The 66,340-nt window shown below is 48.3% G+C and overlaps 1 protein-coding gene across 4 annotated transcripts; it reads left to right on the top strand.

Annotated features, from left to right (window-relative positions):
* The first annotated feature begins 5,653 nt into the window (after positions 1 to 5,653).
* AIPL1 (AIP like 1 HSP90 co-chaperone) lies at positions 5,654 to 14,564 on the top strand. 4 transcript variants are annotated; one of them, XM_004433235.2, is made up of 6 exons: positions 5,654 to 5,764; positions 6,361 to 6,540; positions 11,244 to 11,432; positions 12,411 to 12,587; positions 12,700 to 12,841; positions 13,553 to 14,564. In XM_004433235.2, exons 1-6 carry the CDS (start codon positions 5,669 to 5,671, stop codon positions 13,753 to 13,755), a joined length of 987 nt encoding a protein of 328 aa, XP_004433292.1. In that variant the 5' UTR covers positions 5,654 to 5,668; the 3' UTR covers positions 13,756 to 14,564. The 4 variants fall into 4 exon arrangements, with proteins under 4 accessions (XP_004433292.1, XP_004433293.1, XP_014645308.1 ...); XM_004433236.3 differs by having other exon boundaries at positions 5,669 to 5,764; positions 6,427 to 6,540; XM_014789822.2 differs by having other exon boundaries at positions 5,669 to 5,764; positions 6,397 to 6,540.
* The last annotated feature ends 51,776 nt before the right edge of the window (positions 14,565 to 66,340 follow it).

Below are 66,340 nucleotides of genomic sequence, written 5' to 3'. Positions count from 1 at the left end.
GGCCCCTCCTCGAACTGCAAAGGGTTCAGGCTGGTCGGACTGGGCGGGGCAGAGACGCGGGCCCGGGCTCCTGGGGACCCTCCCATCCTGTCCAGAGTCTCAGATTATCTGTCAGAAACAGCCGGCGGCTGGGAGCACGGGGCTGGGTTCCCGTGGAGGTTTTGTTTCAAACTTCTGTCTGCCTTCCGGAGACGAGGCACTGCCCTCCTGTGTTCCCCAGACTCCACCCAAACTCTGCCCCCAGGAAATCCCATCCTGGCAGAGGGAACAGACCAGAGTACATCACCCAGCCCTCCTCCAATGAGCCCCCTCCCCACACCCGGTGTGCCCCACTGACGCTCCTCTCTCTCCAGTCGAATGCCTTCCTCTAGAAAGCTCCCGCCACCATCTCCCTCTTTTACCTGGCCTCACAGCAGCACTGGCCACTGTCCCCATCCTCACCCGGTTTAACCCGCCCCTCTCACCTCTCTGGCCACTCTCTTGCTGATGTCTCAGCTGAAGGGCTCCTAGAAGCTCTGTCTTTAGCCTCTTCTTTATCTCTGGGTGATCTCACCCACTCTCTGGCCTCAGTGACCCCCCACGGGATGGTGAGTGCAATGAGCATGTATGGGGCGCTCACTGTGCACCAGGAACCTGTGTCCCAAGCACTGTATATTATGAACTCATCTGACCCTCGTTGCAGCCTAGAGGAGAGGAGGAGACTGAGGCAGAGAGAGCTTCAGTTGGGTCCCAATCTCCCTTAGTTAGTACGAAGCAGGGCCAAGGATTCAAACTCTGTCAGTCTGGCACCAGCGTCCACGTGCTGCACCACCACACCACACCACACCACATTGCCCTTCCTTAGCCTGTGCCTGTCCCCTCATGCCCATCTCCTCCCGGGGCTGTAGGCACCTTAAACCCACACGCCCCAATCGACGTCACCCTGGTCTCTCCCAACCCTCCTCCTCCCTCCCGGTGTCCCCTCTCATGTCTTTCCAAATATCTACTGGTGTCTGACAGATGAAGCACTGTGCTAAAAATGGACCAAAGGTCAACAAACAGACGCATTCCTTACCCCCACGGAGCTCAAATCTAGTGTATGGGGAGAGACCGGCATTAACGAGTCAAATAATAATCAATTAATCAAAGAATATTATGACACAAAAATTACGTCATTTAAAGCTGAGATCCAGAGAATGAGTTGACCAAGCAAAGAATGTACGTGCGTGTGTGTGTGTGCGTGTGTGTGAATGTGTGTGTGTGTGCATGTGTGAATGCGTGTGTGGAGGGTCTTCTCGCACAGGAATGTTCAAGGCAACATTGAACAGTACCCGTGTAAGATGCCCAGCACACACACATATGTTTAATGAAACAAGCTTTCCTGAAACTGTGTGTGATGGGCTTTGATATTTTATTATCTACTTCATTTTTTTTAACATGCTGGTGACAGCTCCCAATGGCTCCCTACCGAGGTGTGAGCTGCAGTTTGAACAACCCTGCTCTGGTCTGCCTCTTCCCCCTTTTTCCCCGTTAAGTTGTTTCCCAAGCATCAGAGGTGTTTGTTCCCAGCCCTGTTTGTGCCAGTCATATTTGTTATTGGAATTAAAGAATGTAGTTCAGGTCCTCTACCAATGAGACATAAGGGGGAAAGCAAGAGTTGTTTTATGAAAACTAAGTTGAAAGTGTGGGAAAGACTCAGTGAAGGTGAAACACTTAGAAAAAAAGTCTCTCAAATTGGGTTGCCTTGTTACAATTGCGTCAAGGCCTTGTCTCCGTGCCTCTAGCAGTGCCTGGCACCTCACTGGCGTCAATACGATAGCTTAAGTTGGTTGAGCCTTTAACACGTGTGCGCTAAGTGAATTCCTTTATTCTTCCTTAATCCTCACGGTGACTCTATGACAAATTACAGATGACACAACTGAGATTCAGGTGGGTCAAGTGTCTTACCAAAGTTGGGATGGAGAGTCAGAGCTGGATCTTAAATCTTGGATGTCTGACTCGAAAACCTGAATTCTTAACCTTAGATTACACAGCCTGAATGAATGAGTGAATGAACCAGAGACAAGGCCCTCCCTGCTTGGGGCTTCACACCTCCTTCCCTCAGAATCATAACTGGCGGGCCAGGTGCACAGGATCAGTCTCCATGGCAACGAGAGAAGGAGGAAGAAACCTGAATGGGAAGGCTCTCCCTCTGCCCTGCAGGGAGTGGAGTGAGGGAGCAGCACGGAGGATGCGCTGAGGTGAGCAGGCGCCCAGCGGAGGGGCGGTGGGCGCAGGGGCTCCTGCTCCTCCTCGTAAGGAGGAAAAACCACAGTTGTTCCGAGCTGAGGCTTTTTGGGGTCCAGCTCCGTCCTCGCCTCTGCTGGGGAGGAGGATGGAGGAGTGAAGGAGGAGCTCCAGCCCTGCCCCGCCCCGGGGGCTCCCTGTCCAACAGCAAAGCTTCCACCGGTTTCCTGGACCTCATGGAGCTGTCAGTGTGATGGAAGCAGCAGACATTAAACTCTGCAAAATGCCACGAATGCGAAGTGCTAGGGGCGACGAGGGGGTGTAAGGGGGTTGGGGAACCCCACTTGATTTGGGGGTGAGGGTAGGCTGCCCTCAGCATGTCATGTTTTAGCTGAGGAGTTAGGAGGACAAAGCGAGGGGAAGAGGTTTTCTGATTGAGAGATCTGCAAGGGGACTGCCCAGGCTGAGCGAGATGGAGAGGGCGGGGCCGGGGTGGCAAGAGGTAGGGGCTGCAGGGTTCCCTTGACCGGGCAAGGAGCTTAGAATTTATCCTGAGGGCAGAGGGAAGCCTGAATTTTGAGAGGACCGTGGGGTTGTTAGAGCTGCAATTTAATGAAGTCCATTAGGAGGTTAGTTTGGGGGCCAAGGGGTGGCGGGGGGGTCTGTCTGGAGGCTCTGGCCTGAGCATCTCATTCTTCAAAGCAGTGAAACCCCGGGCATCAGCTTCAACACCCCCTCCCTTCATGCCCCCACCTCTCACCCCGCCCACCGTCTGCCAAACCTCTCAGTTCTACCTCCTCTAATCCGTGGGTGCCTTCTGACCCTCCTACAGAGGGAAGCAACGGAAACAGCGGGAGAGTTTTAAGCAGTGTGAGATGTGATTAGACCTTTTTCTTCGTTGTGAATTTTATCACTGGCAGAAAAATGCCAAAAACATCAAGTCTCGTATAATGAATATGTGTAAAGCCAACAGCCATGTACCCATCACCTGGGTGAAGAGACAGCACATTACTGGGACCCCAGAAGCAGCCCCCACCCCCTGTTGTGTGTCCTCCCTCCGTCCCTGGACTTTTATGGTAGTCGCTTTTATCTTTCTTTGTAGTTTTGTCAAGTATCCGTCTTCCCTCCTATGCATGCAGATGGCTGGCTGGAACGGAAGAGAAGGGCCTCTGCACCCCTACCCTGATCCCCTGCCCCCAGAGAGGGATGGAGCTGGGCCCTGGGGGCCGGGGGGTCTGGGCGCTCAGGGAGGGGTCCTGGAAGGGCCTGATCCGACTACCCCAGTCTGGGTTCTCTGGTCCAGACCAGCTGGCCCAAACTTGGCCCCCTCTATGCCACCGGCTCCTCATGGGAGTCAAGACTCTTGGGTGTGCCGTTTTGGGGTCCCACTCACTGCTCCAGGGAGGCCCTCCACTTCCTGGAGAGGGAGGCAGGAGCGGTCGATTTTCCTGGTTCAGCTGGGAAACTGGAGTTAGGATGGGGGACACCCAAGGCCACAGTTCAGAAAATAAGAGGTGGGATCAGCTCTTTGGAGGCAGGGCCCCGTGTCCCTTCTCCCTGTAACAAGTCCCTCTGGAGTCAAGAAGAGGAAGGCTTTGGTGCTCAGAATCCTCCAGCACCCTCAGAGCTCTGAGGAGACGAAGCATAAGAACTTGAACAGGCCACAAGGTGGCGCCAAACACCAAGCCGTCACATTTCTCACTTTTGGACCAGAAAGGGGATCCCTGATGCCCTGAGCAGGCTCTGCCTGGGTCCCAGGCACAGGGCTGAGACCCTCCAAGGGGGACAGGAGAGCCACTGCCCCCAGCCAGACCTTGTAGGGGAGACAGAAGTGGTGCTGGGGAGGGCTCCTCAACTTCCCCCAAACCTGCACCCTTCTCTTACTCCATTTTAGTGTTCTCCTGAGCCAGAAACCTGCCCCCCTGCCCTCCTGCCACACTGTCACATCCTCTTGTGGGAAGGTCTTGTGGAGGAGAGAGGAGGAAACAGGAAAGAAGGAAGGTAGGGATGGAAAAGGCCGCAGGGCCCTGGCCTGGGGTCCAAAGGGGCCACGAGTCTGAGACCAGGGCCAGCACCCGGACCAGGCAGGGCAGAGGGACTCCAGGTCTCCCCTCCTTTTCCCTTTGGTGGCTTGAGGACTCCGTCCTGCTCACTCCCTCTCTCTGTCTTCTTGATGGTCTTAGCAGCATATTTTTGAATACTGTGTCTACTTATGCAAGGCAAACAGAAGAAAAAATAAACAAATGGGACTACATCAGGCTAAAAAGCTTCTGCAAGGCACAGGAAACCATGAACAAAATGAAAAGACAACCCACCAACTGGGAGAAAATATTTGCAAATCATATATCGGACAAGGGGTTAATTTCCAAAATATATAAGGAACTCATACAACTTAACAACAAAAAAACAAACAACTCCATCAAAAAATGGGCAGAGGAGATGAACAGACATTTTTCCAAAGAAGATATACAGATGGCCAACAGGCACATGAAAAGAAGTTCAACATCACTAATCATCAGGTAAATGCAAATCAAAACTACACTAAGATATCACCTTACACCCATTAGAATGGCTATAATCACCAAGACGAAAAATAACAAATGTTGGAGAGGATGTTGAGAAAAGGGAACCCTCATTCACTGCTGGTGGGAATGCAAACTGCTGCAGCCTCTATGGAAAACAGTATGGAGATTTCTCAAAAAATTAAAAATAGAAATGCCATATGATCCAGCTATCCCACTACTGAGTATTTATCCACAGAAATGAAGTCAACAGTACAAAGAGGATTATGTACCCCTATGTTCACTGCAGCATTATTCACAATAGCCAAGACGTGGAAGCAACTCAAGTGCCCATCAACTGATGAATGGATAAAGATGTGGTATATATACAATGGACTACTACTCAGCCATAAAAAAGATAAAATCGTCCCATTTGCAAGAACATGGGTGGACCTTAAGGGTATGATGTTAAGTGAAATAAGCCAGACAAAGAAAGAAGAACACCACATGATTTCACTCATTTGTGGAAGACAAACAAACACATGGATAAAGAGAAGAGATTAGTGGTTACCAGAGGAGAAGGGAGTTGGGGGGTGGGCATAAGGGGTAAAGGGGCACATACGTATAGTGACAGATAAAAACTAGACTATTGGTGGTGAACAAGATGCAGTCTATGCAGAAACTGATGTATAATAATCCTTCTTGGGGTGGGATGAAACCAAAGCTGACGCCGTCATGGTGGCCATCAGGCCGGGGCCGCATCAGCCGAGGAGCAGTGGAGGAGGCTGAGGGCTAGGCTGCCCTGTGGCCGTGATGAGCAGCCTGGGCCCGGGCCCGCCTTCCTTCTCCCACTCACACCCCTCCCCGCGGAGATTATCTCAGCCTGGTCTCCGCAGCCTGAGTGCCCTCCTCCCAGCGAGGTCATCGCAGCCTGGGCTGGACGTCTCCCTCCACCCGGAGCCATGGATGCCGCTCTGCTCCTGAACGTGGAAGGGGTCAAGAAAACCATTCTGCACGGGGGCACAGGGGACCTCCCAAACTTCATCACTGGATCCCGAGTGAGTGAGGCCTGCCCCCTGAGACCAGACAGGGGTTCCCATGTGGCCTTCTGCATTCCAGCTGTGCCAAGTGGCCCCACAAACAGCCTTCGGCTTTGTCAGCCCTTCCTGGAATTATCAATCCCGGGGCATCTGGGAAGCTCTGAATTGATGCCCATTTGCCCGGCATTTTTGATACTTTGCAAATTAAACTTCAGCGTGGGGTGGGGGGAGGGCTTTGGGAATTTTCTGGAGCCCCAAATGTTGACTGAGAAGGAAGGGCCCTCAGAGGTCATGGTGTTTGTCCACAAATCTCTGGTGGGCGTCTCTGGATGATGGAGTGGCTGGGTCTGTGGCCTCAGATCTAGGGCTTATTTAAGGAAGGACTTCCTGACCTGCTGAGTTGTTGAGGGTGAGATGGGGTCCTTTAGGAGGGAGTGGGTCCCTTGTCCCTGGGAGAGTGCAGGCAGTGGGGGATGCTCTGGGGGTCTGAGGCTTCTGATTGGGGTTGGGTGGGCTGAGCCCTGAAGGCAGCCCTGGGAGTCAGTGACAGGGGGTGGCTTCTGCCGGGCCTTGCCGAGTGTGTCCAGACCAGAGTCCCCTCTCTTGATGACCAGGTGACCTTTCATTTCCGCACCACAAAATGCGACGAGGAGCGGACGATGATAGACGACAGCAAGCAGGTGGGCCAGCCAATGCACATCATCATCGGGAACATGTTCAAGCTGGAGGTCTGGGAGATCCTGCTGACGTCCATGCGGGTCAGCGAGGTGGCCGAGTTCTGGTGTGACACCATCGTAAGTAGGCCTTCTACAGGGCCCACCCACCCACTCTGCAGGGCTGCTGCGTTTCAGCCAAGTGCGGGTAGAACAAAACTCTGCAAGGCGCATCTTGCATCCTCATCCCTGCCCCTGTAAGATGGAGATGGGCTCACCCAGAAGAACAAGCCCCTGAAGTGACCATCCGTGTCGTGGCTGGCTGGTGGGGTGTGGGAGCCTGGTGGGAGGGAGCCTGCCCGCCTCACAGTCCTCACTCTTTGTGCAGGATTATTAGATCCTGAAGACTGTTGGCCACTGGTCACTTTTCTTCCTTCCTCCTCACTCCTACCAACATTGCAAAGTTGTTTTCACGTTGATGGCACTCTTACAAATCCCCCGTACAAGTTAGCCTCCTTGTGCTGTGGCCCAGATAGAAATGGCAACACTCACTGACCCTTAAACAAACATTTCTTATGGAAACTTTCAAACATATACGAAAGTCGACAAAAGTGTACCGAAATTCCAAGTACCCATCACCCAATGCCGGCCACGATCGACTCGTGGCCACTCTCCTTTCATCTGCCCCCGTCCACTCCCTTCCTCAGCCCACATGGTTAAAGCACATTCCAGATACCATGTAGTTTCAACTGTAAATACTAAAATTTGTATCTCTAAGAAGAAGGGAATTAAAAAATCATAAACTCAATATCATTATTACATCCTTTAAAAACACCAATAATTTCTTAATACCAACTCATATCCAGTCACCGTTCAGATTTCTCCAGTTGCCTCGTTTATTCTGTATGGTTGGTTTGTTTAAATCAGGACCTGAAGTCCGTGCACGGTGCTTTGTTGATATGTCTCTCAAGTCTCTTGTTATCTAGTCTTCTCCTCCCTCGTTTTTTCCTTGATGTGGTTTTGTTGAAGGAGCTGGGTCACTCGTTCTGTAGAAGTTCCCACACTCTGATTTTGTTGGTTGCTTCACCATGGAATTGTCTAACATGTTCCTCTATCCCCACATTTCCCATACAGGGTGCTGTGTACTTCCCATTGGGAGACACTCCACCTCTGCTCACCTCTCTTCTTGTGGTGTTAGGATTGGTGGATGGGCTCAAGTGTTGTCAATCCAGCCACTACGAATTTTAGGGACTAATTCCCTTGTTTTACTGATGAGGAAATCTAAGACTCAGAGTTACTCTGGGTCAAATAAGTTAACGGACAGGATGAGGGTGGGGTCCCTGGTCCCCTCACTCCTTGTCAAGTGTCTGTTTTGTGTTACATTGTCTAACAGAGTCAGGCTGCAATGCTGTCTCTACCCCTAGGGTATCCCATCCAACGCGTTACTCATTTCTTCATTCCCTTCGCAAATACTAGTTGAGCATCCTTCCTTTGTATCAGTCCCTGTCATTCTTTATCTTGATGTTTTGAATTTTTAAAAGGATGTTTTATTTTTAACCATCCAAGTCTTCAGAATATCGGATTCTTTGCAGTTTCAGTTAGTTTAAAATGACATCTATTGACTTTGCTTACAATGAGGAGCTTCTGCAATTTTTAGACCCATATGGACCTGTAACTTGGGCCATATGTTAGGCAAGGCTTGGTCGTCAACATGGCCCCCTTCTCCACAGGATGCATATTGGCTAACGCAGGAGAGCTGTGTGCATAGAGTGCTGTCAATAAATTCTTCATTGGTTGATTGATTTGTTGTTTGCAAAACCGCAAGCTGCTGTTATTCCCGTGATGTGGGCATGACTCTTGGTTTCCTGTGGTGTCTGTGTTTTTTGACCACGTCAGTAGTCACATGAGTGCACTGCCCATCTCACAGGCTGGTAACTTTTATGGCACAGTGACTGCTGGTTTTTCCAATAGCCCCCCACATCTCCTCCCAGCCCACAGTTGCCATGATTGCGCACACACACACACACTTTCCAGAGTCATTTATCTCCCTACATATCCACCTTTTATCCATCCTTCTATCCATCCATGCACCGAGGCATCAATTCATCCATCCTTCCCTTCAACCAATATTATTGATAATCCAGTCTTCCATCACTAAGCATCTGCCCATCATCTATCTGTCTGTCTGTATATCTATCTATCTATCTATCTATCTATCTATCTATCTATCTATCTACCTACCTACCTTTTTATCTATCTGAAAACATTTACTGGGCCTGTGCTGGGTGTCAGGAATGAAACAAAGTCCCCATCCCTCAAGGAGCTTAAATACTAGAGGAGGAGCAGATACCTAAACAATTACAATGCAGGGCCGCCAGTGCCTTGACATAAGTTAAGTGAGAACAGAGTGCTTTAGGGCCACAGGAGAGGGGCAACTAACTGCTTTAGGGTCTGAAGGGAGATTTCTTCATGACGATGACATTGAGCTGGGTCTTGAAGGATGAATAGGAGTTCGCCAGGCCTAGAAATGGGGGAGAGGTAGCATCCAGGCCAGGAAGTGTGAAAAGGCTTGGCATGTTTCATTTAATTAGCCCCTTCTCCTCTATGGGGCATCTCTCCACTTGACAATCTGAGCTCTGGAAAGACTAAGCCATCAGTTGGACAACTAGGTCTATTTGACAAAGGACTTAGGAGGGCCTGGCTTCCCCCAGTGCTTGCTGCTCGTCACTCCCTGCAGAGCCCTCTGCCTGGACAGTCTTCCCTGGATTACCTTCAAGTTTAGGTCTCTGCAGGGCAGGGGGATTCCTCCCCCCTTCCCCTCCCATCTAAACCAGGGAGGCAGGGCCTGTCAGATGCTCTGGGAGCTTCTGCCCTGAAATGCACTCCTTGTCGTCCCCCACTCTCCCCAGAGAGGACACTGGTCTCTTTGTGGGAGTTTTTGCAGGTGCCCAGTCCTGTGAGGCCAGGGGTTGCAAACTCAAGTTTCACAAAGAGCCAAGAACCCTGGTCGACTGGAGATCATCTGCTCCATCTAAGGGGGGCAGCTGCTCCATCCACGGGTGGCTGCCATGTGAGAGGGGAGGCTAGGGGTGGCTGGATGTTCGGAGTTTTTGAGACAAGCCAGAAATCTTCGTTAGCATGCGAACTTTTTCACTGTTTAAATGTTGGCAACTAATAAACAAAAAACCCCACGATATGATGGATAAAACAAAACCAGCCTACAGCACGCTGGTCTGCAACCTCCAGTATGGACACAGAACCAGGCTCTGGCCTTGACGCCCCAGAGGGGGGCAGTGGTCCGAGTCTCCCCCTGCCCCTGTCACAGCCCCAGTGGGCTGAGTGAGTCCCTAGGGCTGGAGTCTAGCTCCGCAGAGACCCACGTGTGACTTTGGCTGCCCCACCGGCATGTAGCCAGGCAAGTGGGGCTCAAGAGCAGGCACAGAGCCGAGATCTGCACACCCCTTCCTCCTTCTGAGGTGCTGCCTGGGGGATGCGGGACTCTGGAGCTCTGCCCCTTCCCCTGGCCTTCCTCCTCCTTCCCGGGATTTCTTCCCGCTCCTGCCAGCATCCACAGCCCACCATGCTGACCAGGCCCCTGGTGGCACCGGGGTGGCAGGTGTCTAGCAGGGCAAGGCCTGTGTCTGAGGTCACGCCCAAGCAGCTGCCTGGCCCAGGGGTCCACAGCTCACAGTCGACTTGCTGGGAGGCAGGGGCCCGCTGAGCTGGGGGCTGCCGTGTCGGGGCCAGGAGTGCACCCCCTGCAGCAGGCTGTCCTGGGGGCCTCTCCCTCCCTCAGTCCAGCCTTAATCCCCACAGGCTTAAGTGCCATCTGGTCGTCTCTCTCACAAAGAAGCTAAGGGCATTCGGGGCTAATCCTGGCTGGTGGGGGTGACCTTCATGCCCATGCTGGTGACTTGGAGGCCGAGCTGAACCGTTTCTGCCCTTCACATTCCCAGTGGCGTGTCTTTACTGGAGCTGCTGTGCGGGAGCCTGAGATGGGCCAGCCCAGGACCCAGCCCCAGGAGAGGGCTTCTCAGAGACCGTCTGTGGGGCTTCCCAGCTCACAGATGGGGAAGTGAGGCCCAGCATGGCACAGGCCTGGCCTGAGGCCACCTGGCTGATTCCCCCAGCCCTCCTCCGCCCGAGGGCGGCAATCCCAGCTTCCAGTGCCAGGTGCGGCTGTGATGAGCCAGACTTGTAACCCCACCATCTCATTTAACCCCACAACGGCCCGACTCCTGGACAGGTGCAGCAGAGGGGACCGGAGCTCAGGGAGGGGCGGGGACCTTGGCTCACCGCTAATCAGCAGCACCCTCAGGATGCCAACCTGGCCCTCTTGGACCCCGGCACCCTGCTTCTTCTACTGTTCTCCACACTCCCCTCCCTGTGAGTCACAGGATTTAGGGTCTCCTTGGGAGAGAAACGTGTTGGAGTCAACTACAAGGGCCAGAAAGAGGCAGTGTGGCACTGTGGCTGGAGTGTGGCCTCCAGAGCTGGGTTTGAATTCTGGCTCCATCATTTCCTAGCTGTGTGACCTTAAGCAAGTTACACAACCTCTCTGGGCTCTGATTTCCTCATCTGTAAAATGGGGATAATAGTAACGCCTCCCTTGTGGGGTCAGCTCAAGGACTGAAGGAGCTAACAGATTGGAGCACTTTGCCCGGCACACAGTTACCCTCAGTTATTAGTGGGGGTGTGTTGGGGGCAATACGTAGCGATAGCCATGGGGCAGGCGTGGTGGGGTCGCAGGATTCCTGCTGTGGGGGCTCAGAGTGGGGGCTCTTTGTGGCCCAGCTAGCCCGGTGCGGACAGCCCAGACGCCATCTGTCCATCCTTCCCCACAGCACACAGGGGTCTACCCCATCCTGTCGCGGAGCCTGCGGCAGCTGGCGGAAGGCAAGGACCCCACGGAGTGGCATGTGCACACGTGCGGTCTGGCCAACATGTTCGCCTACCACACGCTGGGCTATGAGGACCTGGATGAGCTGCAGAAGGAGCCGCAGCCCCTGATCTTCGTGATCGAGCTGCTGCAGGTGTGCCCCTGGGCGCGGGGGTGGGGTGGGGGAGGGCTGTGCCAGCATCAGAGAGCCGCTGGGGTCAGCGGGCATCACAGGGAGCCCCTCCCCCCCGGTCACTGGACGTCACCCAGTTTCTCTTTAGAGAACAAGAGAAGGCTCGTAAACCACAGGAGAACTGGAATTCCCCCCCACTCCCCAAAAGTCCTCTGCCTTTTCCAAGGGAAAAGCCCATTTGGGACCAATTTTTTAAAATGTCATTTATTTTCATTTGGGAGGCATTTTACTTCTACTCATTATCTACTTCCATTTTTGTTCACAAAACTTTAGAATTACATCCTCATGCCCAGTCCCTGTGGTTTGTGTGTTCAGACCTGGTTCTCCAAGAGTGGGAGAGGCTGCATGGAACTCTCCATCCTTCTCACTCAGACCCCAGAGTGACTGATGTTTGGGGGGTGGTGGGAGAGGGGCCAGCCCGGGTCAGGACTCAGCTTATGCCCAAGGATGAGGTTCAGCCTGAGGGCTACGTGAGTGAATACAAATAAACAAGAGAACTGTGTCAACAAAGGGCCTTTATGGCCCTGCTGGAAGAGTTGTGCGGTGTGTACACTGCACAATGGCATCACCTCTAAGGTGCTCATTATAGACGGTGCGTATTTGTACATTTTGTACAGTTTTCCAGCAGATGGCAATAACGTGTCTTGCTCTCACAGAATGAGTATCATGACAAGGCTGCGACTATTGGAAGTGAAGTGTGTTGACAAAGGGGTGCCTTTCCTAATTTGCACAAAGGTGCTGATTTAGGGTAGGGCCCTGGGGGCCCCACAAATAGTTACATGTATTCCACCAGCAAGCACGATTCGGCAGCAGAAGCTCACTGCGGAAAATGCAGCGCTGACTTCAGTGAGGCGGGCCGGGGTCCCCTTTCTCTGGCCCCCACCTACTGGGGTGCGGGCCCCGGGGTCCCCGCCTCCCTGACCTGCAGCTTTGGGCCAGGTCGAGGCCCCGAGCGAGTACCAGAGGGAGACGTGGAACCTGAGTAACAACGAGAAGATGCAGGCAGTGCCCGTCCTGCACGGGGAAGGAAACCGGCTCTTCAAGCTGGGCCGCTACGAAGCGGCCTCGGCCAAGTACCAGGAGGCCATCGTCTGCCTGAGGAACCTGCAGACCAAGGTGGGGCCGCCCGCCGCGAGGGGGCGCTGTGAGGGGAGCAGCCCTGCCCGGCCAGGGCCGCTGCGGGGTGGGGGCGCCCTGAGCTCTCGGCCGACCCTTGTCTGCCGGGCAGGAGAAGCCGTGGGAGGTGCAGTGGCTGAAGCTGGAGAAGATGATCAACACCCTCATCCTCAACTACTGCCAGTGCCTGCTGAAGAAGGAGGAGTACTACGAGGTGCTGGAGCACACGGGCGACATCCTCCGGCACCACCCAGGTGGGCGGGGGTGGGGGTGGGGGCGGGGTCTCACCGGGCCTCAGAGTCACCCCCCCGCCCCGTGCCCTTCTCCTCTGACCTGACAAGGCACCAAACCCTGCCTCCGCCCGGCAGGGTATCCCCGCGCCTGGATGCGGATCCCGGTGAGGGATGAGCGGTGCTGGTCGTGGGAGGTGTTCTATTTCAATGTCCATTAGGACGGATGTGTCAGTAGCTCACCAAACCTGTGATTGCCTGGAGAGTACAGGTTTTTTAAAAAAGGGGGGCAATCAATATAGAGAACAGTGTTAGAACATACTGGTGTCTGTGATGCGTGGATGTGGCAATATTTGTGAAGATGGTATCCGAATAAGATTCACAACAACATCAAATCTGCATTTGTCATTCACTTAATCCTCATAGTAACCATCTGGGACAGGTGCAGGGATAGGGCCCGAAGCTTCCACCATTTGGGGAGGCTCTATAAGAAAAAGAATAAAAGTTATGAATATAAAACGAGCTATAGGGCCTTGGAAGGCTCCCTGCAAGGGAGGGGAGCAGATACTGCTGTTATTATTATCAGCCCGGTTTTGCAGTCGAGGAGCCGGCTCAGGAGGTACAGCGAGGTTAAGGATCATGGTCAAGGTTAAGGGTTTTGTCAGCGGGGAAGGCCCTGCCGGTGGGGGCTGCCTCTGGGGCTGGACCCACCGCCCAGCCCCGTCCTCCCCGCAGGCATCGTGAAGGCCTACTACCTGCGGGCCCGGGCTCACGCGGAGGTGTGGAACGAGGCGGAGGCCAAGGCGGACCTGGAGAAAGTGCTGGAACTGGAGCCGTCCATGCGGAAGGTGGTGCACAGGGAGCTGAGGCTGCTGGAGAGCCGCCTGGAGGAGAAGCGCGAGGAGGAGCGGCTGCGCTGCAGGAACATGCTGGGCTAGGGGGCAGGCCTCCCCGGCCTCCTCTGTCCCCCCTTGCTCTCCCTGCCCTCCCCATCCTCCCCGTCCTCCCTGCCTGCCACCCCGGCACCCGCCAGTGCACAGACCCCGCTGCACCCACCAGACAGCGGGCACCAGGCAGCCAGCAGTTGGCCTGGCCATTTCTGGTTCAGTTGGCCAGGATTTCAGTGTCACTTTTTAAAATTTAAAATTAATTTATTAAATCAAAATAATACATGCCCATGGTAAGGAAAAAAAAAAACAAAAACCCCAAAAGGGCACAGAAGAGCTTGTGAATAAAAGTGAAGTTTCTTGCCCTACCTCTCCCATTCCTTAGCCCAGAGCTGCCAGTTTGAATTGACTCTGGTTTTTACTCTTTTGGTAGTTTTCTCAATCACCAAAGAATATATTTAAATCACAGTTTCTCCATGTGTCATTTTTACCCCATGTCAAGGAAAAATGAGGATTTATTTAATGCTTTGACGCTTCCTATTCTCTTCCTTCTCCTGCTCCCAATTTTGGATAGTGATATTTTTGGTTCTTGGCTTGGTTATTTTTGTAACTTTGTACAGTTCATCTAGAAATCTCTATTCTATTGACGTGCATCGGTTCAGTGACTCTTCTGTGTAGGATGATGGTGGCAGCGCTGGGACCCCTCCCTCCATCTCCCACCTCCTCCCACCTAACGATCTGATGTATGTTTACTTTTCCATCACCCCATCTTTTTCTGCTTGTAACCAAAATTAAGTCTTCTGTGCTTTATCCATAGGTTGACCCTAAAATTTGAAAATCAATAAACAGCATGTACACGATTATGGCCGCGTGAGTACATTTCCCTGCGGTCGCTGCATGGAGCTGGGATTGCGTTTATTTTTCTGTGTTTCCTAATTCATGACCCCGGGGCTGCCAGATGAGGATTTTCCTGGCATCAGGAGTGGCAGTGTATATTTTAACGTGGGAGTGTTTTATTTTTTCTCTTCTTCCCTTCTTTTGCGGCACGAGGAGATTCGAGGTTTACGCCCTCCCACCATGGAGGAAAGAGGGTTAATTTTTGGTTGATTCACGCTCTGTGTGTAATGGGCCATCCAGGTATATCGTGAGAACTGGGAGGAGATTTTAGAGGTCAAAGGAAGGGGACACTGTGAGTGCAGAAGCAGGAAGGGAGGAGGGTCCCGAGGCTGGAAAGAGTGCCCTGAACTGGAGACCCTGGAGCAGGGGGAGGCTGAGGGAGGCGAGCAGAGGGTCCCCTCACCTCTCCCGACTGCCCGGGGAGAGAGGCTTGGACGGTGTCTGAGCAGTCAGCGGCTCAAGTGTGGCTCAGAAGCAGATAAAGAACTTGGCTGGGGGCATCATTTGAGGACCAGGAACTACGGCCCACAGACTTCCCAGCCTCCGTTGTCCCGTCCATTTCCGTATGCAGCATTCCACCGGCTGCCCCTTTTCCTGGGGACAGTGAGGATCTCACTGCATCTCCAGTCCCTCCAGCAGGACTGATGCCCGAATGTGTCCCAGGACCCTGTGTGGTCCTGTCCAACTCATCCTGTGTGGAAGTTTCCCCTCCTGATGCCCCAGGACATTTGCAAGCCCAAGAGAAATGAGAGGTGGGGGCCAGGACCCTGAGGAGTGTGGGGACACCCTGGCATAGCACTTGAGGGGGTGTTGGACTGAAACAGCTGGGGATGCCCTGTCCTCCCCCAAGCTGGAGCAGTCGAAGGACATTTCTGTTACAAAGGCCCCAGGAGTTCCTTCTTACCCGCCTCGTCCAGTGGATTAAAGTCAAGCTGCGTTTGGTTCATGGCTTTCTTGGCCAGCGTTCCCCTAGCCTCACCTGGCCCAGCGTTTCTAATTGCCTCTCTTTTCTGTGGGGGACGCAGAGCATAATGTGCCTTTGACATACCCTCAGGTTTACACAGCCTCTTCATCACGGTACTGCACCGTCTCTCTTCTCTTCCTGGAGGCAGCCCTCTTGGAGCCTTCCCGGTGGACTTCTGGTCATTTCTGCTTTGTCAACCACGCTTCTTACTTATTTGTGTGCTTCTGTTGTGTGAATTTGTGTGTGTGTGTGAGAGAGAGAGCAGGGACACCTCATCCTATTGTACTATCATCCAGAGGCAGAGAATGGGACAACAGACCACTTTTCAGAAACCGTGGTATCTCAGACCCCACCTCACTAGTTCAGAGGAGGCGGGATGTGGGGATGGGGAGAGCCGCCCCAGGGCCCCACAGCGGTCAGCCTCCCCATCCAGGCCTCTGGTCCCTGCACGGGCTTCCTTGTGGGCCTTGACAACAGCTCCCAGGAGGTCCTGGGGGGATGGACGCAGGAGGTGCAGGGAGCATCTCCTGAGGGTTCCTTTCAAGGGATCCAGTTGGAAGCCTTTGTTTGAAGCGGCCAGCAGGGGGCAGCAGAGAACAAGCGGATTGTGGTCCGTGGGCCAGGAGCTGAGGTTCTGGGGGACCTCCCAGAGAAAGCTCTGTTCTCCGGACATGGTGGCTCTCCACCATCCCTGACCCCCTACTCTACAGGCTCAGGCTGGCTGGCGACAGGGAAGCATGTGTTTAGAATCATGGAATCAGAATGCTGGTAGACTAGGGCCTCAGTCCTGTCTCCTTATACAGATGGGGAAACTGAGGCTCAGAGAAGGGCACTAACCTTCTAGACCCCACTTCAAGGCTGGAGTAGACCCAGGATTAGCATACAAGTTTCCAGACTTCTGGGCTGGGGCTTTTTGTGCCACGTTGTGCTGCCTCCCTCACCAGACAGTCCATACATGGGTGTGATGTATTACAAAAAAAAGGAAAGGAGAAGGTATGAAACTTCTATTAGGGAGCAGCCCAGAGCATGTCCGGAGCCTTTGTTTTGGAGCAGCTAGAGGGGTTAACATGATAGGGGCCTGTGTGGGCTTCACAGCCCCTCGGGCCTGCTCTCTCCCTCTGAGAATCATGACCGGTTCACCTGGGCATTTGCTCCCGGGTGTGAGCCACCCTTCTGACCTCTGTCCAGCTGAACTTGACATGGACCCCACGACCAGAGAGTGATTTGGGAGGGTATCAGGGGGCTGGGTGGCCAGAGGGACCCCATGGGTATTGTGCAGGTACGTTCGTTTCCTGTTGCTGCTGTAGCGAATTACCACAGACTAATAAAACAGCACAAATTTATTCTGTTACAATTCTGGAGGTCAGGAGTCCTGAAATGGGTGGGCAGGGCCCTAGGGGAGAATCAGCTTCCTTACCTTTTCCAGCTTCTAGCGGCCACTTGCATTCCTTGGCTTGTGGCCCCATCCTCAAAGCCAGCAGTGTACCATCTTCCAGTCTCTCTGCGTCCCTGTACTTCTGTCATCACATCCCCTCTGAGCGTTTGTGACCCTCCTGCCTCCCTCTTCTAAGCACCTTGTGAATGCATTGGGCTCACCTGAAGAATCCAAGATCATCTCCTCACCTGAAGATCCTTAACTTAACCACATGTGCAAAGTCCCTTTTGCCATGAAGGTAACCTGTTCACAGGATTTGGAGATTAGGGTGTGGGCGTCTTTGGGGGCCATTACCACAGCCAGTTAGTCTCCGTTTGTCCCCAGATCTGTTCTCTGGCCTGCTCTGTCCCCTGAGAGGCTCAACATGCCAATGTATCCCGGCCCCCTGGCCCTCTGGCCTGCAGTTGGGTTTGGCCACAGGAGGCCCCAGCAGGAGGTCTGTGTGGGAGGAGAGAAGGCTGGGCCTTTGTTCCTCACCTCCCTCCTGGCTGGGCTGGGGTTTGGCAGGAGCTGTGCTCTTTGACCTGTGGTCACAATTGAGGTCAGGCAGTCCTTCCAGGCCACAGCTCTCCCTGCCCCCAGAGCAGCGGGGCCTCCCTGGGCCCTTCAGGCCTGAGTGTGGCAATGTTTCCACCCCCGCTAGTCCCGGTGCTCCCCGTTCCTTCATTCCCTCCACCCCACGTGCACCTGCATTCAGCTCTCTGCAGCCGCAGCTTTGAGTGGCTCCTGTTTTCCATCAAGCCCTGCTGGTCAGGTATGAAGTCTCCTCCAGAAGGGACTGCATTCAGGCCCAGATGCTGCAAGTGGGGGCTAGAGCCAGCATTTTCCTGCCCCACTGGGGCACAGCCCCCTCTCAGGAGGTGAGGATGCCTTCAGCCGCAGGACCGCCTGTCATGAGAAGGGCTCGGCCAGAAGTGACACCTAAGGGGTTGATGTGCATCCTGAGGGGGACATGGCAAAGGGGTATAGCACATGCCCAGTTACTGCTTGTCACAGGACAAGCCACCTCCTTGCCCACAGGAAATGGCCAGGTCACATCAGTCAGTGGCGTTTAGCCAACAGTTCAACCTTCAACAGCACAGGCTCTGCGGGTGGCTTGGCGGGAGCCCTGGGGACTGACACGGCACCCCTTCTCTGCTTCATGGCGGGCAGCGTTAGCGCCACTTGGCAGAGGAGCCTCAGCTCGGGGGACGCGGCTCACCTGGGTCACACAGCTGTGAGTGCCCGAGCTGGAGCTGACACACATGGCCTGGATCCAAAGCTCGGACACTTTCACCCGCACGTCTAGTGCTCAGTAAGCGGCAAAGGCAAGGGTGACTAAACCAAATAGAGCAGAGCTGGCGTTTCTTTTGATTTCCTGCAAGGCCATTGCTCCTGTGGGGCCCTGGCAGCAGGTGTGGGTGGAGAGAGCCCGGGGCGAGGATCCACCTGGGCCTTCCCTGGCTCCTGAATTCCCCCAAGTAACAGATCCTCCGTGGAAAGTGCGGGGGCCCCGGCCTCCCCGTGTCACCTGTGATGACATGGCAGTCCAGGTTTGGGACTCTGGACGCCTGGTTTTCACTCTTCCTGCCTGAGCCTGTCGAGTCTCGTACCAGAGACCCAGTCTTGGATTTCTCCTGATTGAATGGTTGGGTGAGGGGCCATCTTGATGGCTCCAGGTACCTGCCGTGCGAGGAGGGGCTGGTCCTGCTCCCCCTCTTTGCCCAGCCCTCCCCTCTCGGGGCTTTCACAGTAAGGTTAGGTAAAGCGCCATTCTTATTTATGGTGGTTCCGAGCGGGCAGAGTTCCTGGCTTGATTACAATTGCTCCATTACTCCAGGTATTCTCATTAGTGTGAGAATCTGATGAACAAAGGGTCTCGCCTCTCCTCCCGCCACCGGTAAAAACATAATTGGAAGATGCAGTGGAGCGTTTGTCTCTCTCAGCATCTTGAGGCTGGCGGCTATTACGGAGAGTGACAATCTCTGGAGGGCAGAGAATTTCGTCCGTTTAATTCACTGCTGAATCCCCCGTAGCTAGAATACGCCCGGTCCCTACCAGGGGCTCAGAAATATTGGTTAAATGAGTCAATTTCTTTGTGAAAAACCCATCTCAATTCTCCCACATGCGAGGACCCTCAGAAATCGTCTAGTCCAACACCTTATTTTGCAGATGGAGAAACTGAGGCTCAGAGAGGAGAAGGGACACGTCCAAGGTCACAACAGTAAGTCACCAACAGAACCAGGGCTGGGATGAAATCCGTTGAATTCTCGCCCGTGTTTACCAGCCCACTCGCAATTTGTGGCTCTATTTTCCTTGCAACATTTTCTTTCTGCCTCACCAACTTTTTCTCTACCCTTTGGTGGCATTCTAGGATTCCCCCCCTTTTAAAACGCCCACCCACGCTCTGTGCTTCTCCCGCATTTCTGATGGGCCTCTGGTTGCACGCCTTCTGGCTAACAGGCTGGCCAGCCCGGCTCCCGGCTGGGGCTGCCTGTTGGTGTCACCTCCCAGCTGCTTAGGAAGGAGCAAAGGAGGAGATCTCAGGCATAACTGGTTAGCACAGGGCAGGACGTGACCACAGTCAGGGCTGCCGGATCCTTCTTGAGGAGTTAGGAGAGAGACACCCGGAGACAGAGGCAGAGCGATCTCTCTCCAGGTGGTAACACGTAAGCAGCATAACCGGGGAGCAGTCAACTGCCAAATCTCCCCCCTCGTGGCCTGAGAAATAGGGAAGCTGGTTGGTAAGTGAGAGAGAAATGAAGCAGATGTTCAGAGAGGAGCGTGAGAGAGGGAGAAAGAGGAGGAAGAGGAGGCAGAGAAGAGAAGCAAGAGAAGAGGGAGAGGAAGGAGAAAGGAGAGAGAGGATTTTTAAGATGTGATCCCCCGTGTGTGACACCCGTGTATCCTAATAATAAGTCAAACCTGCTCAAGCTGTCAAACATCCTCACGAGACCCTCCCTCCAGGAAGAGCTGGGGGATCAGTCGGCAGACAGATGTCCAGTCGCTATGAGCTATGGCAGAATGCCCGTGAGCCCGTACCTGGGGCACCGGCTTCCCGTACGGGCCTGGGCAGGAAGGGTTGAGAGCGGCGCCGTCCAGGGGGAACGTAATACAAACTGCAAAGGAAATTTTTAACTTTCTGGTAGCCGTGTTAAAAAAGGAAAAAAGAAATAGGTGGCATTAATTTTAACCCAGTGTGTCAAAAACATCATTTTATCATGAATGAGATACTTTCTGTTTCTCACACCGAGTCTTGGACGTGGATTTGACCTCACAGCACCTCTCAGGTCGGACCGGCCCTGCTCCACGTGCTGCTGTATTGACAGGGCCGGCCAGAAGGAACACACACGCCCGTCCTGTTCTGACCCTGGACACTACAAATTAGTTTTACTCATTCCTGAGCTTTGTAGAAACGCGATCCGGCAGTATAGTCTCTTCTGTCTTCTCTGCGGGTCATAAGCCCAGGGTGTTCAGCTAGAGGTGTGTTCCTGGTGGTCTTAGCTGGGAGGTAGTGACGACAGTTTTGGTGGGGGCTGGAAAGACAGATAACAAACCAAAAAAGGCCACCTATCATCACCATCATTCCAGTTGTGATGAAGGCTCTATGAAAGGCTACAGTTGTGCACGTTGTGCATTGCACAATTCCCAGGGGCCCCTGTTTACCTCGTTGTCATCTTAGATACATGTAGTTGCTACAAGTTTCCAGTAGGTGGCAGGAAAGTGTCTTGAGGAAGGGCTACTTTTTCCTAATTTGCACAGCTGCCATATTGACTAGTGCCAGGCTGTCTGTTTCATCTAAGTTGGCCCATGCATGTGAGTTTTTGAGGGCAGGGCCTGAGGACGTCCATGTCTGACACTGGGCAGTATCAATTGGTCAGAGCCAAGCCAGGAGTGACAGCCAGCCCGGCCAATGCCTGGGGCCCTTTTCTCTCATCCAGCATAGTCTCATCCTTGAAGGGTGAGGCATGAGGGCGGGGTAGGCAGGGTTGGGATCGGTGGCTGAGGCAGGATGAAGGGTGGTGGCCTTTGGGTTGATCATTCCTGCAGACTGGCCCCAACGGTGGCTTTTAGACCCTTGAAGGACCTCTGCTCCCAGGAAGCTCTGGAAGGATTTCCACCCTCCATGCCCTAGATCTGAGTCTGTCTTCCTGGAGTTCTGTTCTGAGGGCAGGGGTCCTGCTCCTCCTCAGGGCTCACACGTGGCCCCAACTCTTGTACAATATGTGAACCAAGAGAGAGTTTCTCCAAGTCCCCCAGCTGTGCTGGCTTCTCCTGTTTGTCTCTTCAGATCTACCCTCCGCCTTCTGCTCCCTGCGCTCCGCCCCAGAAGCTGACCTGTGTGGATACATCAGTGGCTTCCTCTGGCTTCCAGCTGGGTTCTTCCAATGGCAGACCCAACAGGAGCCCAGGGGCAGGAGGAGAGTGAAGTTGGGGTTTTGTTCCCTCAGCTGTCTGTTGGGGGGGGCGTCTCTTGGCCTGATTGACTGAGGGTCACACCTCCTATTAGCGCAGCCCTCCGACCCAACCCTCACTGTATTCGTTTCCTGTGGCCGCTGTAAGAGATCACCACAAATTTGGTGCCTTAAAACAACACACATTTACTATCTTACAGTTCTGGAAGTCAGAAGTCTGAAATGAGTCTTATGGGACTGAAATCAAGGGGTCGGCTGGGTTGTGCTCCTTCTGGAGGCTCTAGGGGAGAGCTCCTTACCTCTTCCTGCATCTACAGGCCGCCTGTATTCCTTGGCTCCTGGCTCCACATCACTCCAACCCCTGCTTCTGACCTCATGTCTTCTCCCGTTCTCCCACCTGTCTCTTGTAAGAACCCTTGTGATTACACTGGGCCCACCCTGATAATCCAGGAAAATCTCCCCATCTCAAGATCACATTTGCAAAGTCCCTTTTGCCCCTGTAAGGTTACACATCCACAGGTTCTGGGGATTAGGATGTGGACATCTTTGGGGAACTGTTATTCTGCCAACCACACTTTATTTCAGGGTCTGGGAACCATATCCCTGCCTCAGTCCCAGGCCTGATAATGGCCCCTGGCTGTTACTGGCCTGGGGCACTGCACCATTACTCAAGGTTCCACGACATCCTGCCCTCACCTGTGTGCAGTCCCCGTTAAAACCCTTCCTCAAGTTACCCAAGTCGAGGGTGCCGTTGGATTCCTGCTCAACCTCGGCTGACACACCTGCCCAGCTAATGTAATCTTTCCCACCACCTTTGAAGTGGATTTTTCACCATTCCCCCCGACCCCCATTTTATGCTGAAGAATTTGAGTGCTGGAGAGCTTAACTACCTTGCCCAAGGCCACCTGGCCAGGTCATGGCAGAGCTGGGATTTGAACCAGAGCTAACTCTCTGACCCCAGAGCAGAGCTCTCGCCCCTGCAGTCAGTCCTCTTACAGCCGGGCCTGGAGTGGGTCCATCTGATAGGCAATCACCCTCTGAATGGTGACATTGTGGTGATTTTAAAAAAAATACAGGCGACTGCTCCTCAGTGGTCCACTTGGCTGTCCTCTTGCATATGACATTACGGCCATTGCTGCCATCAGTTTAGTTGTCACGGATGTTATCCATTTGTCATAATGCACGCCCTGGGTCCTCCATGGATCATCTCTGTCACACCTATTCTCCTACCTCAAGGGCCACATCAGAGGTCAGCATAGGATGAGGGTTAAGAGCAAGTGCTCTGGGGTCAGACAGGATTGGATTCTGAACTTAGTTTGACCACCTTCCAGCTGTGTGATGTTGTGCAAGTTACTTAACCTCTCTGAGCCATAGTTTCCTCATTTGTACAATGGAAATGATGATCATTGTTACCTAGTTGGGTTATTGGGGGAATTAAATTAGTTAATGCACATAAAGGACTTAGAAAGGCTGACCAGGACGAGTGGCCCATATGTGCTTCCTGCTTTAATATTGTGACCACTAGGTGTGCTGTCACCCCAGGGTCACATCCACGCACACCTTGGGTGCACCCTAGCAGTCGGGACCTTACATTTGCTTTCTGGGAGCCCCCGTTCAGCTCTCTCTTCTGGCAGAACCCACTCCTGGCTCTAGGTGAGAGAGAGTTTTCACAGCCTCTTCCAGCCCTGGCAGCTCCCGCCAGTGTGGGTGTGAGGGATATGTCGCCTTGAGAAGCCTGCTGTATATTTTGCGCCAATGTGAACGGTGCGACCTTTCACGCATCCCTTTTTTGTAATAAATATTGCAAACGGCCAACACTGAGTCTTTCGTTCTTTCACAGCTACTTTTCAGGACCCCTTTGGGGAATTCTAAGTAAGAAAAGTGACACTGATCTCAAAACTTCATATTCATCCTGCTGACAACTTTGCATTCGTCTCTTAGAAATGCTTTTTCTTTTCCTGGGACTTTGCATCTCTGGCTGGCCCCTCGGGGCTGCCCTGTGAGCATCAGAAGTCCCCATCTCTGGGGCTTGCAAATGGCTCCGAGTTCAGATTTGAGGAAGGAACATGAAAGCCGTTCCTTGGCCCACCGCGGGGGGAGTCTTGGCAGCAGGGTGGCAGCAGCAAAGAGGCTTCCTCTGATTCAATGAAGCCATCAGTTGCCTCTCCAAATGCTCCTTCCTCTCTATGCCTTGTTTCGGTTAATTTAAGAACAGCTGCCCTCAATGGGAACCGATTTCCAGCAGTGTGCAGAAGCCGGCTTCCCAGGAAGGCTGTGGAATGGGAACGGCGCGTTGGCGGGGAGTTTAGATGTCAGGGTCCCTCAGGGTGTGCCACTTAAATGTTTTCTTCCCTTTGTGCCGAGTGTCCGTCATGCAGGATGGGTAACTGAACTTGGTTGTGCCTGGGGAGAGTTGAAAGCAGCTTGAGAACCTAGGACTCTGGTGGAAGGAATGTTGTGACAGAATAGATGGATGGTCACCAAAGCCATTTCCTTTTATCCCTGGGCAAACAGCTGGCCTCCTTCCCAGGTCCCCTTGCAGTCAGAGGGGCCCATATGCCTGAGCTCTGCCCAGTGGGATGGGGGTGGAGGTGATGGTTCCACTTCTGGGCTTGGCCCCTAAAACCCTTGTATGATCACCTGCCTGTCTGCCAACTGATGATGCCAAAGTGTCACTGAAACCATATGTGTGACAATGGTGGACCCCTAGCACGGAGGGAGCCTGGACCCCCAAAGGACTACTCACTAGACCATAACACGAGTTAGGAACAAGCCTGTACTGTTTTCAACCAATACGGTCTTCTGAGATCTCAGGAGCATTCATTACAGTAGTTGGCATGCCCTGCAAACACAGATGCTCAAAGTCAGCAAGTGCAAGCCTTTTATTTGAAGGTGTCGGGGGACAAACTGAGAGACGACCCTGCCACCAGGGACTGGAGTCCCGTGGCAGAAAGAATGTACTTGACACGCCCACATGGATGATGGACACACACACAATACAGGGGACTCCACAGGGGTCAGATTCTTCAGAGCATTCAAAGGCCAGGATCACATTTGTAGGGTCAAAGTCATGTTGATGGAGGAATATGCTTCCCTTACATGGGATTAGACCATGGTAACCCTGGGGAACATGAATCCCCTCTGTGGTCGGATGTGCTTGCCGCTGGGTATGTCAGGACAAACCAGATGTGGCCTTTGCTGATGGAGAGAATGAATCGGAGTCCGGAACCTCACCGTCTTACTCTGGTTTATAGGAATCCACTTCTGTTAGAGGATATTTGCCCCCTCTTTGACTAAGGCTGCGAGGCTTCTCCCTCTTGGCTGTTAGACACTGAGCTCCAGGGGTGCCCTGTTGTGGGGCCTTAGCATGCTCACCTTGGTTCTTCCGCCAAAACCCACTTTCCCATCACTTCTCGGTGGCTGTGATCTGGCTGAGGAGACCCAGGTCTCCCCCTGGTGAACGCACGCGCCCGCCAGCCTGGGAAGTAGAACACCCACAGAACCACGCTGGCAGGCTGCCACCCTCGGGTGCCTCAAGGAGGGGGAAAGGCATGAAGCCTGGTGGCCAAGGTCACACCGCAGGTGCACGGCAGAGCAGGAGCGGGTCCTATCATCCCTGGCCCCTTCCGTACCAGCCTTCACCTCCCACATGCATGAGTCATTCACTGAAAGGGCTTAGGCCCAGCAGGGCCGTGAGGTCTCGATGGGGATCTCACAGAACTGCCTGCTCAGTGATCAACTGGCTCTCTTCACCAGAATGTGGGGGCCCCTCTTCGGCATCTCATTCACCCAAGGGGACCAGAGCAGAACTTGTGCAGGCAAGCCATGGGGAGTGATGAATTGACTGATGGATTCGTTTGTTTCTCTGTTCAGATTAGACATTATTAAAAGCCGACCATGTTGCAGGTTCTCGGGCCCTGAGTATATGGAGGTGAGTGAGAGGCAGATTGTCTCCTGATCTTACTGGAGGTTATAATCCTGTGGAGAGCTGGCTCTGGCTCATGCCCGGGCATGGTCTCACCTGGAGGAGAAGGTAGCCTCGTGCCCGATCAGACGTGTGGAGAGGTTAGGGAGAACGAGAACTACGAGGCCACTGGCGACATGCAAGTGATCAGTAGGCCAATTTCAGACCGTGGTGAGCTTGAAGGCAGAATGCAAACACTGATAAGTCAGGGAGGGAGGCCGTGGGTTTAAAGAAGCTCACCAACCGGGGGAGGGGGGGCTAGCCACAGAGTCCCATTTGGGATTTGGCAAGTCTGTGCCTGCTTGGAGGCAAGATGGCAAGAGCCAGGAGAGTGGGGAGGGACGAAGACGCGCAGGTGTGTGTGTGTGTTTGTGTGCATGTGTGTGTGTGTGTGTGGGAGAGAGGGGGGGGACTTGATAACTAGGCAAAGACTGGTCATCAGAGGGGTGACTCATGTGAAAGAAGGGGACCTACCAGAAGCATGTGCCAGCTGCTCTCCCCTCACAGCAACTGTAGGAGGTGGGGATTACTATTATCCCTTTCTTCAGACAAGATGAGGAAACTGAGGCCACGTCAGTTAGGACAATTAAGGCAGTGACCATAATAAGCAGAGCGCATGGTGCAAACATGCTGAACCCTTCCACCCACTGGTTTGTCCTGTTAGGAGGGGATTAGCAGTTACCCTGGTAATACCTGTACCAAGTATTATTCTCCCATCACATGGATGTGAAAACTGAGGCTCAGAGAGGTGAAGTAAGAGTATAAATATGTCTCTGATGTTTTACCCCTGCTTATGGAGAGACAGGGTGTTGACAGAAAGGAAGAAGGCCCTGGGGATGAATTAAAACCCCTCCCGTGCCTTCCCTCTCTTTATGCGGTTACCTCTTCCGGTGCCACTCCTCATCCTGCTTGTCTTCATTCGCAGTGACTCCCTTTGCTAGGCTCCTGGAGTGGAGCTGTTGGACACTGTCCTCCGTGCCAGGAGCAGCTCTAGGCCTGGCTGCCAGAAATGCTCTTCTCCAGCTCAGCACCTGGTTCAGCCACTTCCCTGGGGGCCCTGAACCTGTTATTGAGGGATAGTGAAATTACCATGGTTGGTGTGGCCCCCTTCCAAAGATGTCTGGGTCCTAATCCCCAGAACCTGTGACTATGTGAGGTTGCACAGCAAAGGGGAGTTACATGTGCAGCTGGAATTGTCTGCAAATCAGCTGACCTTAAAATGGGGAGATTATCCTGGATTATCTGAGTGGGCCCAACGTAACCACGAGAGTCCTTAAAAGTGGAAGAGGGAGGGAGAACCACAGAGACGGCAGCGTGAGAAGGACTTGGCCTGATGTTGCTGGCTTTGAAGATGGAGGAAGAGGCCACAAGCCAAGGAACATGGATGGTTCCTGGAAGCTGGAAAAGGCCAGGAAGTGGATTCACCTCTAGAACTTCCTGGAAGGAACCCAGCCCTGCCAACATCTTGATTTTATCCCAGTGAGACCCATTTTGGACTTCTGAACTCCAGAACTGTAAGATAATAAGTGTTGTGTTGTTTTAAGGCAGTAGGTTTATGGACATTTGTTACAGTAGCCATAGAAAACTAATGCAGTATGGTAGTGTATATACAGGCCATGGTCTTGGGGAAAAGGTTTCAGGTGTACAAGAATAGATTTCAGATGGAAAGAAATGTCTTTGGACTCAAGACAGCTCAGCTCCCACTTTAGCTACAGCTCTTGGAGCTCAGTGACACCCGGGTCCAAATCAGAGCAGAGAGTTTGGCATGGGCTTCATCTCCTGGTGAATTTCTTGGCTGATTCCACTCCCTTTGTGGACTATATAACCAGGACGCTTCAGTTCACTTCACATTTCTGTCTTTTTCTCTCATCCTTCCTAAATCTCTATCTTCATTCCTGTCCTTCCGTGTCTCGGTTGTCTCCCCTGAAATATTTTACCCCTTGTATATGAGATTCCTGACTTTCAAACTATTCAGGACTGACACTTTCTGGGGCATCCATATATTCCTACTTACACTGCCAAGAGTTGGATAAGCAAAGCCAGTTAAATTCCCAAAGGAGGACCCATTCTTCTAGGATGAAGATGCCCAGGCGCCACTGGGATCAGTAAGTTATGGGTGATCTGCTGATAACACCACCTTCCACTGCAATTCCAGGTAGTCCCTCAAGGTTGTGAAAAATTAATTCCTGGTTATCTTTGACACCACCCAGAGCATTTGAAATAAAGGAACAGAAGAACAGCTATAGAGCACTTCTCAGCAAATCCCACTACATTCTGAGCATAAGAGTTCAAGTTGGTAGCAAGGAAGAATGACTATGTCTGTATCCCCAACTTCACGTTTTTGGGGCTTCCTTTTGCAGCCCACCACAAGGAAAATAAAATTCCATAGTGGCAATCAAATTCATCAATAAGAATTTCTCCCCACTAAAACTGAGATTGTTCTGTAAGTAAATCTCAAACAGGGGAATCCATCTAATTAGAATTAGAACAATTCTGCCCAACTTGGTTTCCCCCATTGGGCTGTATTATTCCAACCAATTTTATTCTTCTTTAAATTGCCAATTAAAAAATACAAACATTTGAAAGGTACACAAAGATTAGTTCTCAATTTTCAATTTCAGCCTCAATATTACTTTCATGGAGCATCTTTCACCAGTGGGTTTTTTTCCTACAAACTTCAGCAGCTGCGTTAAAATCTGCTTGGAGAAGCAACACCCATCCGAGTTTTGACAAAAGAAAAAGTAAAATTACTAAACAAAACACAAACTGTTAAAGAGACACATGAAGCTGGAAACAGAAGAGAAGGAATTGAATAATCGCCTGTCCTTTATCACTGTGGGCTCACTGCTCCTGTGGAAAAAAAACTCCATCCAACAAATGGTTTAAAATAATTAACCAGAAACTGCATACCATCCTTTCATCTTAATGAGGGTCCAATTCATAGTAGCATTTTGTATTAGACAGTTCTGAAGTTTGTTTCTTTCTGTAGAACTGTAGCTGAAACATTGTAGCCTAGAAAAGCACAGAATTACAGGAAAAAAAATTGTACTTTTTTCAGGAATGAACTTTCTGGCAATCAGCGTGTAATGGAAGAAAGAGCATGTTTAAAATAAAAGTATCCTTTTCAACACATATTCAAACATTAATTCCAATTTAATTACTTAAACTATGTGTCCAAAAGCGATATCAGACTACTGAACAAACAGCATCTCGACATGGATTTACGTGAATAGTGACTTTGAGTGCTACATTTGTTGAGTGTGCCATTTACCAAGTTAGAGCCTTTCTACCCTTCCTTCCTCGGGCTCTGACCAAACAAGGGTCTGAACAGGTCCACTGCGGGGAAGACAAATGCTGGTGCTTTCTTTTAGGGCAATTTCCAGCCTACTCTGAACCAGGAATATCTTACCACTAAGCTTGTTTTATACCTTTCAAATGGTATCTATTCCTATTATGAATCCTAGACTTTAGAACTCCTAAATCCCACTTCTCAACTCTTTCTTCACTTTTTCAATCTTTCCAACACAATTAAATCACAATTTTGGCTGAATTAATGTTTTGTTTGTATTATTGTGACTATATAAATGTTGTCCACTGCCAAGCCAGAGGTACGATGTGACAATGCTTCCTTTCATGTCCTTCTTTGGATTTTTGCTTTCATTGTATTTCATTCAATCTCATCTGGTCTCCCTGGCTTTGAATGTCAGGAATACGCTGTCTATCTCTCTCTCTCTCTTCCATCCCAGACCCCTACCTTGAACTCCAGACCTCTGTATCCAATCACCTTCTCAACACCTTCGCTTGGATGTCTGGTAAGCTCTCAACCTCAATATGTCTACAACACAGCTCCTTAGTCCCCCAACATTCACCTGCGTTCTTCCCCACCCCAGTTCCTGGCCATGCCCTCCATCCTTCCAAGTGCTCAGGCTAAGAACTTTGGGGTCCTTCTGATGCCCCTCTTTCTCTCATACTCCACATCCAATCTCAGCAAATTCTGTTACTTCTACCTGCAAAACACACCCAGAATCGGTTTCTCATCGCTTCCTCCAGCCACCACTGTGGTCCATGACACCATTAGCTCCCACTCGGAGTTTTACAATATGCCCCGTAATTGGTCTCTCTGCTTCCACCATTGTTCCCTGACAGTCCATTTCAACACAGTAGTTGGAGTGATTCTTTTCAAAGGTAAGTTAGATCATGTCGCTCCTCCACTCACAACCTTGCAGTAAATCTCCTTCCCCAGTTTGGTCCATCCCAGCCACACAAACCTCACTGGTGTTCCTTGGACGTGCTGGGTAGGCTCCCTTTGCACTAAATACTTTGCCTCTGCTTCCCCCAGATACACACGTGGCTTGCTCCCTCATGTCTTTCTGGTCTTTTACAGTACGGCCTGCCCTGACTGCTCTGTCCCCACGCTGGCACGCCCATTCCCACTTTGTTTCTCTCCACAGCACTATCACCGTCTCACATGCTGTGGATTGTACTTATTTCCATTATTGTCTCATGGCCTCCACTGGAACATAAACTCCATAAAGACATTTTTATCTGCTTTATTCACTGCTGTGTTCCTAGTGCTTAGAATGGGTCCTGCCCATAGAGTTAGTAAATAATTGTCCAAGAATGGATTTGCTTAGCTTTCTATGCATCTATCAGTAGCTCCTTCCAAATACTACTTCAGTACCATAAAACCACATGGTCAATAATTCGCTAATCTATCAGTTTTTAATTTTTTCCTTCTGGTGACATTCCTTTTCTATCCTATTGTTTCAGTTGGGACTAGTTTCCAGGATTACTACACAGTTGTCATTCTGGGATGTCCCTTTGCCTCTTATGTGTTGTCTTCCTTGTCTCCTGAAGTCTATGTCTTCCTCTTTTTTGATTTACTCCTTTGTTTTGGTGTAGGACATCCTCCAGTAGCTTTCTGAGAAAAGGTACATGGGAGATAGATATTTTTTGAGATCATGCATGACTGAAATGTATTTATTTTACCTTCACACTTGACTGATATTTGGCTGGTTATAGAATTCTAGGTTAGAAATCACTTCCAGAATTTTGAAGTCACTCTCTTGTCTTCTAGTTTCTGTTATAGTAGTTTCCTAAGGCTGCTGTCACAAAGTGTCACAAAATAGATGGTTCAAATGACAAAAATGTATTGTCTGAGTTCTGGAGGCTGGAACTCCAAGATCAAGGTGTCTGCATGGTTGGTTCCTTCTAAGGCCTGGAGGGAGAAATTTATTCCAGGCCTCTGTCCTAGCTTCTGATGGGTTTCGGGTTTCTGGAATCTTTGATATTCCTTGGCTTCTGCTGCTTCACCCTGATCTCTGTCTTCATCTTCACAGGGTGTTCTTCCTGTGTGAGTGTCTGTGTCCAGATCTTCACGTTTTGTAAGGACATCAGTCATGTTGGATTAGGGGCCCCCTCTACTCAAGTATGCCTTCATCTGAACCACTTATATCTGTGACGATCCAGTTTCCAAATAATGTCACATTCTGAGGTATTAGGGGTTAGGACTTCAACATATGAATTTTGGGTGAGGGGGACACAATTCAACCCAAAACATATAAAGAAGTCATTTTTATTCTTGATCCTTTTCATGTGACTATTATTCTCCTCTCTCAAAAGGTTTTAGGGCCTTTTCTTTGTTCCTGACATCCTGAAATTTCACAGCAATATGCCTTGTTGGGTCTTTGAGTTTCACTGTTATAGGCCCTTGGCCGTACAATCTGGAAACACTTATCATTTGTTTTAGATAGAATTTCTTCCATATTTCTTTTATCATTTTTCCCATCCATTTTTTCCTATCTGTAACTCCTATCATGGGACTATTGGACCTCATGGGCTGATATTCTAGATTTTATATCCTTTCTTTCCTATGGACCATCTTTTTTGTTGTTGTCTTATTTTTGGGGCTATTTCTTCAACTTTATTTCCAAAACTTTCCGTTGAATTTTATATTACTGCTATCACATTTTTAATTTCCAAGAGCTCTTTCCTATTTTTCATTTGTCTCCGTGTTGTGGGACCCTGTTCTTGTATCATGGGAAGAGTGTCTTCTTTGATCTCCCCGAGGATCTTAATTATAAGGTTTTGGAAGTTTTCCTTTCGCTCCCTTTATTCGCTCTATTTCATCAGAGTTCCTTTTTCTATTGATGTCTGTTTTGGTCTTTCTCATGTTGGGGATTTTCCTCAAATGTCTAGAGATCCTTGTCGGTGCTCATATTTAAGATGAGACTAACAGATTTATTGCAATCTCTGCACATGGCTAGGCTTGTAGACTAGTGGTGGGCTTTACCGTAGAATGAAAGAGCAGGAGCCGAGCCATCCTGGGGACTCCCAATTTCAATGTCATGTAGGGCTTTTCTCTGGGACCTTTCGGTTTATCCAAAGAGGAACACCCCAGAGCCCTGCTGGGAGATCTGTGTTTGCTGGCAGACAAGCAGGGGAGTGGGCTGCAGGCCTTGGCACTTAGGCTGTAGACCTTCACACTCTGGCCCTCTGCTGTGGCTGGGCTCCCGGAGTCAGGAGGCAGCCTGGGCCCATTTCCCCGATAAACTGCCACTCCCCGCAGGGTGGGAAAGCAGGGGTCCCGGCTGCTGGGGATGAAGGTGGAGACTTGGGAGGGCCGACTATCCTTACACAGGCTGGCTGCCAATGTCTCTTTTCAGCTTTGGTTTGAACCCCTGCCCTCATAGTTACCTAGTGTCTCGAATTCCCAAGACTTTCTGGGGAGCCTGTGGGGCCCGCTCGTTTGCTTGTCGTTGGTATTCTCTCTGCCGTGGCCGAGGCCTCAGCGCTCTCATTTCCTGAGCCGCTCATAACTGCTCCACCTGGTAAAAACGCGTTGTCCTCTCTCAGCTGCCTCTTTCTCCCTCCTCCTTCTCTGTCCAGTTATTTGAATGGGGTTTGGAGGAGTAGCAGAGACTGGCACATAGGACCAACGTGCCCTGTGTTAGACCCATCGCTCCTGGGCTGGAGGTTTCCATTTGCCCCTCCAGACCCACTCCCTGCTCCTGTCGACTTCTCTCCATGCCCTGAGAGGAGCACTGGACGGGCCAGACCCAAAGGGGCCCTCGTTTCTGGCTTCTGGTTGAGTGTGGTGAGAGGGAGGCCTTGGCAGGAGATCAGATGGTGGGAAAAGAGTGAGGTCAGCGTTTTAGTGTCCCCAGCTTCCTCCCTGCCGGGTCGCCTTGGGTTGGTCTTGTCTCTTAGCTGATGGTCGCAGCTCCTGTGGGCAGCCCTCCCTCCAGATGCTGGTGCCTGCTCCCCGCCTTCAGGTCTGTAGCCCGGGGCTCTGCACTCTGCCTGCTGACTTCCCTCCCCCTGCCCACACTTTGGTAATAGTGTCCTCATCAAGGCTCCTCCACTGTTCCAGGGAGGGGACAGCATGTTTCCAGCTGAGACCCATGGATGAGCACCGCCCCCCCCATCTTTCTAGTGCCTCCTCATTCTGATCTCAGCCCAAACATCCCTCCCTTTAGGAAGCTTTACCTGAAGACCCGAGACAAGATCAGTTCATTGTGTTACTTGTTCCTAGAGCCCTCTTTTGGTCCCTCTGGGCAATTTCTGGTGAGTTTCATCATTTGCTGTCTTTGTCTCCACTGTGAGTTCCATACTGGAGGGAGGGGTCTGGTGCTCATCCCCAGATCCCTGACCCCCAGCAGAGTGTCTGGGGGACTTAGAAAACATTGCTGCAGTGAGTGAGTGAATGGGTGATTGAAAAGGCCCCCTCCTCTAGGAAGCCTTCCAGGGTTCCCAGTGGGAAAGCAGCTTCCCCCTCTCCCAGCATTGGCAGCGATGGCCCACACCGCTCTTGTAGCGTTTGTCACTCTCCACTTGGCTCAGTGGTGGTTTGTGGCTCTGCCTGCCGGGTCTCCCCATGCTGACCTCCCTCTGGATGACCCCTTGAATCCCCAGCGCCTCCCGCAGTGCCTGGCACAGAGTAGGAACACAATAAACCACTGAGCAGGAAATCAATGGCTGACTGGGTTTGGAAACAGAACTTGTTTATCTGTGAACACCAGATGCCCTGGGATGGCTTATTTAATTGTCATTTTCTTTGTGAATTCATTATTGTTTTATTTCCATGTTGTTTTTCCAAAGATCTGCTTCTCCCTGGGCCTGCGGAGACTGCTTTGAACCAGGCTGATCAAACGCCCGGCAGCTGTGTGAGGGGAGAACTGAGGGCTCGGGCGAGAGGGAAGCTGGATCCAGGCAGAGCCAGAGCCCTGGAAACACAGACAAAAACCCCATAGAATGCAACAGTCACAGTGCCACCCTGACAGTCACAATGCCACCCTGCGACACCGCCACAGCCAGAGAGACAAGCTGAGCCTGCAGCCCCAGGACCGGGGCTCCTCTCTCGGGAGGTACATGGGGCTCAGAGAGAACAGACGCCAGGCAACTGTCCCCAAATCCAGCTGATTCCTTCCTCCAGGGGCAAAGTGGTGGCAGAGGAGTGGGCTCTGGGGTCAGGTGGGTCTGAGTTTCAGTCTTGGCGCTACTCCTTCTGATTGTGTGACCTTGGTCTTCCTCTTTCCAAGCTGCAGTCTCCTCATCTGCAAAAAAAGGAATAGTAATGCCTGCTGCAGCCTCTTGTGAAGATGAGATGAGGTCATGCAGAGGAGTGATTAGCACCGTGTGTGACACACGGCAGTTTCTCAGTTCACTACCGGTGCAGTTCCCCTGCAGGGGAGGGTAGAGCGCTGAGAACCATGCCTCCACACATGTTAGCTGTGATGAAAATTAATGCTATCATCGACCCTTGTCTTCATGCTTGTGTCAGTGGCCTGAGCCTATGTCTTCATGGTTTTATCCCCTGACTGCTAAGATGGTCCCTTCATTGAGCATCCATATCCAGCCAGTGGTGGAATGAGCTCCCCGTCGCTGGAGGTGTTCAAGAAGCTATTGGATGACTTCTTGTCGTGCTTTATGCCTCGGATGGGAGGAGTGAGGGCCAGGGTGTTCAGCCTGGATGGCCCGCAGTCAGTTACTGAGGAGAGGTTTTTATTCTGTTAAACAGTGAGCTGGGGACTTCATGTGTTAGTGTGCTGCCTGGCAATTAAAATTGGGAGAGTTTAATCTGAAGAGAGTTCCAGCTTCGTTGTTTGCCCTTTTAATCTTGTCTGTTGCCATGGCAACGGCAAGTGATTGCAATCACCGCTGTTTGTATTGTGAGCTCGCTCCCATCAACGCGGCTTTAGAAAAATAAGAAATACAAATCTTGACTTCGGCATGCCACTCATTACTATGCGGAACAAACTCCCGAGAAGTTCTGTCAAATGCATCCTTCCCAGCGTGCACGGGCTCTAGTTTGGAAATTCCCACCAGCCCAGTTTCCAGCCTGCTTCCTTTCTGCCCCTCTCAGCCGGGTGGCTCTGCAGAGGATGTCCTGGGAGCATCGCCTGCTGCCTGGTGGATCCTGGGTGAGGGACCGGCCACCGGCTTCCCTCCCTGCTGCGTGTGGCACTCCATTCCTAGCTAGTTATTATTACGTGAATGGCTCATAATCACAATAATGATCACTTTCTGCCCGGAGGGAGATCGCCCCAGTCTCCTTTGAATGAACCCTGAATGCCTTTGCTCCCCCTTACACCTACAGAATGGGTTATTGAGAGAATGTGAAAATGTTGGCCTAATGCCTGGAGATAATTGATTACAGCATTTTTCTTTGAGTAGAGAAAGGCTCCAGAGAGCACATGATCCCATTCCGGGTAACAGCCGAGAATAAACTCCCAACTGAGGCAGTGACTTGCCAGGGGTCACCTAACGAAAGAGTGTCTCCCAGGCCCTGTCTCTTGGTTCTGTGTAAATTCAATCTCATTTGTGGGATATGCCCCAGGGCACTTCATTTCATAAACTTTACAAAATTATAACTACTTTGTATTTGAAATACACACATGCCTAAGATTACTTTTCTTTAGATAAGATCCAAGTTGGTATTAAAAAAAATGAGTTTAATTCTAGAAATCTGTACTTAGTCAATATTATGTTCTTAAGTCAGAGCCACAGGCCAGGAGAAGGAATAGGTCCTCAATGATTTCAAAATCAGCCTTGACCTCCAGCCCTGGTTCCAGGGATCTTCTAGCTGTGTGACATTGGGGATCCACTTCACCCTTGGGCGCTCAGTATTCTCTTCTGTAAAATGCAGAAAACGGAGCTTGCCTTGTTGACCTTACATCATTTATGAGGTTTCCCATGTGCTCATGGATACGGATGCACTTTATAAGCTGTGAAGAATTGTATAGTATTAAATTGTGACTATTATTGTTACCAATTCTTAGAATTAGGTCTTCTGGCTCCAGGCAGGACTAGAATTCCTCTTCCAGACCAAATGTCTGCATGATGGATCTAAGTGTTTACTTTTTTTGCTTGGGTGAAAATAAGTCCCCTTTGATATTTTGACATTGCACTCATCTAAGATTCTCTGGTTTAGACTATAAACTAACAAGTATGAGAAGTACCCAGCACTAAACCCCCAGGGTTTAGCTCTACAGATGAACAGGGGTTCACTCATTCATTCAAGAAATACTGGGGCCCTGCTGTGTGCCAGGCCCTGTGCTGAGCCCTGGGACTCAGTGGTAAATAAATAGAATGGCCCCTGCCTTGTGAAGCACCCCCCACCAAGTCGCCTGCCTCTTCCATCAGCCCGCTGTAAGATCATGGTTTTCAGTTGGGTATTTTGGGCACCTGTTTGAAAACCAAAAGCCTCAGACAGGGAGCTGAAGTCTTAAAAACAGCTGCATTTTCAGTTTAAACTAGAGTCTGATTTTTCTAGGACTGGAGCAGTGTCTCATGCACCTCTGTGTCCCCAGATGGAGCACAGAGCCAGCCACCCAGTAGATGCTTGGTAAGTATTACTTGAATGTAACTAAATTCCCAGAGATGGCTGGCTAGCTGATCACCAAAGATCCATGTTTCCCTTCCATAGTGTAGCATCGTAGCTGGGAAGTGATTGCCCAGCCAGGGGCTACATTTCCATCTAGGTAGCGACACATGAGTGTACATGGAGAAGTGACACTTCTGGGTGAAGGAGCTTAGGAAGTAGGCATTCCTTTACCCTCTCCTTATCCCCTTTGCCAGTTGGAAGCAGGAGACAAACTATAGCCCATGGGCCAAATCTGGTCTGCTGCTTGTTTTTATAAATAAAGTTTTATTGGAGCATAGCCATTCCCATTTGCTGCTTATTTTTATAAATAAAGTTTTATTGGAACATGGCCACGCCCATTCGTTTAATTTCTGCTTTCTCCTTACAATGGCAGAGTTAAGTAGTGACAGATACAGTCTGGCCCACACAGCCTAAAATATTTACAATCTAGTCTTTTACAGAAAAGGTTTGCCAAGCCCTGCCCTAGAGGATGGTGGGGACACAAGATGGAGGGAGCTGGGATCCCAGAATCTTTATATGGAGGAAACCTGTCTGCCAACCAGGAACACCGTCTCACATTGGACTCCTGTGGGAGGGAGAGGTGATCTTTCATTGTGTTAAGACCTTATATTTTGGGTTACCTTAACTGATGCCCTTGCGATAGAGGGAGTCTGCTGGGGCTCTATACTGCTGAGTGTTGGGACTCAGCTTCCAGACTTCTTGAAGAATTTGTGATTGGATCTGTGCAGAACTGATTCCCTAAGGTCACTGGCACAACCATAGGATGGTGTCAGGGGCTTTAGGTGGCAAGGGACAGAGACAAACCTGACTAGCCTGAAGTATTGTGGGGAGGGTCATTGAGAGGATACACAGAGCATAAGGGAGACATGGGTCACAGAGCAACTCAGGGATGACAGGTAGAAGAGGGAGATCTCATGGGATCTGGAACTGGACCCAGGACAGTGTGGCGAGGTGGGCAAGAATGTGGACTCTGGATTCAGACCCCCTCGGTTTGAACCCCGGGTCTGCCGCTTACTAGCTGGGTGACCTTGGGCAACCTCCTTCATCTCTCTGAGCCTGTATCTTCATCTCTGAAATGGGGGTAATAACAGACCTAACTTCTGGGAGGATTAAGTGGCCTCTGCTTAGCACGGTGGTTGAACGCGCATTGGGACGCCAGTGCTGGAGGGTCCTTGAGAGCATCCTGTCAACTCCTCAGTATTAAGAAGGGAACACTGAGGCCCAGGGACACACCACTGACTCTGCACCAGCCAGTGGGGCCACTGCTCCTCCAGAAGCCCAAGGCAGACCCATCATTGTCTCCTTCTTCACCTGCCGTATCCAGTCATGTCAAGTCCTGTCAGTTTCATCTCCTACGAATCTTCTAGATCTGTCCATTTCTCTCCACCTCCACCTCCTCCACCTTGTCCCAGCTGCCAACGCTTCCTGTCTGGACTCGCTGCAAACCCTCCTGCCTGTTCTCACAGCATCCTGTGGCCTCCCTCAAATCTCTTCTCTTCACAAAAACCAGAGGGCTGTCTTTTCTAGAGACAGACCTGTTCACATTCTCCCTCCTCAAAGCCCTTCCTGACAAAGCTTCTTCTCACAGCTGCAGCCTCTGCCTTCCTCTCTGACCGCATCTCATGCCTCCCTCCTCTTGCTCTCTGCCTCCACTCTCTAGGGCAAACTTTTTCTGTAAAGGGCCAGATAGTATATATTTTATGCTTTGTGGGCCGTGTGGTCTCTGTTGCAATGATTTAACTCTGCTGACCTAGTGCAAACTCAGATACAGACAATATGTAAATGAATGGGCGTGGCTGTGTTCCAGTAAAACTTTATTTACAAAGCCAGGCAGCTCTGGAGAATGGGGTGCTTGAGTCATTAGTAGCCAATATTCACAGCTCTGGCTTTAAGGGGATCTGGGAAGGCACAGACAGCATCCATGTCTACATCAACTAGATATGAGAACCTCCCTTACTAGATTCCGGAATGCCTGAGGTTTTGACAGGGTCCTGCCAGCTGGGTGGGTCACTCTGCCATGCATACTTGGTGGGGATCTCATGTTTCCCTCTGGGTGACAGGCATATGGTAAGGTGGACTGCGATGTGGGAGACACAGCTTCCCAGAGCAGCCTTCAGTATCCTAAACTGGAAAACGAGAGGCAGGCAGAATAATCTGAGGATCCCCAGCTCTGACATTCCAGGCACCTTGGGCATGAAATTGCTCTGAGGGTGCTGCGAAGACGGTGCTACAAAGGTGCCCTCCATGCTGGGGGCGGGGAGGGACTGCTGGCTTCGGCCGTCTCTTTCCAAGGCAGCCCGGTAGCCTCCTGTCTGCTAATCTCAGAGTTATACGTGCCTAGGAGAAGGCCAGGGAGACAATTTGTTGTCAAAATGACAAAGTTCACTTTGGGCATATTGAAGAAAAAAAGCTATTTCCTAGTGTCTAAATCTCATTAAAAAGGCAATTTTGCAATCAATTACAATGTAATTTAGCCACTAACTATTTAATTATATATATAAAAAAAAGGCAAAGAACGAGCAGAAACAAGTTTGTTCTTCCTGCCCTTGTCTCTACGAGCCAGGCTGAAAGAGACTGTCTTTGGAGAACTCTTTGGAGCAGAATGAGTGGCTGGCTTGGCCCAATTACATTACCAGTTAAACTTTCCAAGTCAATATATTATATTCGCCCAAGGAGGTAGTATCGTTCGGAGTATACTGGAGTGGGAGAGACTCATTTTTCTGCGAGAGCTCGGGCCTTTCTTATTCTGTCATGTGCTATAAAAATTGTATCATTCTATGTGGTGTTTATTAAAGGAACATTATTTCTATAAATTATCTTTTAATACTGTGGAAGAATTTGCCTTCTGGAATTATCGCAGTAAAAGAACTGGGGGATGAAATAGAGATTTGAGTCTACAAGAGCGATGGGAAATCGAGCCTTGGGAGAGAGAAATGGAGAAGAAGGCTGAGCATGGTGGGCTTGCCGTCGCCACAGAGAAAGAGCTGGGAGGCAGCACATGGCATCTGGAGTGACATGGTGGGGAGGACCACCGCTGCAGCACCCATGCATTCCTCACCCTGGGGAAGAGGCGACGGGCTCCCCTCAGGGGCTCTGCCTACAGTGCCTTCTGTCTCAGCTCCTGTCACTGGCAAAGAGTGTGGTGGAATCCAAGACACAGACACTGCCCCATCCTGAGTCCCTTCCCATCACCTCCTCCTCAGGCTCCTCCTGACTCATGGGCCCCTGGCTCCTCTTCTCTGCTCTCTAGCCCACGATAACTCCCCACTCTTCTCCTGGTGGACACTGTCCAGTCCACACACTACAGCTGTGAGAACCACACACTCCGTCCTTCTGTCCCAGTTGGCTCTATTCTCACCAGGGGAGGGGTATTGGATACAGAGAGCTCCAAAACCTGGGTCTTTGGAAATATTAAACAGAGGTTTATTTTTGTTTTTTTTCTGCCTGTGGGAGTCATGAGGGTCAAGGGTATGCCTGTTGAGGGTCTTTTTGGGCATCAAGTGGCAGAATGGTTATGGCAGGTTGCTGGCTGCAGAAGATAAATCACTAATGTCGGTACTCTTGTTTTAAAAATGTCCACATTAATATTGCATGTGGGCTGGAGAGACATTAAAGTCATGAAGGGAAATGATGCATTTCTGCCCTCGGTGCATGTACGGCATGGTTAGAGCCTGATGCCCACAAAGCTTTGGCCATGATTTTGTTCTCAGAGATCATTACACTTCACGTCAAGAAATTCTGTTCCTTTCCCTCAAGGTGAGTCTCAACTGTGGCCCCAGTATGAGCCTTGATTCTGGCTGCAGGCTGAGGACTGATCTCATCTGGGGGCTGAGTTCTGACTCCATTTCCAGACTGAGCCCTGGCCCTGGCCCAAGACTGAGGTCCGAACGCTAGCCCCAGACTGGACTTGGACCTCTGCATGGTCAGAGCTGTGAGCCAGCCGCCGCCGAGCCCAGCCCCTCCATCTCACAGGCACATGTCATTGTCACAAGGAAGCCCCCAAAAGAGCACAGCCTTCCTCCGTCTGGGACACAACTTGTGTCCAAGTCCCGCACCTATGAGGCTTGAAGCCTCCCACAGGTGCAGGAAAGATGGCCGAGGCTCCCCAGATCATAAGGGCTGCTGCTGAGAATGTGTGGAAGGAGGCTGGAGAGGATGGAGAAAGTGACAGCCAGACACCCACCTGGCACCTGCTCAGCAACTGTGCCCTTTGAAGATGCCACAGCCTCCTCCAACATCCCCCCTGCTGTGGATCAAATGTTTCCTCCCTCCCCAAATTCATACGTTGAAGCCCTAATCCCCGATGTGCTGGTATTTGTAGGTGGGGCCTTGAGAAGTTAGACGAGGTCATTAGGATGGAGCCCTCATGATGGGATTAATGCCCTTGTACAATGAGGAAGAGACACCAGATCTCTCTCTCTCAACCACATGAGGATACAGCGAGAAGGTGGCCACCTGCAAACCAGGAAGAGGGCTCTCAGCAGGCATCCAGTGTGCTGGCGCCTTGATCCTGCACTTCCCCCTCCAGAACTGTGAGCAATAAATGTTTGTTGTTTAAGCCGCCTTGTCTCTGCAGTATTTTATTATATCAGCCCAAACGGTCTAAGAGCCCCCTCCCCCACCCCTTCTTGTTTCTGCAGGCTCTTCATTTGACCCAGCTCATCAGCCACTATCTCTGGGAAGCCATAAGAAAGATGATGTGGTGATGATGGCTGGTACCTACATGGTGCTCACCACGGGCCAGGCACTGTGGTCGTGTTTTGTCCATATTATTTCGTAGAACCCTCACCCACAACCCTGTAAGGTCGATAGTCTTGTTCATCCATTTTACAGAGGGGTCCAGTGACTTACGATGGCCCAGGCAAGACTCAAACTTAGACCTTTCCGACTTCATAGAGGGTGTTTTTAAGCCCCGTGCAGCTTCCCAAGAGTGACTTTAAGCAGAGAAATGACACGGTCATATTTGCACTGGAGGCAGATCGTTTGGCTTGCTGGGGCCCAGGTGGGGTAGACTTGAGAGGGAGAGAGTGGGGGCGCAGGGTGTGGAGGCTGCTGCAGAGCCCAGTCCTCTCTAGATGCAGCGGTGAATCTTCCACAGGGAGAAGCCAAGGAGCCAGCGCCCCTGGCTTTGCCTGTTTGAACTTGTCCCAGGACATGGTGCGTCCAAGTGGAAAGGCTGTGAGACCCAAGAGGTGGCCGTAGCTTCTAGGCCTGGTGTTTGGACCTCAGCCCAACTCCTTCCGCCCAGCCAGGGTGCATCCCCGTCTGCTCGGCCAGCCTTGACCACTTTGTTTCTACTTTATCTAATTCCCAATCAGGCCTGGCTCTGGGCCGCGCTGCACAGACAGAACACATAATTAGGTATTGATTTCCTTGCAAAGATGCATGGCCTTGAGTTAACGTGGCACTTTTGTGGCCCTGCATAAACACAATCTGAGGAGTAAGAGAGTTCGATTTTGGGGGGACGTCAGAGGAGCCTGACTCCTGGGTGAGGACAGGATGGCCTGTCACGAAAAAGGCGTGAGAGTTGCCATCATCTGGGCTTTGTGGCCAGAGGAGGGAGCACACTATGGCCTCCTGGGGACTCAGATGCTGCCGGAGGCTGGCTGGGTGGGTTGGCCATTCCGGGCGAAACAGAAACCTGCTCTCAACCTCCATCATTGGTAAAGCGAGTCGAGATTCTGTGCCTCGATTTGTCCATCTCTATCCCTCCTCCATGAGTGCAATTTTCTACGAATTCCCCAGGTGATTAAGTTTCACGTTGTTTTGCCAGATGGCGTATTCTCCCACCTTCCCCATCCTCCCAGGACTGTCTGAAATACAGGCCAAGCACTCTTACCTCAAAATTATATTAAGGAGTTTAATTAACAGAAATGACTCCATAGCCTATAGATCACACTCCAAGTGCGTGGGCCCCGTGCAGACACAGACAGGCTCTCGACTGGCTCCCTTTGGTTCTGGGGACAAGTCACGTCATCCACAGCCATCAAATCAAGCTGTGACCTTCCCTCTTTCCTCAAGAAAAACTTTGGAGGAGGGTGCAACCTTAAAAACTAATCTTGCGGTATCTCCCTGCCCCTGGATCCTCCCCTAGAGACACTGAATTTGTTCCTCTTTAAGTCCAGCGAAAGCAGGTGCCCCCAGGGTCTGCTCCAGATGTTGGAGCTGGGCAGACAATGGCCAGTCCACCACCTTCATGCCCTCGGGACAGAGTCTATGAGCCACAGGGTACGGTGGGCTGCCTCTTGCCCTCTCCCTACGGGGCTGAGTCACTGTCTTTCCTGATTCTGATGTGGGTGGCAAATATAGAGCCATTCACTCCATGATCTGCTGGGAGTCATGTCTACTTCTTTCATTTCTCCCTCCTGGGCACCTCTTCCATTTTTCTTCCAGAACCTCACTGGTGGTTCTCTCCGGTGGTGCTTTGTCTCTGACGATGCACCGGGGGCCTTTCCGTAGCGTGAGTTTCTGGTCCATAGCCCTGATGAAATAGCCCCCAATTTGATGGTTCTCAATCAGCAGTACTGCTCCCCCAGGGGCACCTCAAACTCCAGAGTGCAGTTTCCATTGGACAAAAGAGGGAGGTGGTGCCTAGTTGTCTTGCAGTGTTTCCAACAAATTGTCCTTTTCCCTTCTGGACTTCGAATGTCCAGCCAGACATTCTCATAGGTGCCAAACTCATTCACGTGTACTTGACCTTGACCTTGGAACAGAAATACTTTTTGGCTTAGCTTTTCATCTACACCACATAGTCTGGGAATGCGACTATGGTGTCAATCAAGGGAATTTTGCATTTTGTTTGGTTCTGGACGTTACCAACAGTTGGTCACCATTTTGGAAATCATTCCCATCAAGGAATGTTGCTCATAATATCTGATTCACCAATATAACACTCCTGTGTCACTCTACATGTGTAGATCTGCATTTAATACAAGAGGCTGATTACTTCATTATGTCTTCAGTGCAATTACGCCCAAGCATTTACATATTGAAATATAGATTGTTTTATTATAGTTTATTTTCCTTTCCTACCTCCCCTATATTATGATTAGTGAATTATTTTGAGTTTTTAAAATTTAAGTTTAGGTTGGTTCTATTTTCTATGCTTTCATTTTAAGGATAGTAAAGGTGCTACGGTAAGGTGTTTAATGGTCACAAAATCCTGCCATCTAAGTATGCATGTCCCCTTGCAATGTGACTTTGCCACTCCTCTATTCACAGGTGAAGTCTGTTTCTCTACCTCCTTGAATCTGGGCTGGCTCTGTGACTTGCGTTGACCAACAGATTATGGCAGAAGGGATATTATGTAACTTTCAAGGCTAGACCTTAAGATCCCTTGCAGCTTCTTGACTCGCTTGGAATTCCATCCTGAGACCACCAGGCCAGGAAGTTGGTCTAGCCTACAGGAGGATGGAGGTGAACTGGGTCACCCTACCTGACAGCCAGACATGTGAGCAGATCCATCTGGGATCTTCCAGCTTATGCAAATGTGTAATAAATGAGCCTGGCAGAGGAGCATTCCAGCCAACCCATAGAAACATGAGAAATATTAAATTGTTATGACTTAAACCACTAAGTTGTGGGGTAGTTCGTTATGCACCCATAATTAACTGATACACTGATGTTACAAAATATTTGTTTTTTAAAAGAAGGCTTGAGAACAACTGGCCTAATCAAACTAACATGTATTGAGCACCTGCTGTATGCTAGACAGAGTGTCATCACTCACGTCTCTGAGGCAGAGACTGGCAGGCACGGTTTATAAAGTTTGGTGCTAGGGAAGAAGATGGGGACCCTGTTTCCAGAACTGATACTCATGGTGAGGACCGGGTTTTGGAATAAGGCAGAAGCTGTTAACTGGGACAATAGATCACGGCCTTACCAGCAGCCCGAGGACTCAGGACTGAGAAACAGGGTGGGACTGGACCACCTTTATTCTTACCTGACTCAAGTCAGGATGGACATCAGAATCTGGCAGCCTTGAGTTGAGGAGGGTGAGAGGCAGAAGCAGATTTTATTCTTTAGAGGACCAAAGCACTGACAAATTTGCAACAACTTTCCTTATGAAATTTATAGTAGTAGTAAAGTGACATCAAACCCTTTAAATGAGTATAAACAAATCCAATAAAGTTTTGATTTTTCCCATAACTACCTTTATTCTCTTTTAAAAGAAATATAAGAAACATCATTTATAAAATAAAAAATACTTTGAGTTGGCTTCTAGCTCTGATCATTGTGGAATGGTATATATCAGAATGTCTTTCCTACAAATAACAACCATGAACTCTGAACAGTTGTGGAGGGTAACTATTTGAAGACACAGTAGAGTGCCCCCAAATGGATAGAGAATGGGGGATATTCCACCCTTGAAAGAAAGGAGCTGCACTGGGTGAGATTGCATTTCATGGCTTTCCCCAGTGTCACTGCCCGGGACGGCTTGGCTGGGACTTAGGCAGAGGGCCTCAGTCTTATTGGCTTAGAGTTCAGGGCTTTCAGAGTGGATGGAGGTTGAGGTATGAAGGCTGAGAGGGGAAGGTGCCATAGAGGGGCCCCTGAATCTGTGCATACGCCCCTCAAATCCTTGGCTGATCTCTGAAATGCACATGTGTAGAGGAGATATCAGGGACTCCCTCAAAAAGCAATAGCTATAAGGCTAAAGGAGCCGAACACAGATTTTAGGGGGGACAGAGTTTGGAGTTTAAATCCTCTCCGGTTAGAGAGGCTTGGTGGACTCTTGGGCTTTCCATTGGAATCCAAGAAGAGCCACACTGTGGGAGTGGAGATTATGTCCCAGGACTGGGGAGTCGCTCTCAGACTAAGGACATAACTGAAACAGATCTGCCCTAATAATGTGTAAAACCAAGCCTTTAAGAGCTCAAGGTGGTCAGCTAGTAATCAATACTCATTACAGAAAAAAAAAAAAATACAGAATCCAGAGTCTCTACAGTGTCTTGCATACAATGACCAGTAAACGACTAAAGTTTGCTAGACACAAAGAAACAGGAATATGTGATCAATAGTCAAAAGAAAATATAGTCACTGGAAAGAGACTTCAAAATGACCTAGATGTTGGAAGTAGCTGACAGATCTTTAAAAAGAAGCTATTAAAATATACAAAGTCTTGATCATAATGATGAGCAGATGGGAGAAAGAAGATAAAAATAAGAACCAAATGGAAATTCCAGAACTGAAAACTCAAATATCTGAAGAGAAAAATTTACTAATGGGCTGAATAGCAAATTGGAGACGGCAGAAGGAAGGGTGAGTGAAACTGAAGACAGATAAAAAGAAATCATCCAATCTGAAGAACAGAGGGAAAAAAAAGATGAATTGAAATAAAATTGAACATGGTCTCAGTGACCTGTGAGACAATATCAAGGGGTCTGTCATATACATAATTCGAGTCCCAGAAGGAGAAGAGAGAGAGGATCGGGCAGAAAAAAATATATGTGGAAAAAATAGAGTCCTAGATTTCCCCAAATTTTGTGAAAGCAAATCTCACAGCTGGATAAATATAAAGAAAATTGCACCTAGGCACATTATCATCAAACTACTGAAAACCAAAGAATGGGAAAAGCTTGAACACAGATACAAAAAATACTTTTCATGCTGGGAACAATGACACAAATGAGAACTGACTTCTCATCAAAAACAATGGAGATCATGTGACAATGGAACAGCATATTCAATGTTCCGAAAGAAAAAAACTAGTCAACTCAAAATTCTATATCCAGTGAAAAATATCTTTTTCATATAAAAAGATGAAGGCAATATAAAGACATTTTCAGCTAAACAAAAGCTGAGAGGACCTACACTTCACAAAATGCTAAAGGAAGTCTTCAAGATGAAGGAAAATGATACCAGATGGAAACTCAGATATAAAAGAAAGGATGAAGAGCACTGATAATGGTGAAATGTGGGCAAATAGGAAAAACAATATTTTTTCTTCTTTTGTTGTTTTTGAAAGACAAATGACTGCTTCTAGGAAAATGTATAGCATTGTGTTGTAGGGTTTATCACGTATGAAAATGGAAACTGTATGACAAGAACAGCACAAAGGATGGGGGTGGGTAAATGTGATTCTACTGCTGAAGGATCTTACATTAAAAACAATACTTCAGGTACCCAGGTTTGCTGGTGTCCCAGGTGCACACTTAGTCTGAGTGATGGAGACCCACACAGGGCAGTTAGCCCCAGCTGTGAGGTGAGCAGGAGAAGAGGGCAGGGGGACCAGGAAACCCCTACAACAGATGTTCTGCTTGGGACAGAGGTGGTCGTTGGGCTTATGGTAGACTTTGGGGGTCACTAAGACTAAAAGGCTCCGGGCAGGAGCCACATGGCCACAGAGAGAAGCTGAAACTCTTAACTTTTGGAGCTGGAGGGAAACTTTGAAACGATCCTCTCCTCCCCTCCTTACATCCTATGGATGGAGAAACTGAGACCCAGAATAGTGAACCACCTCTCTGGGAAGGATTGGCTAGTGAGTAACCGTATTCAGGACTTGAGCCCACATCTTCATGTCCAGAAGTGCTCTCTTCCCCACGCTCGCTCCCCTAAGCTCCTCAAGGGCACCCTGGGAGAGTTGACTCCCCAGGCACTTTAGAATCATCTATGGATCCTCGAAAGAGAGACTGCAGGGCCATTAATCTCTTATTGCCCCGGAGAGCAAATAATGTGTTACCATTTATCGGAGGGAAGCATTCCCCAGGACTCCTGATACAACTAAGAACCCAGCACGAAGCCTTTATCTTGTTTCCATCAGCATAACCTGCCTGGAACATGAAACCAGGCATCTCCCTGGCACCTTATCACTAATGGGATCAGTCATTTCCGCGGGTGTGGGGAGCTGTGGCGTGCACATTCCACACGGCTGGGAAGATGCTGTTACTGCTGCTGCAGCTCAGCTGGCTGCCCGTCCTGTCTGCAGAGGAGAAGCTTTCTGTTCAGGAGGGGAAAATCCTACAGGGCCATTCCGCTCTGAGGCAGGCTCCACTGCCCTGAGGCGAGGGAGGACACGGCAGCCCTCAGGCTTTGTCCCCCACTGGCAGCCGTAGGTAAGGGCTATGGCTCCCACAGCAGGAGCTCTGACTAGGGAAGGTGGCAGAGTCAGAACCGCGTAAAGGTGCCATTGGGCTTTCACCTCTCACTTCTGGAAGCTTCCCCATCATACCTAACACATATCTCAAATGAAATATGGATTTTTTTCTTACTGTAAACAAATTGAAAGGACATTTATAATTTTGCTTTTGAAATCATTTGGCCACGAGTAACTAATCTAATTAGATGTTGGTCAGGCTTCCTCAGACATCCCTGGGAAGACTCAGGAGTTCCTGCAAGGTGACAAAGGCTAATGTGTACATTGTTTTCAAACATAAGGAAAGGTTTTACACATTCAAAATTTAGCCATTAATGAAGCCAACCTCCACATTCTGTTTGGTAAACTTCAATTAAACATTTTATTAAATTTGATTTTGCAGTTTTCTTTTCATATTTTGGAACCAATAATTCTTTTCTAGGCCTTAAATATTTTCACAGGCTCTAGGCTCTCTGCATCACACCTAATGGATAAAATGACCTCTCATGCAGACTGAAGAAGCCAGGACACCTGGGGCTCCCATCTCAGTTCTGCCACTTGTCAGCTGCGTCACACTGGGCAAGGGCCTGGCTCCTTCTGAGCCTCTGTTTCCTTAGTGGGACAGTGAGGAGCAGAATGAAGCAGACTCTGTATCCTCCATCCCAAGATGCCCTTGGGAATAGGCTGGATGGTAGGTCTACCCAATCCAGATGAGTCTAGATCTTTGACATATAGTAGCTGGTGGCCAGATTCCCCCTATTTGGCAGATGAGGGGTTAACCAGGTGGGAATCCAAGCCCAGAGCTGGGCCTCTGTTGCCTGGGCAACAGGTGCCTCCTCTGTGCCAGTGATTCAGATGGGTGTCGGCTTTTGAATGGGCTCTGGTCACTCTCCACTTCCTGCCTGTGACGTTGGCTCCTGTCTCACGGCTGCAGCCTGAGTCACAGCAAAATTTCTCCCACTTCCTCTATTGGAGGGGGCTGCCTCCCACTGGGTCTTTGGGCCTGTGCCCCAGAATGTGACCCGCCCCTACTCCTGGGTGCTGGGGCTGTGTGGGAGGGGCTGTGTGCACTGCTGAGTGCTGTGGGTGCAGCGGCTCCAGGGATGAGGATGGGGGCAGTGTCGGGGGCTGGTAGAGCCAGAGCTTCCCTCAGACCCTTCCAGGCTTCTCAGGGTTTGCAGGATACAGCCCCACTCCTCAGCCCCTCATCACAGCCCCCAGGACTCCCCACCACCCACCTCTCCTCCCCACCACTCTACACCCCGCCGTGCAGAACTTCTCACCAATTCTCCAACATCTACCTTCCTGGTCCCATGCTCTGGTTCATACCATTCCCTCTTGCTTTCTTCTTCTGGGGTTGGTCTTTTGAACACGTCCCCTCCTCTAGGAAGCCTTCCCCTCTCTCTTTGCCCCCACAGTGCCATGGTCAGCCCTCTGTCCCAGGCCTTATCTCCTGTCTTGTAAACCTTGGCCAGCTCTGCCCTATCTGCCTCTGAAAGGGTCTCTAGGAACACTTTGGGTCACAGACAGTGGGGTGTGTTGCTGTTGTCAACGAATAAGTGGCATAAACTGTAAGAGAAGCAAAAAATTTATCTGAGAGTCTCAAGAACTGCAATTCAGAAGCCAGCCCTGATGGCCTAGTGGTTCAAGTTTGGAGTGCTCCGCTTTGGCGGCCTGGTTTGGGTTCTGGGCATGAAACCACACCGCTCGTCTGTCAGTAGCCATGCTGTGGCGACAGCTCACATAGAAGAACTAAAAGGACTTAGAACTAGGAAAAAAAAAAAAAAGAAAGAATTGCGATTTGGGGAGCACAGATTCCAGTATTAACTCAAATATTGTCCTGCTAAGGAGTAAAAGTCAGGGGCTTTTAAAGGCAAAGAAGGAAGGTTGTATTACAAAGAATTTTAATTGGAGTTGGAGGCAGAGAGCTAGTCTTGGCTGAACATTGATTGACTATTGATCCTATCTTCAGAAAGTCCACAATCCTCAATCTTTGTGATCAGGATGCCTGTTCTCTTGCTGGCTTCTCAAATAATTGCTTGCAAAAAAAAGCCATTTTGGCTCAGTCCAAAGGTTTGGCCTAGTCCAGGGTTCAAGATAGCAAACCAGTTTCATTGGAAAGGCAGCTCCAACTCCATTTAAAAATGGCTCCACTATAGTCAGTTTTGACACTGCTCACCAAAACTAATTTCCTCTTCTTCCTGGCCACACAGCGTGACTACGTTTCCCAGCTCCCCTTGAGGTTGGATCACCCTTATGACTGATTGTTCCAACGCTAGAAAGTGAACAGTAGTTACGTGTGCACTTTCTGGACTAAGACTTTCTTTTTTTTTTTGAAATCAACGTTATTAAAGTATAATTTACATACAATAAAATGCACCCTTTAAAAGTGTACAGTGTGGTGTGTGTCCCCACTACCAGATTGATGCATGCCACCACCATCACAATCAAGTTACAGAACATTGCCATCTGCCAAAAGGTTTTCCCATGCTCCTTTGCAGTAAATCCCTCCCACTCCCAGGCAACCACTGATCAGCTTTCTGTTACCATAGATTGGTTTTGCATAGTCTAAGATTTCATGTAAATGCAATCCTACAACATGAAGTCATATGGGCTGGCTACTTTTGCTTAATATAATATTCTGAAATTGATCCATGTTGTTGTGTTTAGCAGTAGTTCGTTCCTTCTATACTGAGTAGGGTTCCATCATATGAATATGCCACAATTTGTTTACCCGTTCCCCTGCTGGTGGACATTTGGTCTGTTGGTAGCTTAGGGCTATTGTGGATAAGGCTGCTGTGCACATTTGTGTCTGGTCTCCACATGAATGCACATTTTCTTGGTTACATGCCTTGTAGTGGGATTGCTGAGTCATATGAACTGCCAAACTGTTTTCCACAGTGGTTCTACCATTCGACATTCAGCAATATAAGAGAGTTCCCATTATTGCACACCCTTACCAACACTTGATACTGTCAGTCCGTTTAATTTTAAATGTTGTGGTGGGTGTGTCATGGTATCTCAGTGTAATTTTAGTTTGCATTTCCTCCATGACTGAGGATATCAAACATACTTCAATGTACTTCTTGGCCATTTGTATGGTCATCTCTTTTTGGGAATGTTTTAAAAACTTTTGCCCATTTAAAAAGTTTTTTGTCTTCCTCTTATTGAGTGCTAAGGGTTCTTTATACAGTCTGGATGCAAGTCCTTTGTCAGATATATGGATTACAAAAATGATCTTCGTGGCTTGTCTTTTCATTTTTCTAACAGTGTCTTTTGAAAGGAGAACTATTTTTTTATTTTGATGCAGTCCAATTAATTGTTTTGTCAATTTTTTCTTTGATGGTTTGTTCTTTTTGTGTCCTGTCTAAGAAATCTTTGTCTGTCCAAGGTAGCTGGGCCAAAAACCTTTAAAAAATAGATGTGTCCCTCTTGCCTCCTTCCTCTTTCCCTGGCTGGAAGCAGATGAGAGCCAGGCCCAAGGGAATAGAGGAGCCACAAGATGAAAGGAGTCTGGGATTCACTCAGCACCTGAAGGAGAGTCACCAACCAGGGCCACCTTCCTTGGACTGGGAATGGGAGGCAGAAATAAATGCCTATTGTGTTTGCGCCATTAACATTGTGTGGGTCTGTTTGTTATGGTGGCTCACCCTGCCTGGAACTTATATTTCTCCAGCTGTGCAGATGCTGTGCTTGGCCCAGTCATCCTCAATGATGGTACTGCCAATGATGGAAGGGCCATCACCCTTCAACACTCCTCTCTGTTCCTAAACTTCCTCATTTACCTTCTCCAAACAGGCCAGACAGTGAGCTCAAGGGAAGATTTGCACCTATCTTCACTGAAGTGTTAAGGGGTGGTATCTAAACAGCAGAGAGCTGAGTGAGGGTGAGAGAATTCAGGAGCTGTGTTCCCTTACTCCGTTGTTCACCCAAAGTGGAGAGGCCTAGGCCTTCAGCCAACCCATTACTCTCCTCCTCCTCACAGTCCATTCCCCTATTCCCATCAGTTCTGCCTATAAGTCCTTGTGGCCCCCATTGGCTCTCATCTCTGGGGACTGTCTTCCAACTCTGCCTTGGGTGCTCTTATTAAGTTTCTTAGGTGGCGTTGCATCTTACTCCACCAACTCCCCACTGCGCAGTTTGTTATTATAATGCATGTTCAGGTCTACCCCTAATCTCTTTTATAATTAATTTTATTTATTTGAAGTTGTTTTTATTAACTAGAGAGTAGAAACTAAATGACATTTATAAATTATATGTAAGGTATAAAAAATATTGATACAATGAACACCCACGTGCCACCACCCAATATAGGGAAAAAGATGACAAACTCCTCTGAGTTTCCCTCTTTGCCCTTATCACTTCCCATCCGCCCCCCAGAGGCAATTACTATGCTGAATTTGATGTTTCTCATTCTTTAGCTTTTCTTTACAATTTTACTATGTGCTTGTGTCTTTACATTGTAATATATGGCTGACATTTTCATCAGCAATGTATGAGCTTAATGAGGAATAATTTACATATCATAAAATTCACCCATTGTAATGGTAAAGTTCAATAATCTTTTGTAAATTTATACAGTTGTGCAACCATCACCACATCCAGTTTTAGAATATTTTCATCTCCCCAAAAAGATTCCTTGTGCCCACTTGCTGTCATTTAAAAAAAGACATTCTAGTGGGTATGAAATGCATCTCATTGTGGTTTTAATTTGCATTTCCTGATGAATATTGACATTGAGTGTCTTTCAGGTCTTAGTGGCCATTCATCTGTCTTCTTTTGTGGAATGTCTTTTCAAGTCTTATGCCCATTTTTGAAGTTGTGTTACTTGTCTTTTTGTTGTTGGTTGGTAGGATTCCTTATATGTTCTGCATGAGTCCCTTATTAGATATATGTATTGTGACTATTTTTCTCAGTTTGTAGCCTGCTTATTAATCTGGTTAATAGGGTATTTTGATAAGAAGAAATTTTAATTTTGATTAATTTGATTTGTTTTTTCTTTTATGATTATTGTTTTCTATGTCATAAGAAGTCTTTGTGAGCAGGAAAAACTCACTCTGCCTGTGTGTCTCTCCTTACTACTCACACGGGACACTTTACTTCTGACGCTTCTGGTTGCCAAATGTGTGACCAAGCAATTCTCTGCGACACCAGCTGAGTGTCCTACAATTTAACTCAATTTTGACACTGTCTATCTGGAGATAGCATCAGATCCCACAGGTTAAGAGTTTAATCCTGCAAGACTGTCCCCCCTTCATATGCCAATCAAAAGTCCAGTCCTGTGCTTCTGACTGCTATAAATTGGAGGTTTCCATGACCCCCTCCTTGGGTTCCATTAGTTTGCTAGAGTAGCTCACAGAACTCAGGAAACAGCTTACTTACTAGATTATAATACTGTGTGTTATAAAATGATATAACTCGGGAACAACCAGATGGAAGAGATGCATAGCGCAACGTATGTGGAAAAGGGTGCAGGGCTTCCATGCTCTCTCCAAGCGAGCCACTCTCCCAGTGCCTCCATGTGTTCGCCAATCCAGAAGCTCCTGGAACCCCATATTATGAGAATTTTTACAGAGGCTTTATCATGTAGGCATGATCAATCATTAACTCATTTCTAGTCCCTGTCTGGAGAAAGGGGGGAGGGGCTGAAAGTTCGCAGCTTCTAACTGTGGCTTGGTCTTTCTGGTGACCGGCCCCCATCTAGGAGCCAACCAAGAGTTATTTCGTTAGAACAAGACATTCCTATCACCCAAGAAATTCCAAGGGGTTTAGGAGCTCTGTGCCAGGAACTGGAGGCAAAGACCAACATATCCATTTTATGTGATCTCACTCTTTGCCTACCCCAAGTCTCAAAGATATCATCTTATGTTTTCTCTGGAAGCTTTATGGTTCTAGCACTAGGTTTAGGTCTATGAACTGTCTCTAATTAATTTTTGCATATGGAGTGATGAAGGAGTTGAGATTCTTTTTTTTTTTTTTTAATATGGATATCCAGTTGTTTTAACACCATTTGTAAAAGGACTTTTCTTTTCCCTATTGAATTGACTTGGTCAAAAATTAATTGACCATACCTGTGGGTCTATTTTTGGACTTCCTATTCTGTTCTATTCACCTATTTTGCTATCCTTATACCAAAACCATACTGAAGTGATTACTGTTGCTTTATAGAAAGTCTTGAAATTACTTAGTGTGAGTCCTCCAATTTTGTTCTTTTTCAGTACTATTTTGGCTATCCTAGGTACCTTGAATTTCCATGTAAATTTTAGAAGCAACTTGTTAGTTTCTTCAAAAACTCTTAGAATTTGGGATTGGGATCTATAGATCAATTTGGGAACAGCTGACATCTTAGCAATATCAAGTTTTCTAATCCATGAACATGGTATAGCTTTCCATTTATTTAGATCTTTTTAAGCAATGTTTTGTAGTTTTCAGTATAGCAGCACCTTGTTCATTAGATTCATTTCTAGGTATTTGCTTTTATTAATTCTATTGCAAATGGCATTTTAAAAAGTTTTCATTTTCCAATTTTTTGATGCTAGTACATAGAACAATAATTGATTTTTATATAGTAACAATTGTATCCTGCAAGGTTGATAACTCAATTATTCTACTTTTTTCTGTAGTGTCTGCAGAATATTCTGGGTATACACCCACATCATTTGTGAATAATGACAGTTTTACTTTTTAGTTTCCAATATTTATGATTTTTATTTATTTTTATTTTCCTATTACACTGTCTAAAGTTTCCAGTACAATGGTAAAGATAATTACCTAATAACTTTGCTATTGATCTTATAGGAAAAACATTCAATGTTTTGCTATTAAGTATGATGTTAGCTTTAGGTACTTAACAGATGCCTTCCTCAGAATAAAGAAATTCTTTCATAGTTTCTGTTTTTTTTAATAACCATAATGGGTGTTGAATTTTGTCTAATGCTTTATCTGCATCACATGATTTTCTCATTTATATGATCAATGTTGTGAATTGCATTGATTTTTTCTCCTTTATTGTGTTAACTTTGTAAATTTCATTGATTTTTTTTTCAACTTGATTTTTTCAAACTTTTTCCAAATGTTAAATTAACCTTGCATCCCTGTGATAAACACCACTTGGCCTTGAGATGTAACACTTTTATATATCATTATGTTTAACTTCCTAATTGTTGGATCAGGGTTTTTATCTCTTTAATCATGAGGCATATTGGTCTGCAATTTTCTTTTCTTATAATATCTTTGCCAGTTTTTGGTGTCAAGAGTTATGCCGGCTTCGTTAAATGAGTTGGAAAATATTCCCTTCTCCTTGATTTTCTAAAAGAGTTTGTTTAATATTGGTATTATTTCTTCCTTAAATGTTTGATAAAATTCATTGGTAAATCCGTCTGGACTTTTCTTTGTGGGAAAGTTTTTGATTATGAATTAAAAATTATTTAATATATATCTAGGGTTATTTAGATTTATGCTTTCACATGTTAGTTTTGGTGAGTTATCTTTTTCAAGGAGTTTGTCTATTTCGTCTAAGTTGTCAATTTATTGGCTTACAGTTGTTCATAATATTCCCTATCGTTCTTTTAATAGACATAGAATCTGTAGGGATATCCCCTTTTTAATTCCTGATATTGGTATATGTAGTTTCTCCCCTTTTTTTCTTGGTTAGTCGTCTCTGGGAGGCTATCAATTTTATTAATCTTTTCAAAGAAGCAACATTGACTCTGCTGATTTTTATGATTGTTTGTCCAGTTTTTATATAATTGATTTTCTCTCTTCCTTTTATTGTTTCCTGTCTCCTACTTACATTGAATTTCATTTGCTCTTGTTTTTTGCATCTATAGGTGGAAGCTTAGATCATTGATTTTGTGCCTTTCTTTCTTCATTAATATAGGCATTTAAAGATCTAACTTTTCTTCTAAACTCTGCATTAGCTCTATCCTACAAATTTTGATAAGTTTTGCTTTCATTATCATTCAGTTCGAAATATTTCCCATGTCCCTTGTTATTTCTTCATTGTTCTATGGGTTATTTAAAAGTTTTTAAAAATTTCCTGATATTTTCTACATGGCTTACTGTTATTACTTTTAAATTTAATTCCATTATATCAGAGAATACAACTTGTATGATTTCAATCCTTTTAAGTATTTTGAGACGTGCTTTATGGCCAAGTATATGGACTGTCTTGGTGATTATTCCCTATGTACCTGAGAAGAATGTGAATTCTGCTGTTAGATGGAGTGATCGCTAAATGTCAATTAGGTCAAGTTGGTAGATAGTATTGTTCAAATCTTCTGTATTCTTACAGATATGCTGAGTGTGAGGACAGATTAGGAGGACACGCTCTATTTTGGGGGTTGGCTGATGAGGATTTATTTGTAGGGAACTAAGTTTTGGTGTTAACACTCTTACTCAGCACCCACGTATGTCACCATCAGAGGCTGCCTAAACCAACACATGAATGGAGGGAGCCTTGGCTAAGATGGCTTCATTTGTTTGACTCGACTAGTTGCTAAGGGCCTATTGTGTGTCTATCCTATCTCCAAGGAGCTCTAGGAGAATGGGTCAGCTGTCATCAGGAGATTGGATATCGCCTGTGATTCAGCAAGCCTAGTGCCACCTTCCTTTAGAACTGAGCATGCTCAGTGAGAGAGTCTGCTCTGGTGCCTTAGATGAGGGAATCGACTGCCCCCACTGAGCATGCTCAGTGGGCAGCTCGCCTGGGGACTGAGCATACATGCTCTTTGTAACTGCTCAGCCCCAATACTTGGTGCTCCTAAAGTGTGAACGTTGGAGCCGCCCAGTTGTTAAACCACAAAATGGCCAAGTTTAGAATTATCAAAACCAAACATTCATTGTTCAGATGGGGTAAGCTGAAGCCCAGATAATGGTAGGGACTTGGTCAAGGTCGCCGGAAGTGGGTACCAGTGAGGGAATAAGGATTCAGGTCCCCTGTCTCCTCTCCACGGCTTGGCCTATTGCAATATTTCAGCCATGGGCTGGAATCTGAGACAATCTGCTGTGGCTGATTTTCCACGGGTATTCAAACAAAGAGGATCAAGACGAAGAGTTTTCCTCTGGCTTCTCCTTTCAGGAAACCTCTCTTTTCAAGATCCCCATTAGGAGACAGGTGGAAGGAGGGGAGAATGGCTGTGGCCCATCTTGCTGTCTCTTGGTGGTGCTGGAACCTCCATGAACTGTTTCCTCTGAGGACTGATTTGTTCAGGGCTGAGGTCACCGTTTGTGAACAGGAACACAGGGGAATGCTGCCTAGGGATTTGGGGCTTAATTGCCCCAAGCGATTGGGAAGGCATAGAGGAGAGGAAAATACTGGAGGGGAAATGGGTAATTGCTTGTGTACAGAAATCATATAGTGCTTGTTGCAAAATGTTTGCAAACTGTCATGTATCGGCTGGGGAGCGTGCGTACGTGCGGATTCCAGTTACAGCAATTTATTCAGCCCATCTCTCAATCTGTTGAAGAGTGGTATTGCCATGAGGGCCTGACGGTTTGTTTTTTCTGCTTAAGCAAAACGTAAATTATCTGGCCCATTAATATCCGGGTGCTTTAATCCATTATTAGAGGAGAAAAGTAAAATCCTGCACCAAGATAAATGTTTGCTTTTAAGGTGATTAATAATGCGCAGCCCTGGCACATTCATCACTCTGCCAGTGGCCTCAGCCAGGAAGAAGGAAGGAAACAGCCCAGGAATATTGTGGATCTGCTGCTCAGTGCCTCGCTCAAATGCCCTTTCCATCATCTCCCTTCCTCTAGAGCCTTCACTAGCTCCCTATTGCCCTTGTATAAAAGCCAAACTCCCAGTTCTCAGTGACCTGGCCCCATCCCCCCTGCCTACCAGAGCATCTGCTGTGTGCCTAGCCTTGCACTGTGAAGGAGGCAGGAGAAGGAGAGGAGGTGGTCTCTGCTCTGAGAGAATTTGCTATGCATCAAGGAGACAAGAACAGCTCATGGAGAGGAATCAGTGCCCTCATAAGAGAGTGAGGAGTCAGGTATCAGACTGGTGTGGGCAGATGGCAAAGACTGTCAGAACCAAGAGAGGGAGAAGTTGATGTGCAGGGCTGGGTGGTCAGGGTATGCTTCCTGGAGGAGGCGGGCTGCAGCTGGGTCTTGGGAAAGGAGAAATCTGTGGATAATCACAATCGTAGATACTGATTATTGAGCACATGCTCTGTGCCAAGCTTCATGCTAGGAGCTTTTGTATGTTTTTGCTACTCCATCTCAGCCCTGTAAGGTGGGTATTATTATCCCCTCTTTGTGGACGAGAAAACTGAGGCTCAGAGAGGTGAAGGCACCTCCCTGTCATCACACAGCGAGGGGCAGAGCCAGGACGAGCACTCAATGCTGGGAGACTCTGAAGACGGTGAGTCTAAGTCCAGCGCTGGTTTCATCATTCTTAGCAGAAGGGAGAAGACCCCCCGAGGAGCAGAGAACCTGGTTGGAGTATGGTAGATGGGTGTGTGGGGGGGCGTGGGTGAGGGGCTATGTGGGCAGAGGCTGGCAGTAGAAACCTGGAAGGGTGGAGGGGTGCTTAAGGGGGCTTTGGGGCCATGTTGTGGGACAGTCTTGATGCCAGGCCAAAGGAACGCTACCCAGAGTCACGAGACACAGGCTGGCCTCCCACCCTGGACCTTGCATCAGCAAGCAACACTGCGTCCCCTGGGTATTGGGGCTTTCTCCTTCCATTTTGGGGAAGAAAGTATGGTCTGGCCTCTTCTCTGCAGAGGCCCACTGCTCAGCTCAGGCCTTATTATCTTGCAGCGAGAAACTGCAGCAGCTCTCAGGCTCACTGCCTGTGGAGACATCTGTCCATAGGGGCCACCAGGATGATCTCTGTAAAACACAGATCTGGCTGGGGCCCTCCCCTGTTCCCAGTGTGCCAGCAGCTCCTGGGAACCTAGTCCCTTCCTCCGAGCTTGTTGGTTGCCACTGTCTCGCCCGATCTCAGAGCAAGTAGACCGAGACAGGGACAGGTCTGATTCACATGGGTGGCTCCGGACACCAGGAGCTACGGCCAGTCCTGCTGGCAGTATTTCATCCAACCATCCAACAGGTATCCACAGAGTGCCCGTTTGGTGTAGACTCCAGGCTAGGCATTCAGGACACGGAGATGAATGAGACGGACATGGGCCCTGCCCTCACGGAGCTGACAGCCCACAGAGGGACAGACCCGAAGCAAATAATGGCTGCCCTGCTGGGGAAATCGTCTGAGCTGTGTCGGAGCTGAGCAGAACTGCTGCGAACAGGTGCTGGCCAACCCAGGGGCTGTCTCTGAGCCCCCGTGATGCCAAAGTGACACGAACGCCTGCAGGCGAGTGTCCAGGTGGAAAGGAGCCACAGCCTGACCCTAACAAGCCAGGCTCCTGGTGCCTGGTTGGTGACCGCCCTGGAGAGCTGCAGCTGGTCCTGTCTCAGCCTGAGTCTGGAGATTCCTTTCCTCCTTTTTCCTGTTTTGGTGAAGCTGCATTGTTTCTGGGGGAAGAGTTCCTGCCCGAGCCTGGTGTGCCCCTCCGCTGCGGGATGCTGCTTCTGCTGGTCTCAAGGGCTTCCCTGGTTGTGAGTCGCTCCAGGGAGCCTTACGTGAACCGAGGAGACGAGCTCTCAGAGCCACTGCCCAGAATTGGTGCTAAGAGGTTTCCGCATAAGAGGCAGACACTGTTTATTATGGAGAGAGCTCCAGATTGCATGATTTTATAATTTCCCAAAGAGTTCATTTTATGATCTGCTAAGATCTAAATGAACTGGCGCAAATGCTTGGACTTCCCTCTGCCTCTGGCGGGGGAGGTCCAACAGGTAAGGAATGCAGCGCCTGTGTGTCTGAGGACGCATTCTGCTCTGGAGCGGGCAATGGCAAAGCTTCGCGTTGGGATGGAAAACAGCTCCAAACTTAGGGCCTGTGACAAGACCTTTGCCTCTGGGATGGAGAAGTGTCATTTCTCTGTGGGGATCACTTTTGGGGGTTTCTGAGCAGGTAGAGGGGATGATAAGAGGACTTCTATCTGGGCTGATGGGAAGGCTTCAGGGGAGGACGCATGACCTGGTTTGAAGATAGAAAACCATTTCCATAGCTAGAGGGAGATTCTATCTGGAGTGACTGGGATGAGCCATTGGGAAGTTTGGAAATGTTGAGGGTGTGAGCACCGGGCATTGAGGGCAAAGGGTATGAGTGTATAGGTAGGGGCCCCATCAGAGAGGCCTTGAAGGCAATCTAAGGGATTTGGGATTTTTTCCCAGAGTTTTAATTTTAATTTTTTGAATTATAAAAGTAATACATATTGATCATAGAAAATTTTGAAATTTCAGAACCATGTAAAGAAGTAGAAATTAGTAGCCTATTATTCTACCATCCAGAAGCACCTTTGTTAGCATTTTGATGTTTCCTTTGTCTTTTTTTCTATAGGTTTTTTACATCCTTAAATTCATATTACATACACAATTTTATATCCTTCTTTGGTACTTACCAGAAAGTCCTATACTATCCTCCATATTATTGATAGTTTAAACTACTTTCTTTCCAATTATGCTCTCAGGAGATGCCCTTAATGCCTGCTCTTCTTCCCTTGATCGCTTCATTCCCTTAGACCAGTGGGTCTCAGCCTTGGCTGCATATTACAATCATCTGGGGGGCTTTTAAACAATCCTAGTGCCCAGGACACCCCTAGACTGATTAAATCAGAAACTCCAGAGTGGGAACCCAGGCACCAACACTTCTTAAGAGTCCCCAGGTGATGCTAATGTGCGGCCAATGCTGAGAGCCACTGTGTTAGGCTGCAGCACTCCTTTCCATGCAGGCTGTGTCGGCCAGTGGAGTTCCTCACCTGCTGTGTGGCCGAGATTCACAGACTCATCATAGTGGATGGATTTAGCATGAGCAGGAGCACAGGTGTCTGGGGGAATCTAGTGGCAGAAAAAACAGGGAGGCAAATAAAACCATGATAAAGACATAACGCCACCCCCCCCCCCCCCACTACCAGCCATTAGTAAACCCCAGTGGAGTGGAAGTCTCTTGTTTTTATCTGCTAAACACTTTTATCTTCACTGTGGAACTTTTCCTCCATCCCACGCAGTTCTGCTGGGAACTGTCAATCACAGTGCTTCGTGTACAACTCAGCTCACAGGGATTGGTCCAAAGGGAGGGCATGTGACTCGAACAGGACCAATCAGATTTCTCCCAGGTTGGCTTGCCAGATAAGATACAGGATGCCCAATGGACTTTGAATTTCAGATAAAAACCAAATAATTTTTTTGGTATAAGTATGTCACAAATATTGCATGGGGCGTATTTATACTAGAAAACTGCTTGTTGTTACCTGAAATTCAAAGTTCATTGGGCATTCTGTAATTTTTTTTTCTTATAAATCTGGCACCTTTACTCCTATGGGATTTGCTCTACGGGTGCTGGGGGAGGTAGGGTCTCTCTTTCGCTTAGATTTTGAGCTTACATGTGATTTCCAGACCAACTTCTCTAATGAGATCACATTTTTCTCATACTTAGTTTCTTCTTGGCGATTACTACACTCCCCAGTTCTTTTATGCACCCCTTTGCGTATTGATTCGTTTTCTGGATGCCCTAATATGATGTGAGCCCCACCAGGCAGGGGTCCTGTCCACACGGACCACCACTGCTTATCAGCATTTATTTGTGAGCATTCTCGAGGCCTCATTTGAGGTTAAGTTTCTCCAGAGAGGATTTCTGTTTGCTTCTGCAGTGCCTGGAAGCACTCCCTGAGGTTTGTGGACCTCGCAGTTGGTCTAATTTTGGATCTCCACGTTGTACAAGAGATGGCTTGTGTTTACAAGAAGGTTCCCCTTCAACCAACGCCAAGGTCAAGATAGATGGGTTTCCTTGCCGTCTTGTGGAGATCCGGGTTTATTTCCTATTCACTTCTCGAGCGTGTAGCTCTTTTGGATCTCAGCTATAAGTTGGGATTTCACAATAGATCTCCTGCCTTGGGCCACAGTTGGGTTTTATCTCCTGTCCCCCAAAGCTCTTGCAATCTTCAGTGAAGAACTTCAAAGTCTCCAGGGTTTAGCTGAAACCCTCAGGGAGAAAGCAGACTTGAGCCCTCGTTTTCTTTCTCCGACTTCTGATTTCACTTTGTTTTAGAGCTTTGCAGAGATCTTACTTTTGTGCCAGCTCAGTAATACATTTAAATAGATAAAAAACAAATTTTATCTAACCATTTAGTAGTTTCGCTCAGGAGGGTCCTGCAGGGGAATCGGATCTTCACTGTTGCTGGAAACAAGCCATCATGTTATTCTTTATAAACGGGAGTTAATTTCTTACTAAAACCACCATTGACTTTGTCAATTCAGGGTTCCTCTTTTCTTTTCCCCCCTTGAGTGGGTAGGAGGTGCTTTGTAGCGCCAAGACCTGGGTGTGGGAGCAGGGTGGCCTGATCCCAGTCTCACTTCCCCACATGGACATAGTGGACATGGTCCCCCTGAATGACCACTGAGCATCCCTCAGTCCATGAGACATTTTAGATCGGGTGACTCCTGTCAGTGGTTTTGTGCCACTCTTGAGGGCTACACCAACACCCCGCCAGGGCCGGGACCGTCAGTCCCGTCTCTGAATTACAGAGCAGCACTCATTCCTGCAGGCAGGTGGGCAGCAGAAATGCAGTTTTGGGGTCCTCACCAGGGACTCTGATAGAGGGCCTGGCCCTGATCACCTGGATTCTGGGGGCTAGGGTGGTTGGGGGCAATCATGGCTCTTGGCCCGCAGCTGAGCTGAGGCAGGCTTTGAGGAGTTGAGGGCTTGGCCTGAGGGTACAGGAACTTGGTGAGTGAGCAGGTCTGGCGGTCAGAGGGCCCATCCCGTGGCCTGGGGCAAGAGGGAGGGGGTTGTACAGAGAATCAGGCCTCGCTGGCTCAGGAACATAAACACAGAGTTTGCAGTAATGGAGGATTTCCATGGCCAAAGCAGAGTTTCCTCCTACTGGTCTCTGGGTCTCTCCAGAGATGGAACCAGGATTCAGACTTAGCTGGGCCTCATTCTTCCCCCAGCCTTCTCTCCCCGTCCCTCTGTCCTTTCCTTGTCACCTTCCTTTGTTTCAAAACATCCATTAAAATTTTATTTACTTAAAAAATAATGCTCATTTTTCTTTTATTTATAAAAATATGTTGATTATAGACAACTTAGAAAATGTAGAAAAGTACAAGGAGGTAATTAATGTTGACTCCCAATCCCGTCTACTATTATTTATTACTATTATTTATATTTTGCTGTATGTATTTATATATCTACCACATATAAAAAATAAATACATAATTTAATAATTTATATTATGAAATTTGGCTGATAGTCTGTGGCATTATTTTATAGGCTGCTTTTTTTTCCCACTTAATGATCTATTAGGAAAAATTTTATTGCTCCAAGCATTCTTTGAAAAGATTATTTCTAATGGCTCATACATTCCGTTGTATAGATGGAATATCAGGTATTATGCATTTGGACGTTTTCCAATTTTTCAGTTTTATAAATAGCTTCTTGATGAACACACTTGTGCATAAATTTTTATGTGTATCTCTGATTTTTTTCCTTTGTATAAATTGCTGTAAGTGGAGTTGTTGTTGACTTTTTTTGAGGCTTTTGATAATCCTATAGAGCTGTTCTACAATAATGGGATATATATGTACATATGTGTCATATAAAATGCCAAAAAATATTGTGTTCTGCAAAATCGTGCACTAAAAATGGCATGACTTACGGGAAAAACATGTTTGAGGCAGATCACTCAAAATTTATGTTATGTTGTAACCACAACACGAACAAAAAATAACAATCCTAATAAAAATGCTATTAAAAATTAATTAAGTTTCTAATAAGTGGAGTAACAATTGCATTACTTCTAAAAGTGGCTTGCTGGAAAAAGAGTGTAAGGAAGGATTGGAGATGAGATGCTGGGTTATGGAGACAAGGACAAAATGCATCAAGATGGTGCGTGACCACGTAATCAGCACTTTCAAGGCAGAACAGGCAGCCAAACGCTGCCCAGAGGAAGAGCACGGGTGAGCGGGCAGCATGAACTGCACCCTGCTAGGGCTTCCTGTGCTCGGCTGTGGGTGTGTCTTTTGGGTTCAGCTGCTGGCACTTCGTGGCTTAAAACATAACCTGCCGGGAAGAACTTCATATGAACCAACGTGACCTCTGCGTTCTATCGACATCTTACCTTTTCTGCCAATTGCATATGATCTCATTCTCATTACAGAAGCACATGCTGAGGCAAAACAGACTATTTTGCAAAATTGCCGTCCAGAAAGGTTGTCTTAATATACTTCCACTATTAGTGTATAAAAGTCCTTAACTGGAGTCTACCCAAAGCAGAGTATTCAGGCCCTTTTAAATTTGGCCAATTCGATAGATTAAACATGGGATCTCATTTTAAAACATGCTTTTTTTTTAAATTACCAGGGAAATTGGCTATTCTCATATGTTCTTTAGCCAATTATATGTCCTCTGTGAATTGTTGGGGCCTGTCTTCCCATTTTTCTGTTAGGGTGTTCATGTTTTTCCTATTGATCTTTCTATATATATATGAAAGTTATTAATCCTTTCTCTGTCATAATTATGTCAAATATTTTTCTCAGCCTTTCGTTTGTTTTTCAGTTCTGTTTGTGATTCTTTAGAGGTACAGAAGTTTGGAAATGTTGTCATCAAATTTATAGCTCTCTTCCTCTACTGTTTCTTCCATTGGTTTACGCTTAGAAAATTCTTCCTTTTTCGGCAATCAGTTAAATATTTACAAATATTCTCTTCCAGGTTTTTTAAGAATTTCTTTTTTTTGCATTTAACTTTTAAGATTAGTCTAGAACTTATTTTGATAAAGTGTATTGTGATGATCTAATAATTTATTTTTCCCCATATTCCAATTTCCCCCAATATTTAAAAAACTGCATGTATTCCTATAGCTTCTGATACTTCCTATAGCATATATTAATCTCTTATTATAAACAAGGCCCATTTAAGGGTGACACCCTACTTCGTTGATGTGTATGCCAGTATTTTCCCTTTTCAGTTATTGTAGTCTTGTATAGTTTATATACTTAAATGTTTCAGAGTACAATCTCTCCTTACTCTTTTTTTGCCCAAAGTTTTCTTAGTAAAAATTTTATCTGTTTCTTCTTCCAGATAAGCTGGAGTTTATCCATTGGGATTTTTTATTAGGGTTGTATTAAACCAGGGGTCAGCAGACTTTTTCATTGGGATTTTTTATTAGGGTTTTATTAAACCAGGGGTCAGCAGACTTTTTTTGTAATGGGCCAAATTCCAAACATTTTAGGCTTTGTGGGCCACATATAGTCTATATTTCCTTCTCTTCCTCTTCCTTTCATTTTTTTCTTTTATAAATGTAAAATACAAAGGTTATTCTTTTTTGGTTAGCCCTGAGCTAACGCCAGTTGCCAGTCCTCCTCTTTTTGCCGAGGAAGATTGGTCCTGGGCTAATATCCATGCCCATCTTCTGCTACTTTATATGGGACGCTGCCACAGCATGGTTTGATGAGCAATGTGTAGGTCTGCATCTGGCACTGGAACCTGAGAACCCCAGGCTGCCAAAGCGGAACACACGAACTTAACCGCTATGCCACCAGGCTGGCCCCCGAAAGCTACCTTTAATTCAAGGGCTGTAGAAAAACAGGCTGTGAGCTGAATTTGGCCTGTGAGCTCTCGTTTGCTGACTTCTGATTTAAATCAATGGTATTAGTGTCCCAGGGCTGCCACAACAATGTATGACAAGCTGAGTGGCTTAAAACAATAGAAATGTACTGTCCCGCAGTTCTGAATGCTAGAAGTCTGAAATTAAGGTGTTGGCAGGACCACACTCCCTCTAAAACCTGTGAGGGAACTCTTCTTTGCCTCTTCCTAGCTTCTCGTGGTTTGCTGCAATCGTTGGTCTCCTTAGCTTGCAGCTGCATGACTCCCATCTCTGCCTCCATTGTCACATGGCATTCTCCCTGCGTCTCTGTCTTCACAAGGCCGTCTTCTTATAAGGACAGTGGTCTCATTGGATTAGTGGCCCACCATACTCCATTATGACCTTATCTTAACTAATTATATCTGCAACATCCCTATTTCCAAATAAGGTCACATTCTGAGGTACTGGGGGCTAGGACTTCACCATATCTTTTTTTTTCTTGAGGAAGATTAGCCCTTAGCTGACATCTGTGCCAATCTTCCTCTATTTTGTATGGGGGTCACCGCCACAGCATGGCTGACAAGTGGTGTAGGTCTGCACCTGGGATCCAAGCCCACGAACCTGGGCCACCAATGTGGAGCATGCCAAACTTAACTACTATGCCGCAGGGCTGGCCCCTCACCATACGTTTTTTTGTAAGACACAATTAACCCATAACAGCAAAAAATAAATTTGAGAAGGATGAAAATAGAAATCTTTTCAATATTTAATATTTCCATCCAACAATATTACACTTGTGTTCTATGTTAATTAATTTTGTAGCATCAAACCATTCTTGTAAACCAGGTTAATCCCTATTTATTCATTAATGTAATTTTAAATTTGTCTTGCCGCTATTTACGTAGGAATATGTATCTACATTTCTAGGTGAGCTCAGTCTTTACTTTTTTCTTTCTTTTTATGCTAAGTGTTATCAAGACAACGCTTCCTCCATAGAATGAATAGCTTAGCTTTCTATATTTGTCTACACATGGGAGCAGTTTATATAGCACGGGAATGAACACTGTCTGAAAAATCTGAAAGAATTCACCAGTAAAACCATTAGGTCCTGTGGCCTTTTTTGGGGGGAGATAATTTTTTGATAATTCCATGTTTCCTATGTGGCTACTGCTCCCTCCCTCAAAGTAGACAGAGTCAGATCTGAGTCATCAGAATACCTGACTCAGGGCTCTGAAATGCCCTCCTGCAACTGGATGCACAAAAGGGGCACAAGTGCCTCTAACCCTGAACTCAGGGAAAGGACTCAAGATCAAGCTGACAGGTTCCGATGTGGGCAGTTCCTTCAGCAGAATAAGCTCGTCAATGCCAAGTATCAGGAGTT

Source organism: Ceratotherium simum, chromosome 16, assembly GCF_057802395.1.
Source record: "Ceratotherium simum simum isolate JZ-2026a chromosome 16, ASM5780239v1, whole genome shotgun sequence".
Classification (NCBI taxonomy): Eukaryota; Metazoa; Chordata; class Mammalia; order Perissodactyla; family Rhinocerotidae; genus Ceratotherium; species Ceratotherium simum.
The sequence above is the reverse complement of the archived record's forward strand: the minus strand, read 5'-3'. Positions and strand labels throughout refer to the sequence as shown.

Coding starts and splice junctions, on each gene's coding strand:
- AIPL1 (XM_004433235.2), top strand. CDS start 5,669: ATGGATGCCGCTCTGCTCCTGAACGTGGAAGGGGTCAAGAAAACCATT. Junction 5,765..6,360: donor ACTTCATCACTGGATCCCGA/GTGAGTGAGGCC, acceptor CTTGATGACCAG/GTGACCTTTCATTTCCGCAC. Junction 6,541..11,243: donor AGTTCTGGTGTGACACCATC/GTAAGTAGGCCT, acceptor CCTTCCCCACAG/CACACAGGGGTCTACCCCAT.